A 72,089-nucleotide genomic window follows, 5' to 3' on the forward strand; every position below is an offset into this window, starting at 1 on the left:
ATTGCAACCTGATATTAGATTTTTTCCGTAAAGAACTTTCTTGTCAGAATGGCCGATATGATGGTTATCGGTATAGTATACAACCAGTATGTTATAGGAAATCAACTCCTGTGGCAACAGCGTGCTTAGGGCAGTGGTTGCATATATGCCTTTCTTCCAATTGACGAATGTTTGATTCCCAATCAATGCTAGCATTATAACTTAAGATTTAAAATGACTGAATTTTTTGAGCAATGCGACACCATTGCATGACAGCTACTGAAAAGGGGAAAAACTCCTTGCCAAAAATATCAAAGATGAGCCTGTGACGCAAGCGGAAGATTCGAAATGCTGAACAAAACGTGCGCCTTACGTCCAAAATTTTTCAAGCTGATAGCGACATCGAAAGACAAAAAATTGGTAAATGTACACATAAAATGTCACTGAGACAGTGAATCAACGTTTTTCCCTCATTTCCCGTCAAAGAATCAAGTGCTTGTTCAAATGTTGGATCAACAAAAATCCAAACTCTAGTTTTTGGTTGTCGATGTTGTTATCAGCTTGAAAAAATTAGGACGTTAGACGCAAGTTTTGTTCAACTTCTTCGAATGTTCCGCTTGGGTACCAGGCTATCTAAGATGAGTCTGGGACCAAATCGGAAGATTCGAAAAAGCAGAACCAAACTTGCGTCTTAGTTCTAAAATTTTTCAAGCTGATAACGGCATCGAAAGCCAAAAAATTGCTAAGCGTATATTTAAAAACAGCAATAAGATAACGTATCAACGAGTTTTCCCTCATTTTAATCGTCAAAGAATCAAGTGCCAGCTCGAATGTCGGACCAACGAAAAACCCAAACTCTACTGTGCAAACTAATGCATTTTATGCTGACCGAGAAATGATGAATGTGGAAAAAACAACCATTCACGGAACACAAACATGTTGCATTTCCGAGCGATACATATTGCGAGACAAACACAAAAAAAAACAGAACAAAAAATACTGTAAGCATTAATAGGGATCCTGGACAACGCCGAAAATTTCAAGAAGCTGAACACAATTTGCCCGTGCCGTCAAAAACGTTTTGAACCGATGTCAACTTCGACAGTCAAAAATACATGAATTGTGTGTCTTAAAAGGCACCAAGATAAGTTATCAACAAGCTTTCCCTCATTTGCCTGCTAGGTACCCAAATGCTTGTTCAATTGCCAGACCAACCAAAATCCTAAATTCTTTTTTAAAAACTGATGCTTTTATAAAGAACAAGAAACAGTATAAACAGACAAAATAACAACCATCCACGGAAAACAAACCATTCGCATTTTTGTGCTATAAGTTATCATTGTATGACAACAAAATAAAAAGCATAAAACAGTAATAGTTAAAACATTAATGAGGAACCTTGGACCCATACCGAAAATTCGAAGACGCTGAACAAAATTTGCGCGAGCCGTCCAAACATTTCCAACTGATGACAATTTCTTAAGCCAAAAGTCTAAATCTGTGACTAAAAATAGCACCGAGATAACGTATCAACGAGCTTGCCCTTACTTGCCTGTCAGTGATCTAAAAGCTTGTCCAATTATCAGAGAACAAAAATACGAAATTTTTGCGTGAAAACCAATACACTTTTATGTTGAACAAGAAAACGTCATGGAAAAAACAGCACCATTCACGTAAAAAACAATTCCGCTTATTTTGTGCGATACGACATCATTGCATGACAAGCACGAAAAATATTGATTCACAGAAGCGAAGCTGAGTCCCAATGGTCCTCATTTGCCTTTTAGTGACCATGGTGATTGTGTACTTGCAGGACCATAAAAAACTCAAATTATGCTGTGGAAACTAATGCATTTTATGTTGAACAAGAAACAGCCAAAAAACCGCCGAACGTAAAGCTAAAAAAAAAGTACCGAGATAAAGTTTCCAACAAGTTTTCTCTCATTTGCCTGCCACTGATTCAAGAGCCTGTTCAATTGGCGTGCCATCAAAACTCCCACTTTTTCGTGGTGAAACTAATGCATTTTATGTTGAACAAGAAACAGAATATATGGACAAACTAACAACCATTCACGGAAAAACAAACCAATCGTATTTTTTGACATCAAGTCGACATCAACGTATGACACAAAAAAGGCACAAAATATTAATTGCTAAAAAGGAAGATCCTGGAACCATGCTGAAGATTCGCAGAAGCTGAATGAAATAGTGTGTACCGTCCAAACGTTTTCAAGTCAATAAAGACATCGAAAGCCAAAAACTCGCAAAAGGTTTACTTAAAAATGGCTGAAATAATGTATCAACGAGTTTTCCCTCATTTTGCCCTCAAAGATTCAAGTGCTTACTTAAAAGCCGTATTAACAACATCCCAAACGTTACTGTGGAAACTAATGAACTTTGTTGAACAAGAAATGGTGAATATGCACAAAAAACAACCACTCAGGGAAAACAATCCTGAGCAATTTTTGAAATGATGTACGACATCATTGTATGACAAGCACAAAAAATAATCATAAAGCATTAATTACAGCCAACATTAAAGGGCATCTGGGACCCACGCTAAAGATTTGAAGAAGCTGAACAAAATTTGCGCTTGTTGTCCACAACTTTCAAACCAAAGACAACTTGGAAAGCCAAAACTAAGTGTGTGCCGAAATATGGCACAATTGAATCGTACCAACGAGTTTACCGTCACTTTCCTACCTGAGTTCCAAGTGCCTGTTTAATTGCTGGACCATCAAAAATCACAAATTCTCTTGTGGAAACTAATGCATTTTATGTTGAGCCGGAAACGGTAAAATTTGGACAAAGTACGACCATTCAAGGAAAACAACCTTATCCAATTTTTTTAACGATACGACATCATTATATCAGAAACACACAAAAAAAACATTGATAAAATAATAATTGCTGGAAAAAATCACGATACTGGGAACCACGCTAAACCAATAGCGACATCGAAAGACAAAAAATTGCTAAATGTATACCTAATAATGGCAGAGAAATAAAATATCAGAGATAAAACATCAACGAGTTTTTCCTCATTTGCCCGCCTCTTCTTTCTCTTTTTTCCCTCATCTTCCAGGAGCTTCTTCAATGCGGGACTTTCAATAACATTGCCGAACTATCAAAATTGTCGTATTTCCCCGTTGAAGCTAATGCAATTTTTATTGAACAAAATAAATGCGGAATAATTTTATTTGGACGCGACATCATTGTATTACAGACACACACAAAAAAAGAAAAAACTTCGTTAATTGCCGAAAACATCAATGAGGAGCCTAGGATTCATGCCGAAGATTCGATTAACTTGACAAAATTTGCTTGAGCCATTTTAAATTTTCAAAGTGATAATAACTTCGAAGGCCAAGAAGTCGTCAAGTGTGTGTTTACTAAAGGCACGGCGATATCGCATAAACGAATTTTACTTCATTTGCCTGCCACTGACCCAAGAACTTGATCAAGCACCGAACTATTAAAAACTCTAAATTCACATACTCAGTAACAAACGCAGTGTATGTTGAACAAGAAAGGGTAAATGTGAAGAAAATAAAACAAGGATAGACGGTTGCTGTGCAAGTAGCACAGAATGCTCCGACCATATTTATAACAACAACAAATATAAGCTCTTCAAATTATTAAGTTTTTCAAATTAGTGTCGTTTTTTGAACATAGGGTGATGATAAAACTATACACACGAGTATAAAATTAGTAAATAAGGCACAATCGGCAACAAACGTCTTTTAAAAAAAATAAAAATTTTTCTTGGCAGGGAAGTTGCAAACATAGCTTTCAAAACTAGTTTCTGTTTGCAAGGAATTTTTTTTAGCCTAAATAACCAATTTAACAAATTATGATCACTTAAATCGGTCGAAATTAGACGAAAAACCAAAAATTTCAGATTGGCTTCTCTCGACACGGAAATTTTTTAATGTCGATCGAATCACAACTTTGAAGGGCTTAAATATCACGACAAATAATGCATAGAACAAATGCTAAAAAAATTCCAATGCTGCAGATTGTGATTATGGCAAAAGTGCCAAATTAGCACAGATATTTGCGAATTAGATTTAAAAGGGCATAACCATACTAATACACTTGACTCGCTAGTCCACATCGTACTTACTCGCAGCAAATTCAGGAAAACCTGTCTAAATAGGGAAAACAATGTTTCTGGAAACAGTTCTTGTGCAGTAATTGAAGAAACGCTGTCCGAAAAAAACTGTTCCAGAATAAGGAAACACGGTTCCCTGACAGCAAATTAAAGAAACATAGCCAATCGAAGATTGGAAAAGAGTAATGAACGTAAGTAAACATAAAAACACACGATGTTCAAAAAATCTCAAATTTCGAAATTCAAAGAAAAAAATGGATGCCCTTTAAGATCCACGTTCATATTTGGAGAGTGATATTTACGTCACTTTCAGCAGATTAATTTCAATTGAACTCAAAAAGTGCATTGTACTGAAGTGCATCAATATTTTAAGACCTATATAAGAGTCTTCGCTACATTCTATTCTCTTGAAAAAGTAGAAAATATTTAGTGCTTATAAACAAATTGCTTCCAATGCACAGCTTACTGAATTTTCTAGTGTTTTTCAAAAACATTAAAATGATCTTCGGGGCATAAGAATTGAATGAATTAGTTTATAAATTATACCAAAAATTGCTTGGATTTAATTTTATCCTTCTACACGGAGGCGCAGCTGATCTTCTCCCACTTACGATAAAAATGAATATCTATGATTGAAATCAAACAGAATTGAATTAAAACTTCAAAACATCTTTTTTGTCAAAAAAATATTAAAATTGGAACAAAAGGCCAAAATATCCGGAACAAAATTACCTGAACCATAAGAAAATTTACACAAAGTTTTCGGAACGCTGGAAAGAAGCCAAATTTTCAAAAAAAACAATCTGCGGAACTCAGCCTACAAAAATAAGCAGACAGAAATTAATCCAAATAAGCCGAAAAGTTTCAAATTGCAAAACAAATAGATCAACTGGATTCGAACTCCCGAGATTTATTGTCTCAAACATAGGTGTAACAACAACTTGGAATGTTCACAAAAATCGGGCTCAAGGAATTTAGGCGATAGAAATAAACACGTTGACGATGGTCTGAAAAACAGATCCCAGCCGGATTCGAACCACAAGCCTTTGCCTTCTCAAGTATTTGTGCTATCTCTGCGCCAAATGGTTGATTGAGCTTGAAATTATGAACATAGCCCACAGAAAGTTGGGAAAGAGTCAATTTTTGAATATTAAAGAGAAATACATGCCTTTAAAGCTCTTTAAAGTTCCTAAGCAATTTATATATGAATTGTCTGGACAAAATTAAACCAATTTGAAAAATGGGATAAATAGGAAATTTTTATTCCGCGGTAAAATGTAAATTAAATTCAACTTTCGAAACTAAAAATCGATCTTTTTTTTTAGCGCCATTCCATTTTTCCAAAATGGAGTGCATTTTGCTTGTCTTCAAGCAAATGAACTTGAATTGAACTCAAAAAATGCATATAAACCTGAGGGTATTCATATGTGGATTTATAAGTATGAATGCACTTCTTTTGTTAAATTAAGCCGAAACCTGTTAGGCCAAAACAAGCCAAAAAGAATTTTAAAAAAATAAATTAATAAAATTTCAACAAATCCAGGTGATAAAACTTTAACCCACATAAAAGTTATATTCGATTGTGCCAGATGCTTGAAACACAGACTTCATCTTTACACCATTCCCTCCCTCCTCTGTTTTCTACTATGTTTCTATTTTTCAATCCACTATAACTGACATCATAATGGAAAGAATGGAATGAAATGCATAGCAAACATCATCAGGGTAATTAGGAATGAAATGCATAGCAACCATTAAAGTCACAGACTTCATCTTTACACCATTCCCTCCCTCCTCTGTTTTCTACTATGTTTCTACTTTTCAATCCACTATAACTGACATCATAATCCACTTAAAAACTTAAAGGCCAGCAAATTTTTTTGTGTTACTTTCTCTTGTGCTTTGATTATCTGCTAAAGTAGACTTAAAAGGAAACAAAAGAACATCATTTTGCCACTATACCTCACATTTCAAAATTCATGTTTTCATAGTTGCTCTGGGTGTTTTCACGGGTAAGAACAACCTGAACAAAAGCTAAGCAGAATCAAAATAATTAGAAAAATCGCTCCAAGAAAAACTGCTTGAAACCGGCGTTTAACACCTAATCACGTCAATCACATCTACGCCAACCTTTTTAAACTAGAAGAGAGTAAAACGTTTTGTTTTTGTTCCGACCATTTGAAAAATTGGGAGGAACTTTGTATTCGGAAGTGCTTTGGTTTTTCTTTTTTTTTACCACAAAATCAGCTACCCCAAATAATCATCCGAGTGAGTTAAAAATTTTACCACATTAAAGCCCGTCATATTTCATCGTGATTCGAACGTCATTATAAAATTCCGAAAGGTTTCCCGATGTTGAGAAAAACCGGTTTGAAATTTTTTTATTTTTCGTCCAATTTAGAGCGAGTGAAGCGAGCGAGCAAGCTAAAAGTAGCATATTGCAACAGCTTAAAAGCTTTTAATAGCTTAATTTAAGTCGTAAACTCTTATTTTTACTCAAGTAAATAGATTTTTTGAGAATTTTAGCTCCTTTTTGGAACTAAAAACTTCAAAACAACAATAGATTTATGATTTTTTTTGTTTTTGTAGTCATTTTTTTAATAAAAATTGTTCTCCAATTTGCTTATTTTACTATGCCTGCCGAATATGCTCAAGCTCTAGCTTTTCATTCAGATCCTTTATCACACTATGCACAAAAAACGACAAACTAACAACCATTCACGGAAAAACAAACCAATCGTATTTTTTGACATCAAGTCGACATCAACGTATGACACAAAAAAGGCACAAAATATTAATTGCTAAAAAGGAAGATCCTGGAACCATGCTGAAGATTCGCAGAAGCTGAATGAAATAGTGTGTACCGTCCAAACGTTTTCAAGTCAATAAAGACATCGAAAGCCAAAAACTCGCAAAAGGTTTACTTAAAAATGGCTGAAATAATGTATCAACGAGTTTTCCCTCATTTTGCCGTCAAAGATTCAAGTGCTTACTTAAAAGCCGTATTAACAACATCCCAAACGTTACTGTGGAAACTAATGAACTTTGTTGAACAAGAAATGGTGAATATGCACAAAAAACAACCACTCAGGGAAAACAATCCTGAGCAATTTTTGAAATGATGTACGACATCATTGTATGACAAGCACAAAAAATAATCATAAAGCATTAATTACAGCCAACATTAAAGGGCATCTGGGACCCACGCTAAAGATTTGAAGAAGCTGAACAAAATTTGCGCTTGTTGTCCACAACTTTCAAACCAAAGACAACTTGGAAAGCCAAAACTAAGTGTGTGCCGAAATATGGCACAATTGAATCGTACCAACGAGTTTACCGTCACTTTCCTACCTGAGTTCCAAGTGCCTGTTTAATTGCTGGACCATCAAAAATCACAAATTCTCTTGTGGAAACTAATGCATTTTATGTTGAGCCGGAAACGGTAAAATTTGGACAAAGTACGACCATTCAAGGAAAACAACCTTATCCAATTTTTTTAACGATACGACATCATTATATCAGAAACACACAAAAAAAACATTGATAAAATAATAATTGCTGGAAAAAATCACGATACTGGGAACCACGCTAAACCAATAGCGACATCGAAAGACAAAAAATTGCTAAATGTATACCTAATAATGGCAGAGAAATAAAATATCAGAGATAAAACATCAACGAGTTTTTCCTCATTTGCCCGCCTCTTCTTTCTCTTTTTTCCCTCATCTTCCAGGAGCTTCTTCAATGCGGGACTTTCAATAACATTGCCGAACTATCAAAATTGTCGTATTTCCCCGTTGAAGCTAATGCAATTTTTATTGAACAAAATAAATGCGGAATAATTTTATTTGGACGCGACATCATTGTATTACAGACACACACAAAAAAAGAAAAAACTTCGTTAATTGCCGAAAACATCAATGAGGAGCCTAGGATTCATGCCGAAGATTCGATTAACTTGACAAAATTTGCTTGAGCCATTTTAAATTTTCAAAGTGATAATAACTTCGAAGGCCAAGAAGTCGTCAAGTGTGTGTTTACTAAAGGCACGGCGATATCGCATAAACGAATTTTACTTCATTTGCCTGCCACTGACCCAAGAACTTGATCAAGCACCGAACTATTAAAAACTCTAAATTCACATACTCAGTAACAAACGCAGTGTATGTTGAACAAGAAAGGGTAAATGTGAAGAAAATAAAACAAGGATAGACGGTTGCTGTGCAAGTAGCACAGAATGCTCCGACCATATTTATATTAACAACAAATATAAGCTCTTCAAATTATTAAGTTTTTCAAATTAGTGTCGTTTTTTGAACGTAGGGTGATGATAAAACTATACACACGAGTATAAAATTAGTAAATAAGGCACAATCGGCAACAAACATCTTTTGAAAAAAATAAAAAATTTTTATGGCAGGGAAGTTGCAAACATAGCTTTCAAAACTAGTTTCTGTTTGCAAGGAATTTTTTTAGCCTAAATAACCAATTTAACAAATTATGATCACTTAAATCGGTCGAAATTAGACGAAAAACCAAAAATTTCAGATTGGTTTCTCTCGACACAGGGAAATTTTTTAATGTCGATCGAATCACAACTTTGAAGGGCTTAAATATCACGACAAATAATGCATAGAACAGATGCTAAAAAAATTCCAATGCTGCAGATTGTGATTATGGCAAAAGTGCCAAATTAGCACAGATATTTGCGAATTAGATTTAAAAGGGCATAACCATACTAATACACTTGACTCGCTAGTCCACATCGTACTTACTCGCAGCAAATTCAGGAAAACCTGTCTAAATAGGGAAAACAATGTTTCTGGAAACAGTTCTTGTGCAGTAATTGAGGAAACGCTGTCCGAAAAAAACTGTTCCAGAATAAGGAAACACGGTTCCCTGACAGCAAATTAAAGAAACATAGCCAATCGAAGATTGGAAAAGAGTAATGAACGTAAGTAAACATAAAAACACACGATGTTCAAAAAATCTCAAATTTCGAAATTCAAAGAAAAAAATGGATGCCCTTTAAGATCCACGTTCATATTTGGAGAGTGATATTTACGTCACTTTCAGCAGATTAATTTCAATTGAACTCAAAAAGTGCATTGTACTGAAGTGCATCAATATTTTAAGACCTATATAAGAGTCTTCGCTACATTCTATTCTCTTGAAAAAGTAGAAAATATTTAGTGCTTATAAACAAATTGCTTCCAATGCACAGCTTACTGAATTTTCTAGTGTTTTTCAAAAACATTAAAATGATCTTCGGGGCATAAAAATTGAATGAATTAGTTTATAAATTATACCAAAAATTGCTTGGATTTAATTTTATCCTTCTACACGGAGGCGCAGCTGATCTTCTCCCACTTACGATAAAAATGATTATCTATGATTGAAATCAAACAGAATTGAATTAAAACTTCAAAACATCTTTTTTGTCAAAAAAATATTAAAATTGGAACAAAAGGCCAAAATATCCGGAACAAAAATACCTGAACCATAAGAAAATTTACACAAAGTTTTCGGAACGCTGGAAAGAAGCCAAATTTTCAAAAAAAAAACAATCTGCGGAACTCAGCCTTCAAAAATAAGCAGACAGAAATTAATCCAAATAAGCCGAAAAGTTTCAAATTGCAAAACAAATAGATCAACTGGATTCGAACTCCCGAGATTTATTGTCTCAAACATAGGTGTAACAACAACTTGGAATGTTCACAAAAATCGGGCTCAAGGAATTTAGGCGATAGAAATAAACACGTTGACGATGGTCTGAAAAACAGATCCCAGCCGGATTCGAACCACAAGCCTTTGCCTTCTCAAGTATTTGTGCTATCTCTGCGCCAAATGGTTGATTGAGCTTGAAATTATGAACATAGCCCACAGAAAGTTGGGAAAGAGTCAATTTTTGAATATTAAAGAGAAATACATGCCTTTAAAGCTCTTTAAAGTTCCTAAGCAATTTATATATGAATTGTCTGGACAAAATTAAACCAATTTGAAAAATGGGATAAATAGGAAATTTTTATTCCGCGGTAAAATGTAAATTAAATTCAACTTTCGAAACTAAAAATCGATCTTTTTTTTAAGCGCCATTCCATTTTTCCAAAATGGAGTGCATTTTGCTTGTCTTCAAGCAAATGAACTTGAATTGAACTCAAAAAATGCATATAAACCTGAGGGTATTCATATGTGGATTTATAAGTATGAATGCACTTCTTTTGTTAAATTAAGCCGAAACCTGTTAGGCCAAAACAAGCCAAAAAGAATTTTAAAAAAATAAATAAATAAAATTTCAACAAATCCAGGTGATAAAACTTTAACCCACATAAAAGTTATATTCGATTGTGCCAGATGCTTGAACCACAGACTTCATCTTTACACCATTCCCTCCCTCCTCTGTTTTCTACTATGTTTCTATTTTTCAATCCACTATAACTGACATCATAATGGAAAGAATGGAATGAAATGCATAGCAAACATCATCAGGGTAATTAGGAATGAAATGCATAGCAACCATTAAAGTCACAGACTTCATCTTTACACCATTCCCTCCCTCCTCTGTTTTCTACTATGTTTCTACTTTTCAATCCACTATAACTGACATCATAATCCACTTAAAAACTTAAAGGCCAGCAAATTTTTTTGTGTTACTTTCTCTTGTGCTTTGATTATCTGCTAAAGTAGACTTAAAAGGAAACAAAAGAACATCATTTTGCCACTATACCTCACATTTCAAAATTCATGTTTTCATAGTTGCTCTGGGTGTTTTCACGGGTAAGAACAACCTGAACAAAAGCTAAGCAGAATCAAAATAATTAGAAAAATCGCTCCAAGAAAAACTGCTTGAAACCGGCGTTTAACACCTAATCACGTCAATCACATCTACGCCAACCTTTTTAAACTAGAAGAGAGTAAAACGTTTTGTTTTTGTTCCGACCATTTGAAAAATTGGGAGGAACTTTGTATTCGGAAGTGCTTTGGTTTTTCTTTTTTTTACCACAAAATCAGCTACCCCAAATAATCATCCGAGTGAGTTAAAAATTTTACCACATTAAAGCCCGTCATATTTCATCGTGATTCGAACGTCATTATAAAATTCCGAAAGGTTTCCCGATGTTGAGAAAAACCGGTTTGAAATTTTTTTATTTTTCGTCCAATTTAGAGCGAGTGAAGCGAGCGAGCAAGCTAAAAGTAGCATATTGCAACAGCTTAAAAGCTTTTAATAGCTTAATTTAAGTCGTAAACTCTTATTTTTACTCAAGTAAATAGATTTTTTGAGAATTTTAGCTCCTTTTTGGAACTAAAAACTTCAAAACAACAATAGATTTATGATTTTTTTTGTTTTTGTAGTCATTTTTTTTAATAAAAATTGTTCTCCAATTTGCTTATTTTACTATGCCTGCCGAATATGCTCAAGCTCTAGCTCTAGCTTTTCATTCAGATCCTTTATCACACTACGCACAAAAAACGACAATAATTTGAAAATATAACTTTATTGTTGTATTTTTAAGACTATGGTCGGAACATTCTGTGCTACTTGCAAAGTAACCGGCTATCTTTGATTTTTTCTAAGCTTTCAGGCTCTACGTTTGAAATCTTCTTTGCGCCCTTGCCTCCCACTTCTTTAAGTTGGAGAATTTATTTTTTTGATGCTCTTTGAGCAGATAACCGGATATTCGCAGATAACGGGATGTTCGCACATCAACCAAAAAGTCTTGCTCACTGAGATATTATTTCATATTCTCTTATGACAAACTGATCTCACGGAGAGTACTGAGGAAAAAGTATATGAATGCATTACTTTTGATATTTGTTCTTTCACAAAAAAAAACACTTGAACGGAACATTTCAGCAAAATAGCGTCTTCCTAGTAATTCCTAGTGAGAAATCGCCTGATGTAAATAAGTTGGAAACAATTCGATTAAGCTAGCACAAAATTAATATCAAGTTGTAGATATGTTCAACACTTTCACATCTTCATACGGTTTTTCGGTCCTAGGATTGACTCTCACTTCTGATATATTTTTCACAACGTCAAGTCCCTTGTACACTCTTCCGAACACAGTGTGTTTTCCATCAAGCCAAGGAGTCGGAACTACTGTAATGAAAAACTGACTCGCATTTGTTCCCGGGCCAGAATTGGCCATACTCAGAGTATAAGGCTTATCATGTTTCAACGAAGGGTGTATCTCATCGGCGAATTCATGCCCCCATATACTGTCGCCACCCATCCCGGTTCCTGTTGGGTCTCCCGTTTGAATCATGAAAGCCTTTATGACTCTGTGGAAAATATGGTTGCTGTAGTATCCATTTCTAGCATGCGTGACGAAGTTCTCGACTGTTTTGGGACACTTGTCTGCGAATAAGTTCACGTGTATGTCTCCGAGTACTGTGTGAATGCATGCTTTGGTTGCAGTCTGTGGTCCGGATGCATTCACTCCTGAAGCAGCTATCTGTTCCTCTTTCGTTGGCTTTTCGTTCAGTACATCGCGATCCCCATCTTTACGCTGAGGATCACGATTGCTAAACACAAATGGAAGCTTTCAACGTTTTTTTTTAATTTGGAAGGACAGCCTCTGTGTCGCACTAGACTAAACTGGAAAAATAAAATAAAAAATTCGATTTTTCGGTTTTTTCTCCTATTTGTTTGTCCATAAATTATTGAGGTTATTGAGACATCGTATAATATTATCGATAACACCTGAGTGTATGCTACCGAGTTGTGCTTAATACCCGGAAAAGATTCAAAAGAAGCGCTTCGAAAAAATTCGATTTTTTCCCGTTTTTTTCATTATTATCTTTTTTTTTCTAATATTAACTCTAATTTCTTTGAATAGGGGGGTAGACCTTAAGTAGGAGCGCAATGCGCCTTTCGTCTATCCTTTACAATTTCATGTACTGATTTGAACGGTTCGATATCAACTGTTTGTAACCAGGAAATAAATTGATGATTGTTGTTTGTTTCTACATGATTTTGGATAAATAAATTCTTTTTCTTCTTCTAAATTAAATTTTGACATAGTCTGGTGCAACCAAAGGATCTTTTCAGAAACTATTTCCAAACCACTTTACGATTTTTCTTCTAATCTTCTAATCGGAAAGGCTACTTTTTCTACACAGCTGATAGGGTCATTTTAAAACAAACACAACTTTTCTCAGGTTTCTAAGGTACAACAGTATTCATACCTGAAGATATAGAATCTTTTTTGCTTGAATGCACAGGAAAACAAACATGGGTCATTCTTCATTAGATCCAGAGTGGGGTTCTTACTGGCCTTCATGTCCATTGTTAGACACGCGGATGATTTGTCCGGACAGTCTAAAAAAATTGCAGCACTATTATTACACAGAGAATCGGAGTTTCGCACCACTTGCGATACTAAACAAACTTAAAAAATGGTAAGACAAAATAAGACAAAAAATGATAAATCAAAATAAGACAAAAAAATGAAATATGTTAAAAAAAACTAGGTGAGCCAAAAAGTTCGCATGTCTCGATAAAAGATAACTAGCCGTCCAGCTAAAGCTGGAGGTAGCTGTTTGATATTTTTGAAACTTGTTATACTGATGAGAGATGAAATAGGTATTTTCAAAAATTGCCCAAAACCTTTAGTTGCCCAAAACCTTCAGTTGTTTCTCTAATAAAATACAAGAAAATTTTTTGAGAAAATAAAATTTTTGAGAAAATGCAATCTTCACAAATACATAAAATTTGTCGTACAAAAAATTAAGGAAATACCGCTTCAGCAGGAAAAAGTCTCATAACGAGTTTTGTTTTCCGATTGAACCCTTCATCTCCTTCAGCTTCTAAGAAAATCAAAAAGTTTCTGGAACTTGACTTTCAAAACCTCGAATTCCGAAATCAATAACTTTTTCTGCAATTAGTAGGTCGTGGCCGCTTAAGCAGAGGAAATTTCCAAAATCGGATTTCTCGATTGATTCTGAACACTAAACCTAAAAATTGGCAGGGTAGTTTTCGAGAAAAGTCAAATAGTTTCCAAAAACTGTCAATAAATCAAAAACTTGATTTTTCAGCGTAAAAAAATTTGGACGTAGCCGCTGTACAAAAGAGATTCACATAATCTTTTGCTTCGATTGAACGCAAAAACTCAAGAATTAAGAGATCAATTTTCGAGACTTTTCCGAGGGCCATAACGTTTGCGTAATAAAAAAAATGGTGAAGTGGATTGTGCAGGGGAATTTTCCACAACCTGTTGTTTTGATTGAACCCAAAATCTCAGATTTGGGCGGGTAGGTTTCGAGAAGTCAAAAAGAATAAAAAAACAGTCAAAAAAAAAAAATGACTACTACGAAGGCCATGACTTTTTGTGGAGAAAGATTTAGCCTAGCCGTTTATGCAGATTAGCTTCATATAACCCGTTTTATACATTGAACCCAAATTTCAGATTTAGGAGGAGATTTTTTGAGAAAAAATGGGCCAAATATATCATCACAGACTTTTTTTGGAGGCTGCAGACAGTTGGGTAAAATAGAAAGAGACCAGAAGATTATGCAGGCGCACAGGGAAGTAGGCGGTATTGCAGCGCTTTCTTTGAAATTCGGTAGGGTAGTTTTCTACTAAACTAAAATTTATCCAAAAAATGAAAAAAACTTTCGAAAGGTTGTCATCAAAAAATTTTAAATAAAAAACCCAATCCCATACATTTTCATAATGCCTGATTTTGTCTAACAAAAATTTTGTGGCCGCCGAAAAAACACAAAATAAGTTGACTATGCCGTTACAACATCAGCTGAAACCATTTAGTCGATAAAAAAATTTTTTTTTTTAAATTATTCAAAATCAGACTTGGTAGAATGACAAATTACATAACTTTCAAGTAATGTAAGAAATTTTACTATCAAAATAAAATCCATGCTTCACAAATTAGGCCAATAAAAACTAATACCATACACTATAAATGATATTTCAAAAAACGGAAAATGAACCGACGGAAACTAGGCCGAAAACCACTAATCAGAAAAAATTCAACATTGGGTAATCGCAAGGTAAAAAAGAAAAAATACAAAGTCAAAGTTAGTGGAATCACTAATCAGAAAAAATTCAACATTGGGTAATCGCAAGGTAAAAAAGAAAAAATACGAAGTCAAAGTTAGTGCAATCACGAATTGCAGGAGTAAATGAAAACAGAAAAAAAGCACCTTCAATGAAAAAGATGTGGCAATTAAGCCGAAAAAACAAGCAGACAAATGATAAGCCGACAATTGTTTTGAAACGAAGAATATCCCGTATGAAAGAAGAAGTCCTGGTCAGATAGGAACTCAGGTTCTTTGAGGTCCCAGGCATATTCGTTGCCTCCAGACTAAGCGTACCGAAGCCGTTTAAAAAATTTAATTCAAAATGAACCAAGATAGCAAGTGATTCTGTTAAACAAGTTGTTAACTTGAAAAAAATCTATATTCGCAAGCATAAACATTTTAACTGGGTAACTGCAACCATCTTTCCAGAAATCTTGTTTTTCGCGATCCGTTTGATCACCCAAGTCACAATTACCGACTCGAAACATTTTAAAACGACTCTAAACACAACACTATAATTTTGGAATGACAATATAACTTCAGCTACTCGTCAGCTCTATCAATCAGCCACGTCACAAAATAATTGCAATTATTACTTTTCAAATCTACAAAATGAACAAAAAACTGTCTAATAGATTGTTAAGCATTTCAATTGATAGTAGAAATCGATACAAATAATTTACACAGACGAGAACAGGAGCTTCGCATCACTTGAGAAATATCACAGCATGGCAAGCTGGCCAACATTAACTGAAAAAAATGTTGAAAAAGCTACATCTACAAAAACTTTCATTAAAATTTCAAAAAATTGTACACCCAAAATTAATTGAACAAAGTTTTTAACGAGGACGAGGAAAAATCTAGTACATTGCTGCAAAACCCTCGCTAAGCGCGAGCGTGAAAGGCAAAAGATTTTGACTACATTCTCATACTAATCTCCTTCGAAATAAAAAGGAGCTGAAAAGCTTTCTATGACTCAGAGAAATGTGTCTGATAAAGCAAAGCTATTTAGTAAATCACTAAAATTTTTGTTGAATTCAATTTATGAGAAATTTTTAAAATTATATCTTTGATGGAGCGTTTTAAACTTCATTGTCTATTAACGACAATGAATTCTTCATTTTCATCAAACTCAATGGTCTTCAAACGAGCATATTTTAGCTATCAGATTTTTAGGTCGACCAAAGAGTGATTCTCCGAGCTCTTCAGAAACCCTTTTTACCCCCTTAATTTCTACACATCAGGCAAATTTTTGTTATTGTGTCAAAAAAAATCATTTGAGGTTTTTGAAAGCTTACGTGCGTTTTTCGCTCAAAATTAGCATTAATTGGCGCCAAATGCGCCTGTATTAAATTTTGAGTACATCAGCCGAAAATGGACGCCGTAAAAAGAACTATACGGTTATCCTATGGATCGAGTGAATTCCAAATTCCTGAGCTGCGGGAGGCGAGGTATCGATTAATTGGCTAAAAAATCTCAGGTCGATTTTGAATCGATCTACATCCTTCAGAAACACATCTGGTCCAAAATACATCTGATTTTTTACACCTAATTTTAAAAAAATGAGAATAACGCACCTTGGTAGAGTGCAATTGACAGCAATCGCAAAGACTCCGATTGCCCAATGAACTTAACACACCCCTTTGTCTTTATGTGCATAACTTTCACTCCCAGCACAGATGGAATGAGAAGAAAATTCCCACTCTCATCAAACAAGGCGTTACTTCTCGAGACGAAATCACTTTTATGTAGATCCTTCTCGACTGCCATTCGCTTACCGAACTCCATAGTCGATAAGTATTCATTCTTCTGTTGAATTTCCGTCGAGTTTTTAAATGATTCGTCAAACGCACGATATAATTTACCAGATCGGAACTTGAATACACGTACAAAATGGTCAAAACATACTGCGCAAAACATTTTTCCACTATTAGACACAGATAAACGGGTGCAATACGATTTGTTCTTTGCAACTTCGTACAAATCGGTGTCTGTTTTGAACTCAAACTCAACGCAATCAGGGAATTCGTACATATTTTTAGGACCAGTCCAAAACTCGATCATCCCAGAAACATCTGCTGAAATTACGGTCTCAAAAGGCACATTGTATGTTATAGCGCAGATAGGCTTTCTATGTATGGTATCTAATATCTTCAAGGCTTCTTTGGTGCCCTTGCCGTCGAAAACATGGATTCTGCTTGAGTCTTTTTCTGTAACGGCTATTGCATTTATTGCATCTCCTGATTTAAAAATCCACTGGCATAAACTAGGTTGGAAATCCACGTTAATCATATTACACATATCGTAGTTCGGAACATCAAACACTTTCAATGTTTTGTCGTCCGCAACTGTACAATACAGCGTTCCATCATTACTACACGAGGCGTCCATGATCTTTCCCAGGTGAGCTCTGAAGTGTTTTACAAATTCAATCGAGTCTGTCAGTTTCTTCCAGAACTTCACGTGACCATCTACACTGGAGGTTATTACGAAGCCAGTCTTAGAGGTCACTGAAAGGTCAATCAGGACATCTCGGTGCATGTAACTCTTTTCGTAGTAGCCGCAACAAGGCATGTTTTCGAGGTATACTTGCATGTCTTCATTTATATTCCGTTTTCTTCTCTTTCTTTCAGGTTCTTCTTCATTTTCGTCGCACTCGTTTGTATTAGCTTCATTATTTTCTTCTTCTGCGGTCGTTACTTGTCCTGTTTCTTTGCTGCTCTTATTTTCTAAATCCCTTTCTGCATCTTCATCAGTCATTTCTGAAAATAAAAAACACAATGATTACAGAGAATGTGGTAAGTCGAACACAACAACAAAAACGCTGTTGCAGCAAGGCGCTCTCTTCAGCAAAAACTTTTCAAGATGAAAATTCATTCAGTTAGAGTCTAGAATATTATATGCACAATGTAAAACAAATTGAATCTACAAATTTTATACACCTTTTTACAAGAATTTCAAGTTTAAATAACATTTATTCTACACGAAATAACTCGCAAGTTTCTTGCCTTCTTCGATGAGCGCTGAACTTGTCCCCTGAAACTTCGAAGATCCGACTCTTAAGTACAAGCAGCTGCTATTCTGGAACCCATGCTAGAATATTATCAGCTATTCTTTATCTTTCTAGTGGCCCACGTGACTTTATCCCTGGCAGCCTCGCTCAACTCATTGCACTGCTCAACTAACCGACTGAATTTGACTAGTGCATCCTCTACCATGTCATCTGCTTCAGTCCTGGCTGTAATTTCCTTCACGTGTCTGTTCACCTCACTCCCTCCTGATCCCTCGCCCACTAGGGGAACTTCTATAGAAGAAGCAGTTGTCTTTTCCTTTAAACCCTGAAATTATCAAAGCCGATAACTACTCGGTTTTTTGGGATGCGGAGGGAGAGTATTGGGGTGATAAATGTGCCTTCCCTGGTGGATGCTAACTAAGTTCATGTAGAACACATTGATTTAATTGAAAAGCCAGAAAAGGAACTTGGGAATGTACTTCGCGCCAAATCAGCCGAAATGCAAAACTTTCTCGCACTGTTTTTGCTTCTAACAGAGAAGTTGGACTTTTTAATATCATTTGAGCCGCGAGAGTAAAGTGAATTAAATATGACTAGGTCCTGACGGGCACCTACGATACATCAAGCAGATTGCTGAACCTCGAAAATGATTCCTTAAAATCTTCAGGACTACAAAACTTTTTTTTTTGTATATATAAAAAACGATATCGTTTGCGACCCTGAAATCAGGGCTGGCGGCATCCGAAAGCATTTGTTATTTCAAATTACTTAGCTTGAAAAAACTGATTGAAAGTAGATTATCATTTATATAATTCGCCATAATTACAAAAACAGTTTTTTTCCTGGTCTGCTTTGACAACACCGTGCCATTTACCGAATACACCTAAATCCGTAGATAAGATCTCGTTTAAAAAACCAATAAACTTGAAAGACGAATGGAAAAAAATGATGATGCAGAGCTGTCACAAAAAATATGGAGCTCCCTTTTAAATTTAAAAAACGAAAGCATCAAACTGTAAGGAAAAACTCCCCTGAAACACGCGAAACATTTAAAACGCCCTTAAAACTACTCAATATAAAATCACTCAGCCAAAAAATGAAATTACTAAAAATCAAACCTTGTGAATTTGGGAAATATGAACTAACAGGTACTTGTATTTTAAAAAATTGAGCATCTCAGACTGCACACGTGCAAGCAACTGCACGTATTTCTCAAATTTCTAAGAACAATTGGTCATGGGAAAAAGTCTAGTTCCCGATTATAAGCCTTTTGGTCTCGCAATTGAAAAAAAAACGAACCCGAAGACAAAAGTTCTTCCCCACTTTCAAAGGTTGGAATTATAATTTACAGACACAAAACAAAAATTATAGTGTAGGTTTGAATTTGATGAATACACTGTATGTTCAAATTTAATGAATAATCCTTCTTATATTTCACACAGAGGTCAATTCTGAAATATATAACACACACATATATTGTAAGCTAGTGGATAAAAAATCAGAAATCGAAAAAAGACAATGAAAGTACCTCTACTAAAACTTCATATGTGAACGTCTCGAACTGAAGTTTGAGAAAAAATAGTCGCAAAACGCAACGCCCAACATTGATATAGCACTAAGACAAAAATTACCCAGCAGTAATTGGGCAGAAAATGCTATGATAGACGTCTTTTGGATTTTTTGGCTTTTTTGTCATAAAAGCCAAAGAGTCACAAAAAATTTTGTCATAAAAACCAAAAAAGATTTTAACAACTCGAAATTTTTATGTCCCCCCCCCAAAGCACAGGCGAAGAACCCAGCTTTGAGTTTTCATTTCAAAACTGAAAATCAATTGGAAGCTAGAGGCACTAAACAATTCGGGAAAAAAAAAACAGTTTTACTCCGATACGTTTTGATAATTCTTCCTTTTGCCATTTTTATCAAAACCAAAAAAACTTGTCTGAAATTTTTTTGACAAATTGGAAAAATTTTACGAAATCGGCCAGTTGTAAAACTTCTGAACATTCCATTTTCGTATTTTTTCCAACGAATTAACACAAAAAGAAGAAATTTGGTAGCCTATAGGTGCACTTAACCATAGTTTATAATACAGGCTCATAAATGAACACTCTTGTTTAAAAAAAAACGGCACAATCGCAAAAAAAACAAGAAGCTTCAAACGTTTAACCATGATGCCAATCCAGGGCATAAATAGAACAGAGTTAAAAGTGGAGAAAACCATACACTGATTCAAACATATTTCAGAAGCTTGCTTAGCAAAAACTGAGAAAAATATAGGGTTCAAGCATTCGCGCTTAAACAGCTGCATGGTAGATGGCCTTGAAAATTCGACATGAATCGTTCGTAAAAGTAAGCAACACTATTTCAACATTTGCATAGAATATTTTGAAACGTTGACTTCAGCAAAAATCTTAACTATTGTGAAAATATTGTTATTTTACAGCATATCTAAAGACTTCTTAAATATGTTTCAAGTGAAACACAGATTGAATAATGTATTGATGATGATTGATAATCACTAGTTCACTGAAGGGATGCCGCAATAAAATTATAACAAAAAATTATTAGAGAAATAAAATTCGGCAATTTGAACTCAAAAGACCTTAGCTCAAAAAAAAAACATTTAAGCAGAGTATTGGCGGCAAGAATCCCAAAAAAATCAAAAATCTCAATTACAGTAACTCAATATTGTATTTAGTGAATCTTGTTTTTAGATATTTTCAAGTGCCTGGAATTTTTGAGGAGGCCCAAATCAAATTTCCGTACCTTTTCAGATTCACTTTTCAACAGATTGTTTATCGAGTAGAAGAACTTCGCGCCCTCTCCTCTCACTTTCTCCCCATCCAACAACTTCACTTGAGGCAACATTTCCACTATGTACTCCGGGTACCCTGACTTCTCACATATTGGGTTTGATTTTGAATCCCCGTCTCGGAAATATATCTGACTTAACACAGTCAAGTGTTTCAAACTGAGAATCGCATCGAAGGCTGAAATTGCATTGGCACTGACGTTAAGAAACTTAAGATTCTCCATATTTCGAAGGGACTCCAGATTTGACAGTTGATTCTTGGAAACATCAAGACGAACCAGCATTGTCAGGTCTTGGATCCACTGAAGACGACATAGTTTGTTATCCGAGAGGTCTAAGCGTTCCAGATAAGGACAGTATTCAAGGTCACTGAGGTCATTTAAGCCTCTTCCGGATAAATTGAGCGAGTGGACGCTCTCAAGATCAAACTCACGAGAAAGCTGTTTGATTTCGTCAACTGTTATTTTGCCATTGTGAACTTCTAGCTTTTTGGGCATCATCTAAAAATCCTTTTTAAAATAAATTTACCACAGGAAAAAAAACTCATCATTCTAAAATTCAGGCTATTCGGACCGTCAGACAGAAATGCAAAAATTTCAATTTAAACTACAAACAATTATGTTAAGTAACTACGTGCATTATAATATTTACAAACTTTTCAATAGTTAAACTTATAAAACAGTTTATGTCAATTGAGGCAAGAGAAAGATTTAAGCACCAGTTCCAAGTCGTTCCAAATCGAGCTAGGTTGATTGATTTAGAATGGAAAGCTTTATTCCATCCTAATCCCACTTGAAATTTCCTAGAAGTGAATTAATTTTGTCAATGTCTTCACGTTGTCCTGGCTTTCTTCCTATCACCTTCACAAATAGATCATCTTTTCTTCCGCACCATGTCTTGAAAGTCGAGCATTTTTCGCCAGCAGAACCGGCAGAAAAATTTTCCGTCAAATACATTCCAAAAAGAATGAAGTAAACGTATCTCTCCACATAGTTGATTGCTAAATTCCTCCAAAAATCAGCTCTAGATTGGTTTCCTTTTCCCGATTCGTTTTCATACTCAGTCTTGCATTTCCAGATGAACTGTCGCATGTTTATCAGATGATCACATAAATCCATCATTGCGTCAATTTCCAGCTTCACATTTTCAGCCTCAGGCCACAGTTTGATAAGCTCTCTCACAAAACTATAATACCCATTTTCACACGTTTTCTCTTTTTTAGCCACTAATTGAACATCAATTGTTTTATGCTGACTCTTTGACATAATCAGAGCACAAATGAACATCCCCGTTGTCGTTCTGCCTCTTCCCATTTGACAGTTACAGTGAACAGCTGTTGTTTTGTCCACTTTAGAGCACACAGTTTCAACCAAGTAGTCGAAGTCGCCCAATTCTGGAACCCTTTCATTGGGTACATCGTTTATAGGTACACGGACAAACTCAATAGGCACAACCGCATCTCTATTTACGTGCTTGTACATACTTGAAACGGTCACTACGTCATCATCTTTGATATCAGCCATGGTATGCTCAGTGTCAATTCGGTCAGCCGGGATCAAGGAGTAAGTGTCACGGAAGTAATGCATTGAGTTGCTGTTTGATTTGATAGATGGAAGGAGAACTTTTTCAATCAAGTAGTTCTCCAACTCGAAGATATGATCCACCGAAAGATCTTCGATTTCCAGATTTTCCTAAAACAGTTAACAACCATTCCAACATTTTTGACAGAGCCTGAAAACGTCATATTGTATTATTGAGCTTCGGGAAACTTGATCAGTTTCTTATTTGAATCCAGGGGCTGATGTGCGATTTTCTCAAGAGGGGTGGACAAAACAAAGACCTAATTTCCTCCAGAACATATGCGCCGCTGGCAAAATTTCGACAAAAAAGTTCAAGGACACCGTATTTGAGCACTTTTAGTATGGTTTTCAGTAAAAGCGTTTTTTTAAGCGCGAGATTTTTTTTCAGCGCGTGCAGTTACAAAAACTTTTGCCTTAGAAGAATTTTTAGAGGTGTTCGACCAAAAATAGATGTTGCAAAATAGTACCGACCAAAGGGGAACCCCTTTGGGTAATCACTAACCAGGGTTCAAGGCATTGAGGGGGAGGGGCGTACACACCTCCTCTAAATCCACCTGTTTGAACCATTAGTACAACAAACGCTTACTTAACATTTATACCTTCTTAATCTTTTATCTCTACTGGAAAAACATTGTTCTAACCTTCGGATTTTCTTTCAATCTCGGGGCAAAGCTCTTCTTCTGTACATACACGACAGGCTCTGTCCTCATATTAATCCAGAGCACTTTCTTCACCCCGATGCTTTGGTAAAGTTCTAGAACATTCTGAATGCCTTCATAAGTTGGCTGTGCCGACCCGAACACGAACAGAGAGCCCATTTGTCGCCAGTTAGGCGCCCCTTCGAATTTCCTCGGCAGCATATCAATGCCTTGGAAGTGGTCAATTTTCATCACACATGTATTGAGCTGATCAATCACTTTATCGTAAGCAGCTTTGTGATCACCCATTGCAAACAATCTCAAACACTTTTTTTTTATATAAAATTTTTAAGATTGAGTATCTTCACAGCCCCGTTTGTAAAATATCATATCATCTTGGAGTTTCGGAGCTCTCGTCAAAAAAGAGCCTAAAAACTACTAAAAACTGCTAATGATATTTTGTTAGCACACTAAAAACAAACCAGCAATATTGTTCCGTATCGATCTGTCAATAGATTTGAAAAACTGGTTTCTTAATTATTTTAAAAGGTAATACATAACTAACTATTCATCATTATCGAAAGTTGTCAAAATTATAGTATCTCATTTTAAAGAACGATGAGAGCAGTAAAATAGAATCCTAAATATCCGAAGATAATGTGCAAACATAGGGGTTCGTAAAATATAGATTCACGTCTTGTAAAACTTATGGCAGGGCGACGATTGGTAACAAGCGACAATTCGTAACAGGCGACAATTCGTCACAAGCGGCAATTCGTAACAAGGAATTGGCAAGTAGAATATGCTTGCTCCGCTTCGCTGCGCTTACAATCGGCACGAGAGGAATACTGCGCTTGAATCAGTGTTCCCCGCTCAATCTACTGTTACGAATTGTCGCCTGTTACGAATTGTAACCTCTTACGAATTGTCGCCTCACGAAAACTTATTGATCTAATCAGCTCGCTTAGGCTTACAATCAACCCAAAAAAAGCAGAAAACCTACTAGCAACATCAAAGAGAAACATCTTGAAATAAGAACGGTACCAATCTTGCGCATATAGGTGGAGTGGGGTTAATAATTCATGAGGGGTCCTAAGAAATTAGACAAGCAAATTACACAACAGTAAAAAACGGAATTTAGCTAATAACTTTTTGTAAATTTAGACGATAATAACTGGGCTAACAGCATTTTTTTCAGAAGGAAAATACTCAAAAATAAAAAGAGTATATGATCACAGAACCGATCAAAATTTTTATTATAAAATAATTATTAAACATTTAATTGAAAAAATAAATTACCTTTTTAAAAATTATACAGCTGCGACATTAATAACCTGATTTGTGGTTGGGCAAGTTATCATCTAAAATTCTAAGTTTTCTGATTGTCTAATTTGCTTGTCGTATAGTTTCCTAAACCCCAATCACGAAGGGGCTAGGAAATTAAACGATAAGCAAATTAGACGGCTCCAATAAAACGGAAATTAGACGTTTCACTTTTTTTTTGCAAAAGAAGCATATTAGACGGAAAGCAAAGGGCTAACAAAATCAATTGCTTAAAACAAAACTTCACAAATACAAGAAGATAATATAACCCCATGAAAAAAAATTATTACAAATGATTTATAAAACATTAATACAAATATTATAAACTTGACATTTCAAAAATTGACTTGCATTTTAGGAAGATCGAACGAAAGTTAATTGTAATCAAACCAATTTCAGACACGAACAAAACCCTTACGTCTAATTTACGTCAATACAAATATTTCAGACACGAACAGTACAATTACTCCCATAATTGTAGTTTTAAATTCATTTTTTCCATGAGACAGCTAGATTGAAAGTTGACTTCAATTTGTCTACACAATGTAAATCGCCCTCAATCAGCTCATGTTACTTTCACGTAAGGCAGCGTAACGGAACTGAATAGCATGTCAGCCTCGAAAACTTATTTTGAATAGGGAACCGATCGTTTAGCAGACGAAATTTTAGCATTTAAAGTAAAAATTGAGTCTTTCAGCAGACCAGCGTAATAAAGTGATACATGATTGATTGACAGACTCGAAATGACGCTCAGTCTGGGGTCAAGCTTCCCGAATTAAGACAATTATCTCTCGATTTGTCAACAAAACTATTAACTTCAAAATTACAACAGTCTAAATTAGCGGCAAAACAAAGATTTACGCGCACAATAACACTCGTGTTGAATTAAAGCGCAGTGGAGCAAGCGGTCACTAATCGCCAATGCCGCATTTGAAGTTAGCTTCCTGACTTTATAATTGTTCTGAGTCTGCTAAAAGATTGGTCTGCTGAAAACAGGTCTGCTAAAATCCCTAGCACCTTTTGAGCAATCATTCAATCAGTATCATTAAAAATAATTTTGTGCATATTACTGCATGCCGCATATTACCGCATACTGCATTTGTGCATATTACCGCATAAAACACCGAATTTAAAAGAATCATTCAAAACGGAATCATTCAAAAGAAGAAGATGTAACGCGAACTATTTATGCTTGACGAACTATTACGCACTCAAAGTTTTGGCGGGTCTTTTTACTTACTCCGCCCAAATTTGCCAATTCTGCAATTTTGTGTTACTCAATGTATTGATGCAGAAAAGCAAAACACTGATCGCACTAATACGTTTTGTTAATATAACCGCGATCGTTTTTATTTCTAAGCCGATTTCTAATCAGGCCGAGCTTTGAGCAGATGCTCGGCATTTTTTCCTGTCGCTAAAACTCTGCCGGCTAAAATTTTAGGACTATATCAAAGCTCTTTCAGCCGTGATTTTGGTTCCAAAAAAGAGCAAAAATTTTGCCCGTCTGTCAAAAATGGGTCTTTTTATATTTTTTTCGTTTTCAGACTATTCGCCAATTTTCTGACTAAAAGACAATTTAGATATATAGATATTGACTACACAAAACTCAACACCTTGAGCCATAAATAATGAAAAAGCTAGATTTATGTGAAACAAGAATTTTACTTAACTAGCGCATGACTCGCACCTACGATGTTTCATATAGATTGTTGAAATTAAACAAAATCAGAAGATCAATCAGATAGCTGCAATTATTCAAAACATAAATTAAATTATCATATCTCAATAACTAAACCTCAAACATTCAAAAAGAAGCCAAATTTGTAATCCTTCGGTAGTTTCCCGACAGCAGCACAATAGTTGTGAGTGTTTTTAATGCTATGGTTCTTTTTAAATTAAAAGAAAGAATTCGCAAAATCTCGTCTGTTAGAAGCTTTGATCAGTCAAATTTGAAACACATATGGGTAACCCGGGAGTGTTTCCAGAGAGCACCTCACCATAGGATTGAGAGTTTCAAGTTGTGTTAGTTTTTTCAAATCTAAGTTAACTGGAAAAAAAGTGAAAACTTCATAAAAAAACGCATATCTCAAAACCAGATGTATTTGACCTGTGTTAGGTAGAGAGCACAACTGCAACTTACACCCTGAGAGCACCAGAAAAGTTATGTGTTAGTTTTTTTTTCAAATCTATGTTTTTCAAAATAAATTTTAAAAAGGCCATATTTCGAAAACCTAAAAATTTGAGCAGTAATATCTGGAGGCCAGATTTACAACCCTTGAGTTAAAATAACAAATGACCTTGGAAATTTATTACGTTGACTTCAATTAAAACACTTTTAACAGTGCAAATTTTCGGAATTTTTTTAAACATGCCAATAGAGGGACTTCATACACAAAACGCCAATTAAATAATGTATACACAGATAGGTGAAAAATAGAGAGATTGGGAAACAAAAACTCCTTCTAAAACGCTGGGCTTTCATTAATTGAAAAAAAAAAACTGAGAAGCTAAATTATTCAAGTTATTGAATTGGTGTCAACCAAAAATACTAAAACCAATTTGTACAAACAATAAATTTCTCTAATAAACAGTTGAATACGATTTTTCTGAGCAAAAAACTCCAAGTTGATCAAAGAAAAATTTCAAGACGCTGTCTTTCAACTTGTAATCTGGCATTTTTTCTGCGAAATCATTCATAAAAGATAGCAAATGAATAGGTTTATATTGTAGAATTTTACACCATAAATGGGGTTGTGATTTTACAAAGGAAAATAAAATATCGAAGTCGGGTTCCAAACGTTTTCGAATTTTTGAAGACTTTTTAGTCGGAGCCCTAGCTACTTGAGAATCTGTTCCAAAAATTTTGTCTTCAGAAAGATCCTGAGTATCGCCTTCAGATGACGCAGAAGCTTCTGGTGGGTTGCCAACCTGCTGTGTTAACTTTAATCTGGACCGCAAACTTAAATCCATTTCCACGCTTGAAGTCGTACTTTCACATTCTGTTTCGGACACAATCAAAAGCGATATAGGTTGATCTATCAAAGGCGATATAGGTTGATCTAATCCAGTTCTTGAATCGGAAATTTGGAAGCTTGTTTTTTCAGGAGTTATTAGTTGCTCCGGGAAAGTCTCTGAATTTTGCTCTAAAGGTTCATTTTCTTCTGCAGAACGGTCAGCTTCGTCAGAAACATCTTGTAAGTCAGGACTTACTTGTTTGAGTTGCGAATCACCCTGGCATTTTTCTTGCCAAGGCTGGTCGAGTTTAATAAACAACGGAGCTTCAGCAAAGTCGTCAACGTCATCAATCTGCAAAGTCGTCAAGTCATCATCAAAGGATCTGCACTCATTGGCGTCTCCAGTTATGTCTAAGTTAAAAATGGATCTATTCAATTGAGTACGCTCTAAATAATTGAGAAAACTTTCCTCCTCTTTATCAAAATCGGAATTATTTTTGCCATTCAGTATCAATTGAGTTATTTTCATAGATTGCGATACTTCATCGCCTATCCACAAAGAGTCTAACATCTCATTATCATGAGGCATTGGATTTTCGTAACCCAGCAACGGGGAACTTTCGGGCAAGTCAACAGGCTGTTCGCTCACAACATGGGGCGAATTATGCTTTTCAAGTAAGCACTTGAGCGTTACGCACTGTGTAAGAATGGCGATCTGCTCCAGAGCACAATAGGTATCACGATAAATGTCGTTTGGCAACCGAGCCGAATACAAATAATCGATGAAATCAGCCACAACTTCTATTGTGAAATCTGAAAGATCATACAGCGGAGTTTCAACTCTAAGTTGATAAATCAACCCAGAAACCGGGCAAACTCCATCTTTACATTGAATTTTCTCAGTTTGTAAGTGTGAAAATTCTGGTTGTCTCAATTTCATCAGATCAACTCCCACAGTACTTTGTGAAGAGCGGCAAAGTTCGCATTCATCCGAATGCTCGAAGATATAGACGCGTTTAGTATTTTCGAGCACGTCCTGCAGATTGGCACCAAGTTCTGAGTTGTCAAATGAAGTATTTAAATTTTCGGGACAGTTAGTTATCTTCCACAAAGAATCATCGCTAACCTGATAGCGCCCAGTCTTTCTCGAAAAGTCTGCCAGTTTGAAATGGCCGGGTTTAGAGTTTGTTTGGCTTATATTTAGCTTCGCTCTGCCAAGCGCACTTTCGCATACTAGTTTGACATCAGACTCTAAGCAATTAATTACAACACTCTTTCGTTTTTTGGAGGCCAATCGTTTTAGATCAGGCTCTTTTTTCTTCGATGTTCTCTTTCTTTTCGTTTTTTTGGTAGGTTTATTAGCAACAGTTTCTTCTTTTGCCACCAAGGCATTGCAATTAATTATCTCGAAATGACTTTGTTTCATTCCATCTGTAGCTTTATCGCAATTTTCTTGTTTTTCTCCGATAGCGAAACGGAATTGAGAAAGCTGACCCAATTCCACAACATCATCTCCTTGTATTGGCTTCTCTGGTATCATGTTACGAGACCTAACTTTTTTCTTCGGCGGCACATAACTTTCAAAAGTACAGTCCAAGTCCATTTAATCTGCACTGTGGGTTTAATTTGCGTTCAATCTATGAATACATCTGCGCAAAAACTGACACCCCCTTTCGATACAGAAAAAACTTACGTAATCAAAATCTACATCTGCGCACGTTGTGTGCCATCCAACCAGAATGCATTTCGGTTTTATCTGAAATCAAGCGTACGATACGTCGATAGTAACGATTAATCACGTTATTTGCATTATAAGTCAAAAAGTGCAGGTCGAAGTAATCGAAGTAATTATTTTCAATTTATCAAATGACTTCAATATTTCAAACTTTGAGACCATTGACTTTGTTGAAATGGTCCGATAATACAAATGTGCAGTACTTAAAATTGTACCTAAAGCAGCGCATGTTAGTTTTTCCATGTTGCTTGCTGACTGCCTCACTCAGGCAATGGACAACCAAGAAAGCAAAGCTTGGGCACGGCTAGTCATTTGCCACTGTTTTGCTTACGAACGCCACCACGCAGATGAAATAAGAAAAACAAAGTCAGTCTGTCAGCTGCAGTGAAGTAGCAGATCAGCTCCTTCAACGAAGGTCAGTACAAACTTCCTCAGCCCGTCACCAGCTCAGCCAGCAAACCTGACGATGTCTCCAAACGCATTGCCAAAAAGTTAGATGAAGGCGATATCACAGGAGCGGTACGACTGGCAGCCAGTGATCTCCCTCTCTCTGTTGCTCCTCCCTCGCTTGCTAATAAAAACCATTTTCCAGCAGAAACATCCTTCTGCACCGAGCAACAGGCGCGCAGCTCCAACGACCGAAGAACAGCAAATGGAAGTTTCAGGTAACGAAGTTCATGCAGCCATAGTTTCATTTGCCACTGGCAGTGCGGTTGGACCTTCAGGACCAGAGGCCTCAGCACCAGAGGGACGCTATTTCAGCCGCAGCTAGTAAAGCAGGTAACATTCTTTTCTCTACTCCTCCAGAGTTTATCAACTTGCTACTCTCCAGCAATGTAACATTCGCCCAGAAATTACACAGCGACGGAAAGTAGAAAAAGTCTCTATTGACAAAAAGTTGACGTCAGATTCCTTAATTCAACGCGTTCTTCGCCGTCTCGACCTAGCCAGTTGATTTTTGGCCCAGTTTAGAGTCAACGATCATGCTACAGCTTTTAAGCCACAAACACACAAGAAGCACGAGAGATTGAGAATGTTGAAATAAACTCCGAAGAAAACATAATTTCTTGATGTTAAGAGTTTGTACACTAAATTTCTACTCAAAGAGGCTATCGACAAAGCACTCAGAAAACTTTATGAGCAAGAGAAACCTCCAGATATTGCATGCAATACTATGAAAAGATTGCTAAACATAGCTGTAGGTCAAGTGCACTTTGAGTGCAATGATACGTGGTATACACAGAAGGATGGTTTGGCTATGGGAGCATCTCTTGCAGTCATACTGGAGAATTTGTAGATGAACGAGTTCGAATGGCATGTTCAGAATTTAGGAAAACAATTACGGATAGACAAAGTGGTTGACTGTGAAAACTGTCAAAATTGTTTCCATCAAAATGTAGAAAGGTTCAAGAAACTGAGTCCAGGAATATAGCTAATACTGTTTGGTTTTGCTCGTAATACCGTGAGTTGAAAGAAAGAGACCAAACCTCAGCGGAAAAAAACTTTCCGAAAAATGTGATGATATCGTGAGAACTGTGAAAGGAGATCCGAAAGAATTGTCTAACGCTGCAAATCAATTACAATCTAGTCTACAGTTAACTTTTGAAAAGGCTAAGGAGAAAAGCAATTTAGCCTTTCTTGACTTTAATGTTAACGTGGACTCACATTAAAAACGTAATTTGAGGATAGCATCAAAAACCAACTCATACAGGAACAAAAACATTATAGAAGGCGCAGTTCATCGAATTTTTAGAAGCACCTCATTTTGAAATAACTTTGATGAGGCTGTGAAGTAAAAAGAAAGCAATGGGTTGACAACCAATATCCAGAATTTTGGACTGATAAGATTGCCTCGAGGACCCTTGATAGAACCAACAAAGGAAAGGTCAACAAGAGCCCAGGCAAGGACCTACATCAACGGTTTATCGATAATCGGCAAGGACTTACACCAACTTGAAGCTACTGACATTAGAATCACTTCACATCTGAAAGGAGAGACCGAGAATAAATCAGCGAGATGAGTGCAAGAGCAGGAAATTGACCCTTAAACTATAGTTCCGAAATCAAATTTTTGGCTAAAACAAAATTAAATAAATAAAGTTCGAAATAAATGACAGGTTTCAAAATCCGAAAAGACAAATCGAAAAATTAAATTGAAGTTTATAAAATTCAAAGAGTGCCTCAGAAAAATAATTTAGATGATATAATCATGATGTATTTTTGGCCCCAATTTCAAACTTGCAACGTTTGATTGGTTGATTTTTATTATTGTGCATAGCCAAGTGTCTTAAGATATTTTATGATCGATGTCCCTCCATTTTTCTACGCGCAATATTAGTCTTCGAAGGATTATAATCATCTAGGCCACCGCTTCCACACTGACTAGTGACCTCGAGTTCGAGTCTCGTATACGCTGAGGTTCTTTCAATTTTCTTCGATCTGGAAGCTGATGAAACAAATCCAGCCAAAAGCATAGGCTGCATCTTAGTTTCTTTCTAGGCCCTTCCCATAGCTTTCAAGCCCTTCTCATTCTGATACTGCCTTCGCGGAAGGCATAAAACATTGGGAATCTCTGCGGGTACTTTTCCTGACCGCAGTGAACTGAATTTCGGTCGAAGGTTGTTGTTAAAATCATTTTCCGACAACCTATCTGCCACAGCCACAGAAGAAAGCGACTTGGACAGATTACACGGGTGCAGAAACCCCGGCTCTGCCCTTTAAGACGATTGGTTTGACTCTGGCACACAAAATTGTCATTGTTCATATCCAGTGCCATTCTCATTTGTCTCAAGAAGAAGTGCATAGAGTCCGCCCAATTGCGGTGAGCGACAGCCTTCAGCGCCTTGCGTCAAACCGAATCTCCAGACGCATGCTGCATAAGTTCAGGGCGTTCTTTATACCGTAACAGTTGGGAGCTAGTTGTCGCAATGGGAGTGAAGCAGCTGCATGTCGGTAGAATGTATATGCGCTCTACGTCCGATGACCACGCGTTTGTGAGAATAGACTTTACAAACGCTTTCAACAGTGTCAGACGTGACGTCATCTTCGAGAAAATCGTAACCCAAGCACAAGAGCTTTGTGAAGTCATTCTACAAGCAGTGCAGCCATCTTGTGTACGGCGAATACCGCATCGATTCAGCGAAGTACTTCAGCAAGGAAACCCTCTGCCAACTTTCGGTTTTTGAATCGTTTTTCATCAGCTGCTCTTGAACCTTACTTTCAAACTCACAAGGAGCTATCTTGATGATGTCCTTTTGCAGACGAATGGCAGCAAAATCTACGGGATCTCATTCAGCTTAAAGGAGAAGCAGAAGAACTTGGACTTAAACTGAATGTGAAGAAAAGTGAGGTCACAGCGTTTGACCGAACAAGACACTGATTCAGTAGCGGAAGAAATTACATTTATAGGCGCAGGATGGGTGAGCAAATACTTTGGCAGGTTGAAAAGGGCTTTTTTTCTTTTATTTTTTTTCATAACACGATAATCAGAAGGTCGAAAGTATCATAGTAACCGAGGATACAATCAGGAGTTCCTTCATCACACTATCCAGTCAAAATCCTCGAAATTTTCTAGATAAGGAAATGATAATGATAAAAAGTAGATGCTTAGGGTTGATGTGTTTAAAATTAAACTTGATACGGGTTACGTCTCCCTATTCGGTTATTGCTCGAAAAGACTGCACTTCTGGAGAACCCGGAGGTGTTCTCATTGCTACAAAAAATTTTGCTTTAAATTATTCAATTCTATCATACGATGCAGATTACTGCATCGGACTTTCAAAATATTCGGGCGCAGTTGATCATATTTTCCTCCTTATTTACAACCCCCCCCCCCCCCCCCCCCCCCCGCTTCGTCGCAGTTTCGGATACCTGCCAAAATGCTTACTGATTCAATACGTTATTTTAACTCCAAATTGATTAAGGGTTCTAGTTCGTACACAATCTTAGGTGACCTAAATCTGCCTGATATCTGTTGGGCATCTTCTGATGGAGGCTGTGATTACTCAAAACTGTTCCTAGAGGTTATTGAGGATCATAGCTTAATGCCCCTTGTATATGAACCCACACATCGCTCAGGCAACACTCTTGATATCATTTTAACTTCGCACACAGAATTGTTCACTGCAGTTGTAAATGAAAAGCTTTACTCGGACCATTTTCCTTTATTTGCTTTTTTTACCATTCCTGAAGCAGCGCCTACTGTGTGTGACATTCGACCAGAATGTGAAAAATGCAATCTCTGCAGAATTCGAATTTTTAGCAGCGAGCCTTCCGGATTGGTGATTATTAAGAACTAAGAACGTTATTGGAACGATTGGCCAGACGGTGAGGGCTGCAATATTCTGGTATTTTAAAATTTCAGAAATTCGAATTATGACGTCATATTTCTGAGAAACGTCGGAAACGGCCATTTTGGCTAAAACAAGAAAGAAAAACAGAACAACATTAGCGGCGCTAACAACAACTACGAAAACGAGATTGGAAAACGACAACGAGTTACAGAGTAACAGAGAACACTCCGAGTTGCAACTATTGTGACGCTACAATAGTTGCAAGGCCGTTGCGAACAACGGTGAAGGGTGAAGGACGGCCTTCCGGATTAAAAATCAGGATTAACCAGCTTGATCCAGCAGATTTGTCAATCCGGAGGGGTAAAGGAACTGAAACTTTTATCCTGTTACATAAACTTTTAGCTTCCTGTCATGTCCTGACTTGAATTTAATTAACATCTAGATTCATTTTGATAAGAATGAGAAGCTAGGAGTTGGGGGAAAGGGTTGATCCATCTTCGATGGAGATGATGATTTTTATCTACTGAACAAAAACAATAGTAATATAATAAGTAGTAGCCCTGTTTTTAGGAGTGACCTCGTGGTCTGGGGATACTGAGACCCAGCCATGAGCTCACTATTTCTGCATGTAATCTAGTTAATTTGAGTGTTTTGACCGAAGCCGAAAGCAGTAACGTTTTTGTCGACCCGATGTTAGAAAGACCACAGAAAAGTACTGGCTTGGTAGAGACGATGAAAAGCGTGCAAAGCTCTGTTTAGACGTTAGCCAGTCGTCTTAAGACTTAGTTTTGTCTTCCGTCGATATGTATCTTCCGGGCGAATGTTACATAGATGTTTTTATGGCGCTCCTGGGTGTTATTCTTTTTAACATCATCACCGGCGGAACCGTTAACGAGCACTCCGCGCCGAGCGGATGCTCACATTAACGCCCTTAATAGGCCTAAACCAACGGGGCGGAAGGGTAGCTCGGAACGCGGAAGCCTTCCGGATTACCGTGAATAGCTTTTTAACTTAGTTAAGACCAAAAATTCACGAACCAGGAAGGGTGGGGGGATTCGCGGTCCCGTCATCTCCTGAATGGTTTGTGACCAAAAACACTTAAAGATATATATAAAACCAAACAAAAAGTAGTATAGTACCCGAGAAAAACAAAAAACATAAAAAAATATACGAAAAACCAAAAATAGTAAAAAAGTAAAAAATCAGTAGAAATCATCCCCCCAGACAAGATGTGATCCGACCCCCCGTTTGTTGTTGATAGATATATTGTTGTTACAGGCATTTAAATCAGTAAAGATTGTTACGATCAGTTTTGGAATCCGTTTGTGAGGCTTGTACTGTAGGGTTATTCGAGCATTTAAGCACGTTAATGATAAATTGCGCCCAATCCGGAAGGGTCAGCTGATTTGCGCTCAATTCGGAAGGGTCTTGGGAGAAGACTGATCCGGCAAGCAGTACAAGGAGCAACAAGAAGGGGCTCAACGACAACAACAATCGACTGTTGGGTATCGTTAGCAAGTTTTGTATCCCTTTTGGTACAAAAATTAAGATAGTAATCTGTGGGGGGCTCGACAGTGCTGCACTGTAGTGACCCTTCACCGAACTGCGAATATCCGAGTTAAGCACCTTAATTCGGATATTAGACAAACCCGGAGGGGTATAGTATTACTAATATCATTAATTATATAGCCTATATTAATAGTCTTATATCGTTTTTCAGTCAAAAACAACGAAAACAGACCGGTTTTTAGGGTCAAAATAGCGATATTTTGAACCCCCCACAAGTCGCGATTTTTGAGATATCGATAATTTTTGAAACAGAAAAAAGCGCTAAAGTAGTGTGTTACATCGTAACTGCACTACCATAATAGATAGAACCGGTTAAGTTTAGTTCGGAAGTGGTTGGAACTATTTTGGAACCAAAAAACCGAACTTTCGTGATTTTTGAGAAACCGAAACACTAAAAATTCAAAAAAATTTTTGAAATTTTTGAGTTAGAACAGTAAAAATAGTTGTTCGGACAACTTCCACTAGTGAATCTACAAGTTTTAAAACCCGCTACCCGAAAGCCTTCCCGGTTGCAGAGAAATCGAACTTAACGTATTTGATTTGGTGGATTCATCAATCCGGAGGGGTACAGGTAGCATAGTTTTTCGCAAATTTTTTCAGCAAAAGCGTTTTAGATCGGGTCTTTTGCATTGAACTAGAAGAGTATAGGCCTTCTGAGCTCGGATCAATAATTTTTAGGTCGAAAGGACCTGATTTGCGGAAAAAGTTAGGCGGAACCTATAAGAGAAAAATTTTTTTGAGTTTAGAAAAAAGACGTTTTGGTTAATAACTTTAGAACTGCTGGGCATATCGAGTTGATCTTGGTACCAATAGATCAGAAATTAGCTGAGCTTACTGAGAGGGACAAAAGTTTTTCGGAAAAAAAAGCGTGAAAATTTTTTGAGATTGTTTTTAGCAAATTCCTCAATTTGGAAGGGTACACCCTTCACGTTTTACAAAAATTTTTTAGAAAAGCCCTTATACCCCTAACAAAAAGTAATAGCGGTTGAATAAAGTAACTTTAGGCTGTTCTAGACGAAAAGGGAAGGCTAAAGGCACAGCAAAAGCTTAAGCGAGCCGAAGTTAGGCGAGCGATAAGACCCTTCACCGTTAGTGTGAATTGTCAAATAAGAGGCTTAACTTCAATCCGGAAGGGTCTAGGAAAGTAGTGCATACCCTTCCTAGTTAATTGAAAGAGCAAAATTGCATCGGAGAACGTATCCGGAGGGGTATAGGTTGAAAGTAAGAAATCTCCGAAAAGCTACTTTTACAAAACCGGAGGGTTCCCAATCCGGAAGGGTCAAAATTTTTTTTTTTCAAGTTAGGAGGGTTCCGAATCCGGAGGGGTCTTATAGTTGCTAATTCGGAGGGGTCCAAATCCGGAGGGGTCTTATATTAACTAACTCAGAGGGGTCCCAATCCGGAGGGGTCTAGATTCTGCCAGTCCGGAAGGCTCCTATTTGTGCCAATCCGGAGGCACGTTTTTGGGAAAAGTGACATAAAACGTTTTTGGGAAAAGTGACTGCCCTGAGGATTTTAGTAGGTCTAGCTCGGGCAGTCCGAAGGCAGATAGGTAACACAGTACTCGGTGGGTGCAATAGACGCCCACTTGAGAAAATTACTGCCTTCAAAGTTTTGTCTGTTTGGTGCAGCACCGAGCAGGAAAAACTTTTTCTTTAAAAGACAGGTTCGACTATTGTACTGCGACCGACTAAGAGTACATTACACATACGTTTTTTTATAGGAGTATTCATAGTGTGACATTAATTATATATTTTATTTTTTGATTTTAAATCAACATAAACTGTGCTTGATTGGGTAGTGAGTACACTATCTTTTAAATTGACTGATAACATCATATTGTGCTAGTTTTCAAATCTTACCACCGATAATCGGTTAGTGTGAATAAATTTTATACAAACTGTACCCTGATAACAGACAGGGATTCGTGGTCACTATTTAATAGAATCTTGTGAAAATTATTGTGTTGTGTCATTATTATTGTTAATAAAACTATAAGGTCTCTAGCAATCGGGTTAAGTATAGGCATTAAAAAGTGACAAATAGAGAATGAGTCTAGACAAGTCAAGGATACCAAAACGAGGTAATAGCTCTAGGAAATTCATACTTGAAAAGCAAAGAAAAACGATGACCGATCCTTTTGTGGATTGGATCAAGCAACCCCGGTCCGATAAAGGGGAGACGGTTTCAGGCAGAATGGTTGAAACGAGAAGTCAGAAGACCTCAGAAGAGCGGAAAGAATTGTTAGAAGTGGAGGTCAATACGGACCATACCATGAACGACAACCAGGAAGTAAATGGACTGGAAGGGAGAGGCAGAAGGCTGGCGAGTGAATCTACTCCAGTAGAACAAGGCCATGATTTTGCCACTTCCACCGGGACATTGGATCGAGAGGAGATGTCGGAACTGTCCGACATCTCGACTGAAATAGCGACAACTAGAAGATCTCCGACAGACAACACTATGATGGCAGGAGGAACTGGGAAACAAACAACGTCATCATCATTCTCAGAAAGAATGAAGAATACCTTCGGAAATATCTTTCCATTCAGCATGGGAGGAGGAGCAGGAAACGACGGTGAATCCCAGGAGGAAGAGGATGAAGAGGAGCAAGGGGACTTTGGATCTCAAGTCAGCCTCAATAGTTCGATCCAGGAGAATGAGGCACACGTCGGAAGAGAGACTGGAACCATGGACAAATTTGGTGTAGTGACAACGATAAGCAAAGAGGCAAACACACCGGGCCAGTCAAAAGACTTCGCGATTAGGACAAGTTCAGAGCCACAAACTGGAGAGAGTAGAACCAGAGGGCTAGACAACGCGTTAGCGGATCCTGAAATAGATAATGAAAAGACGTCGAGGCAGAGAGTTAAGGCTCGGATCTCGACCAGCACGAAGCTACCTGGGACCGACAGGGTTACACCACCACTAGTGACGCCACTCGTGGATAACGGGGCAGCACTAGAGGAAGCCTTAAACAACATAGTGGACAGTTTAGGAGAACAAAACAAGCAGATGTCAATAAGGATGAGTGAACTAGAAAGGGCAGTCCACATTGAAAGAGAGAGTCTGCGGGAAGAAATAAACCGCAACAGACAAGAAGTTGGCAGGAGCGAAAAACGCTTGAAAGAAAGAACGGACGAACACATGGCGAGGAACTTGTCGCAAATGACAAGAGAGGCGGAACAGCGAGAGTTACGCTTAAGAGACGACATGGAGAAGTTAAGAATTCAACAAGAGCAGTCTCTTGGGACTCTTGACACAAAGATAGACGCGATGATGGAGAGGCGAACTCAGGCTATCATGGATAGGTTGGACGGGCTACTAAGCAGCAAGAGTGGACCAAAAGAAGGAGAACCGAACTCGGGAGGTCCCAGCAGGGAACCGAGGGCGAACTTCAATGAACATCAAAAGAGGAAGACGTACGGATCCACTAGAGGCAGGGGCAGTTCATCAGGCTATGCCACAAGGGGTAATGGAGCATGGGGCCCGAGCAGTAGAGCAAGTTCAACGGGGAACAGACAAACCTCTAACGAACGACCAACGCAAGGCACACATGCGACTGGGAGAAGTGATTCCGGCAACAGGGGGCATGCGAGCCCGAGGAGGAGTCATGTAGGTCAAGAGGGAAACACTCACGGCGATTCGGATTGCAGTGATGCACCTGATACAGAGCCTTCGACGAGGTGTGAGGACACTCAAGCAGGACACTCAAGGGATGCTACAGCAATGGCCACAGCATTTGAACCCCTAAACAGGTCTTTGGAGACATTCCTGACAAGGTTATCAAGAACCAATGAACGCAGTGAGAAGTCCAGAAGAGTCTTTAAGAAACCAAGATGCTACAAAGACAAATCTGATGGCTGTATTGATACCTGGATAGAGGTAATGAAGCTGCATTTCGAGGAAGAGGACTTGTCGGAGAGACAGGAATGCAGTGCGCTCACCAGCAATTTAGAAGGGACAGCCCTGAACTGTGTCATGGCCAAGAAGCAATATCAACGTGACACTGCTGAGAAAATCTTCGAGATCTTGTTAAACCGTTTTGGATCAGGGGTGCAGGGGCACCAGGCGATGATGCGCTTCGAGAAACGGAGGCAACGAGAGGATGAAACGATAGACAAGTTTCTCGATGATTTGGAAATGCTGAGGAGACGCAGCCAACCGGACGAGTCAAACCGAAGGATGAACTTGGCCGTAGCCTCAAAAGTTATCGATGGTGTGAAGAATGATGAACTTCGTACGATGCTAGCAACGCATTACACACCACTATCAACCAATGCGCCAACACCGGAGGAGTTGAGGCTCAAATCAAAAGAGTATCTTTTGTTGAAACCTCCTTCGAGATCTCGATATTACAAGAACAATTATGGCAATTTTAACAACGGACCAGCGAACCAAGGGAACAATTGGTACAAACCGAGGGATGATATGGACAAGAGACGCTCTTGTGCTAATTGCAGTTCAACGGACCATCATGTGTCAGCATGCCCAGCTTACAAACAAGGCATGAAAGCAATAGGCTTTAGCCTCGAGGACGAAGATGCGTCAGAGTTGGACCATGAGGATTTCATGAGAGGAGTAATTGCGAAATTCGGCCCGAGGTGTTTCTTTTGCAACTTGGAAGGTCATTTTAAATCAGATTGTCCGCAATTCTGGGATGCAGTGGCAGACATTAAGCATCCAAGACATGAAGAAGCTTTGTCAGGAGTAAAAGCCAAAAGGCTCGACTTTTGAGCGAATCAGAAGCACACAGAAAGGATAAACCTCAAGAGCTGGCTGCTAAGAAAATGCAAGCGGTAATAGAGGAGACACGTGAGCCGGAACCAGCAACCGCGGCTCACGACTTCAAGATCGATTATAAGGCAGCCTCGAGGGATGCTCTAAATAGAGTGCAGCAGGAACTAGTGACGAAAGAGATCGAACAAAAAGTGAAACTTGAACTGGAAAATGAGAAACTTCAGGAGCAACTGAATACCTTCGAAGCAAAGGAGTTCGAAGAAACGAAAGCACCAAGCAGTTTGAGCATGAAACTTAATGTGATCTCCGGTCAGAGGTTCGGCATGGTGCCGCAAGGAAGCAAGATACAGTCGATAATCTCAGTGGCTGGACACCAGGTAATAAGAAATCTGAGTGAACCATCCGAGTTCACTTTGATGCATTTGGACACATATGCAGATTATCTGAGGCAGGTGGAACCACGCACCGAGTCGAGAGCCGTGCGAGCACTACTAACGACGGGTGGCCCTCGCGTGAAGAAACTTCATGGACGCTACCTAGAGGTCTATGGGCCGTATCAAGTGATGCTGAACGTGGATGGAATCAGTATCTACACCAGGACTTATGTAACAACAGATGATGACCAAATGGGGCAGATCTATTTGGGTGAGGAGGAACTCAAAGTCCGCAGGATAGGCCATGACGCCATGATGGAACAAGATGCAGTACACATTGGGTATGAAGCAGATGTGACCGCACATCTGCTCGACACCAACGGAACAAAACTCGGAGTCACAGGGCTTCTGGACACAGGAGTGGTAGTGAGTGTGATGCCGATAAAAACTTGGGAAAGAATGGGCTTCACGCGGGAAGATCTAATTCCAACGAATCTCCGACTGGCCGCCGCCAATCGAGGAGCTATCTACGTGGCCGGAAGAACACCAATAACGGTCCTCCACATGGGAGGACGGGATCTTTGGATGAGCTTCCTGGTGGTAGAGAATCTGGACAACGCCGACCAATTCATCTTGGGCAGAGATTTTGTCAGGAATTTTGACGTGATGATTGACTTGAGCAACGGTCTGATACGGATTAGAAACCCGGACCGAAAGTATGTTAAGAGACCAATTAATATGATAATAATAGACGAAAACAAGGTACCAATTTTCTTGGATAGAAAAGTAAAATTACAACCAGGACAAGCTGTGGTAGCAATTTTTAGAATGAGAATTTTGAATTCGTTAAGTGATAGTAAACAGATTTGCTTAGTACCGAATCCAAATAGTCAGAAATCGGTGATTTTAGGCCGGAGCTTCTCGGTAACGCGAAACGGACTGTGTGTCAGTGTGTTGTTGAACACACTGGACACCACGGTTTCAATCCAGCGTGGAAAGAAGCTTGGCTACGCTTTGCCAATGAGGACCGACTATGAGGAGAAACAAAACTTGAAGAAATATAGTGTGAAAGACTATCCTTATCATGCCAATAAAGATAAAATTTTAAGAGGATTAATGAATTAAAATCTATTCATTAGTTGTTTTCAATGAAATCCGAAACGGACGACGGCTTATCAAGCTGCTCGAATTTTCCGGAACGCCCCTCGTCATATGAACTAGAATCTGACAAACCGGTTTTGCCAGAGATAGAACATTTAAAAGGTAAAATAGGTGAAGGAGATTTCAAAAAATTGCGGGACCTCCTAAATCGGAACGCCGATGTATTTTCAAAACATAAGGCGGACATCAGTTGCTGTAATTTTGTCGAACACGAAATCGAACTAGAAGAGGGCGCCGTTCCCCATAGGGAAGGCGCAAGGCGAATGACGCCACACAAATCGGAAGCGTGCCGAGCGGAAATAGAAATGTTGCTTGAAAACGATATGATAGAACCCTCGAAATCGCCATGGGCTTGCGGAGTAGTAATGGCGAAAAAGAAAGGGGGCAGCTTAGATTTTGTTGCGACTTTCGTTACTTGAACGCGGTAACGATAAAAGATGCGTACCCGATACCGCGAATAGACGAGAGCCTATCTAAGCTTGGTGATGCCAAGTTCTTCACCACATTGGACTTAGGTTCTGCCTTCTGGCAGGTCCCTCTGCGGAAGAAGGACAGAGAGAAAACCGGTTTCGCGTGCGAATTGGGATTGTACCAGTGGAAGAGGATGCCCTTCGGCTTGTGCAATGCAACGGCCACTTTTCAAAGACTGATGGCTCAGGCTTTGACGAGAGTGACCAAGAAGTACGGGAATCTCGCGATGTGTTACGTGGATGACGTAGTCATAGCAACACCGACCCTGGAAGACCATATTGATAGGCTCGATGAGGTCTTTGGATGCATGAAAAGAGCAGGATTAAAGTGCAAACCATCGAAATGTGAAATCCTTAGGGACTCGATTAAGTACCTAGGAAAAATGGTGGATAGGCATGGTGTGAGGCCGGACCCGGAAGCAGTGGAAGCAGTGTTGACATGGAAAGCTCCCAGAACGGACACACAGCTCCTGAGCTTCCTAGGGTTTGCCAATTACTACCGAGAATTCATAAAAGGATATGCGGACAAGGTGTACCCGATGCAGAAGCTGATGCGCAACAAAGGGAAAAAGTTCGAATGGAACGATGAGGCACAGGTTGCTTTCGAGAACATAAAGCGGGAACTGTGCGAAGCGCCAGTGCTGGGCATGCCTACAGAAAAGGGCATGTATGTTCTCGACACAGACGCATCGGTGGTGGCCATCTCAGGAATCTTGCATCAAGAGCAAGAATGGAACGGAAGAACAGTTCTCCGTCCCATTGCATACGGCAGCAAAGTCTTGAGTGACACAGAGATGAAATATGGCGCACCAAAAGCAGAAATATTTGCAGTAGTCACCTTTGTGGAGAAGTACCGTGCATACTTGGGGAGCGCTCCCTTCAAGTTACGCGTGGACAACAGAGCGTTATCCTGGTTGAAGACCTACTCGATGGATCAGAGTTATATTGGTAGATGGATAGTAAGATTGGATGGCTACCATATGATAATCGAACATAGGATGCGTGATAAACACCAGAATGCTGACAGTCTCAGCAAGAAAACTGAGTTCTATGAAAGATTGGAGCAGAAGCAGGCCAATCAGGCGGAAATAAATGAGGGATTTTCGTTTCTGGACAAAGAAACTTATGAAGCGCTTCCCTTAACGAGATGGTTGGATAAGTCTGGACATCCAATTCCAGGGCACCCTGAGTTATCTGTAGAGAAAGCAGCCGAGATACAGATCCTGTCCAAGGAGGACCCGGTCCCCTTGGATTTGTTGCTGCGCTCGAACCTGGTCCAGCAAGAACTCTCTCGCATGAATATAAACAGCCTCTCATTATTGGATAAAACTGTGCAAGTCACACCACAAGTGATGCGGATGCTGAGTGGATTGTTAGAAAGAGAAGTGACCAGAGATGACCCCGAGTGGACAGCAGCAGTGGCATCGCTAACAGTCAGTGAGAAGGTGAAGATCATGCCGTCCAGACGACAGCACGAAGAGAACGAGAGGGATTGTAGGACAATAGTTCAGCAACTAGTATCCTCAATACCCCAAGAGATTTTAACCAGTACATCTTACGGACAGAAAGAACAGGGGAGCAGCAAGCGAAAGAAAACCGTCACCTTTGTGGACCGGGATAAAGAGGGTGAAGAGGTAGAACAAAATCTGCTGAAGTACTATTTGTCCGGGGAGACGGATGATGAGAAGAACCAGCGATCACAAGATCAACACCCGGGACAAGGAAATTTGTCCGGGGAGTCTGAGATAGACGAGGAAATTCCTGATGAGAAACAGGACATAGAGCAAAAGGTTTTGTCAGGGGAGTTCAGATGGATGCAAAGAAATCACAGACATGATCTGGAGGAGCGTGCAGTCTCCAGCACAACCTCTTTGACGGCGGATAATTCAGGAAGCTCAGGAATGGACACCTATTCAGACAGGAATTCGAGCTCGGGATCGGAACTGTCAGAACTAGCGATACACACGCTACTAGTGGAAACTCGGGCAAGGGACCTGGACAGAGAGGTGTACCAGGATCCTGACAGTGTGTATCGCTACCTAATACCAAGCGAAAGAGTCTTTGATAACGCAGCGGATGACTTAGAAACGATAGCGGTATCGAAACGTTCGATAAGCCTGTTGCCGCAGAAAGAGGTAGTCAGGACTGATCTTCAGCCGTTTGAACAAGAAACACAACCGTTGGCGAAGATTTGGTGCGTTAAGATGGAAGAAGACACACATCAGCCCAACGAGCTGAATAGTAAGATGAGGGTCATGAAGACATACTTGAAGGCGAGATACAGACTCTCGGACCTTCTAAGAGCGCAGAGAAATGATCGCATGACAAGCAACCTGAAAAGGTGGATCGAGAATGGTTCTCCGGATAAAGGGGACCTCGAGGAGGATAGTTATCGCATCCTGAGACAATACTTCATGCAGAAGGAAGGGAGGTTATATTTGAACAAGGACGGGATCGTGGCTTGCAAAAGAAGAGAGGAAGACAGAGTCCTATACAAGTATAACGCGATAGTGTTACCGCAACTCTATCAGACAGAACTATTATTCAGGTCACATGATCAGATGGGCCATCAGGGGATCGACAAAGTATATCAGAGGATCCTGAAGCGCTTTGAGTGGCCTGGGATGAAAAAGGCATGCGAGAAATGGGTAGTTCTGTCTTTCCACTGAGCCATTCGTCTGAGGGTGGTATGTCGTGGAGTGAGCCTGAGCGACCTGTGAGCGTCTCATAAGCTCTTTCGTAAGCTCTCCTACGAAAGCTGTTCCATTATCCGATTGAAATGTCATCGGACAACCATGTCTTGCTATCCACGTATTGATCAGGTGGTCGCATGTCTCTTCCGCCGAGGCCGTTATGCAGGGCACGGCCTCTGCATACTTCGTGAAATGATCTATCATGACCAGCACCTGATTATAACCATTGTCTGTCATGCATATCTTTTGGTGATCTATTTCCACCACCTCGTTGAATTCAGACGACTCGATCGATTGTAAAGGAAATCGCAACTTCCTTGGATCCTTGACCTGTTGGCAAGACAGACATGCTGTTAGGACGTTAGTGTCGATGCTGAGAGTATATTGTTCCAGGTACATGACCGATTGGGACAGATACCTTCCACAGGTGATGGGAGCATATAATAGCACGCAACACTCCACCACTGGAGTCAGTCCACACATGATGCTAACTGGACACGAAAAGTCTTTAGCCTTAACCTTCTTCTACCCAGAATATGAGGGAAAGAAAACGTCCCCACAGGTCTACGTGAGGGATGTGATCAGACGCCAACAGGAGCTGAACGATTTGTGTAGACGAAACACTCAGCAGGCACAGGCAAGGCAGAGGAAAAGATTCGACAAGAAAGCAGCTGGTGCAAAGGCTTACTCGGTGGGAGACTACGTATGGGTATTCCAGAACGTTATACCACCGAAAGGGACAAAAAAGCTCCGAAAAAAATGGAGGGGACCCTTCATGATTACAGAGGTGCATCAGGAGGGACGCTTTTATAGACTGAGTACTGGCCGAGCCGCCCACTACGAGAATATAAAGCCACACAATCCATCGACAGAAGACTGGTGTATACCTGCAGACATGGAAGAAGGGGATTATATAATGATGGATCCTGCTTGTGAGGTCAATGAAAAAGGCACCAGGGAGAAGAACGATGGAAACGAAGTCGTAGAGGAAGGTACGGATACACCGCTGGACCTGGATCCGAACGAACAGATCGAAGCGGACGATGAAACCTTACCCTACGCAGAGGAAGATTGGCAGGATCCCGAACAGATAGAGGTTCCCAAGAACTTGGAACCGGATCTTCCGTTCACCATACAGACTCGTCAGAAGGACGGGATGAGACCAAGAAAGAAATACAATCCTTACGGTGACGACTTTGTAGTGGATAGGATAGATCTAAAGAAGATAGTGGAGGAAGTAGTGGGTCTAGAGGAAATAACTGTGTCACAAGACATTGACATAGTCGATGATCACGAGGATGAGTGGGTTGACGGTGGTCGAAACCCGAGGTAGAATTCGACGACGAGCAACAGCAGTCATATGAACAAGACTTGACGAACCTGCGTGTCTTAGAGTGGCCGAATGAAACGACCTCGGATCCAGAGGAGACCAGCGTCACGATTCAAGACGTGGATCGTGGAAGCATGAAATACATCAAGACCGAACGAGATGATCCTTCCTGGGCTGCCCAGGAAGGACGACTACTCATTCCAGCTTCTAACCTTAACTTGATACCCGGTATGCGATCGACGGCGACGTCGATGGATATTTTTGTCCGGGGAGTGGGGGTAGGACTTACCCACACTGAAAACTTGATAATAAAAAAATTAAGAATAGCAAGAGAAACAGGACACTTAGAAGCAGAAACAGGCGAAGAGCCTAAGAAACCTGACATAGGCAGGGTAGTTGAGTCATATTTTAACTTACCAAATGAATATTCAAGTAACATAATACTAACAGACAGTGATTTTATACTCACAAATAGAACATGCGCGATAGCAATCACAGCAGACATGAGTTTTAGGACAGCGTTAGCGGCAGATTTTAAGAGAGAATACAAAAACGTGGAATTCCTTTGGAAGCAAAGACCAGGGATAGGGGGCGTGGCAGCCTTACCTCCGGCGGCGTCGCAGATACCGGGAAAATACTTGTGCTTCTTGGTAACGAGGGCGACGGAGAAGCAGCACGTGCCAGAGAACCTAGTCTTGTCTTTGACGAGGCTGAGGGACTTCCTTGTCGAAATGGACGTGAAGGAGCTGTCGCTTCCAGTGTACGACTCAAACAGAGGAAGACTGCATCCTCGGGAATTGTACGCGCTTGTACACGTGATATTCTCTGATACGAACATACAAGTATATCTACATAAGAAATATTACTTAAGTATAGGCTGAATGATGTGCGAGAGAGTGTTAGGCCAAAGACTAAGTTGTATGTAATATGTGATATATGTGTTATGTTATGTTATGTTATGTGTTAGGTTATTAAGATCATGGGTAAGTAGGGGTTAGTGACCATGAACAACTAAATGACGATCTTGGGAATAGATCCAAAGTTTGGACTGTCCAATCTTAGGTCGAATTCCAAAATTTTAGAAACCAATTGATTTTAATAAGTTTTAGGATAAATATCTTTTTAGCTGAACTGTTTTTAAGCAAATTTTAACGATATATGTTAAGGTGAAACAGACAAGTGTGATATTTGTGACTTCTTTTCTAGATCCTGATTGATCATTTAATAACTCATTTGAGTCAAATATCGAATCGAATCAAATCAAACTTGAAAGAATAGAATGGACAACTTCAACTAGGATGAATTGATGGACATGGCAGAGGCATATGTAGGACCGATGATAGATGCGATCTATCGTCGGCTGATCGATCGAGACTTCGCTCTGGAGGACCCAGAGGTAGTCATGTTGCTGACCGCCCTGATCAACATCTTGGGGCACGACAACCGTGGGGACCGCCCCACGGAAGTCCTGTTGATGGCAGCATATGGAGAAAGAGGAGTACTAGACCGCCCGAACATGAGAGTGATGAGGTGGAGAAACGGGGCTCTCTCAGGGAGTGACTTGGCGAATGAGCCTGGATTGGGAAGTTCTAGGACTTACCAACCAGGTGAGATGCCAATGCCCTCCAAGCCCAAACCTGGGCTGACGAGAATGCATCGGGAGATGAACAGCGAGGCGACCTCGTCTGGTTCACCACTGAGAGCAGCTGTGCCACCAAAAAGGGCGAAAGTAGGACAGGAAGTTCAGACGAACCAAACCATGCAAGGTCTGGATGAGATGAACGAAGAACTGAAAAGTACGAAGAAGGAGCTGGACGAGATGACCAGAAGCATGCTCCAGATGGAGGAAGATCGGGACATGTGGAGAAAGTTGTTTGAAGACTGCAACAAAAAGCAGGGTCAAGAGATTGAGCGCTTAAGGCAGGAATACAAAGAGCAATCGGAGCAGATGGCGTTGACAACAGCCAATGTGGAGAGAGCAAAATGAAAGACTTCAAGCCATCTCCCATGAATCATGGAAAGGGAAGTGTCGCAGGACAACTAACACCAGTGGAATACAACCGACTGACAGTGTCGGAGACTCTGTCGATAGATGAACCCACCGGTGGATACATGGAGATGTTGGAATACCGAAACTCGGCTAGAGGGTATGTAATGGCCCTGGAAGACGAAAAAGCCATGGAGGGTTATCTGGAAACGATGTTGCAAGGCACCACCCTCAAGCAGAAGGCGTACGTGACTTTGGCGTCGTCTGACATACAGGCGGAAACGATCGAGCAGTTAGTGAGCCTTCCATGTAAAGCAGTAGTGTTGAGGTATTTCGAAGAAGAAATGAGGACTACGCCAAGAGTACATGCTCTCGTGGCAGTACCTTACGCAAGAACAGAGTTACAACTCAGGTTCGCCTGGTGCATGATGGGACTGACTCGCGAAGAATATGACTCAGAAGAAAGGAAGAGATCCAAAGAGGAAAAGGTTTTCCTTATGACGAACTTGAGGGATCTGATAGTCCAGGAGGGAGCAGCAGTAGCGTGTGCGAAGCGGAGAGACGCTCTCTGTTTCATTCGATTCCTGATAGAGCAGATTTCAGTACCTGCATTAAACACTTGTGTTAAAATGTTGAGGGAAGGCAATGAGCAAACGAAAGCCTTATTCTTGCTAGCACTGCTGGATATGCAGCAAAGTAAACCAATGAGGGTGAACATGAAAGAACCTGAGGAGTTAGAACCCATGAAAAAGATAGACGAAATCAGGAGATTCTCAAACAAGGAGCTGAGACTCACTAAAGAATCTATGGGAGCATTGCCGAAATCCAGTGAATACTGTGGACCGATCAAGAAGAAATTGTATGGCTACGTATCTGGGATTATAGGGATCGCGTACAATCCTTTCCTGAGTGAAGACATACGCGATTGCTTCTTCGATTATGAGCAGGCGGTGTTGCTAAGTTTCTGGACGTCCAGAATTGTAACGATTAAGAGCGTTAACAATCCACAGGCCAAATTGAGACTGGTCTTGGAAGAAGAGGTGACTGCACCTTCAGTACCAAAATCCGACAAAAGAGTGGAGTTTGGGTTGGGATTCTCAGATGAATTACTGAGAACGAGCTTGATGACAGTGTGGGAATTGATGAGGCCATCATGGTGTCCTAGTCCCAACGCTGACTCAATATTACGGGCGACACAAGACGTACAGAGGGAACTGAATGCAGACTGTAACCTGCGTGACCTCAACATCATATACAATGTGATGATAACAGCCTCTAAGAGCAACGGAGAAGATAAGGTGGAGTTGCCTGGCTAGGTACCAGAAGACTGGGTCAAACCTGGTAGCTGTCTGGCGGAAGTCTGTGGACTGGAGGGTCACGTTTGTGGAGGTCTGGACTGTGTGAAGACCCTGGAGAAACAACACAAGCAATTGACGGTATTGTTTGGGAATGTAGTGATGAAAGCTAGAACAGAAACGGAACTGATAGCAGATTGCCATGGAGGAACCGATGTCAATCTAGTGACTGCACTAGGATTCTACAGCATGTTTGGTTCTTTAGAGTCACTATTGAATCTGGAACAGAAACATGAGGTGGTCACAGCCATCAGTGTAGAAGTATTCCCAGGAGTTCTGCAGACTGAACAGAAATACATAGGGAAATGGAGGGAAGCAATCGAGACAAAAATGAACATCAGAAACAGTGAGACTTATTGTAAACCATCAGGAGCACGATATTTGGTGGGTTCAACGTTGGCTCCAATGTGCAAGAGCAGATACCCTGTACATTTTGTGGCTGTGGACGTGAAGAGTACAAGAACGATCGTGGATCAAGCCTTCTCAGTACCGAAGTGTGTGAGATTGGCGAGAATGTCTGAAAAGTCTTACGAGTTACTATGTAAGATGTTCTCAGCAGTTCCAGAGAGAACCAAAGAAGAATTGGAGTCAATACTAGGAAAGAAGTTCATGGGATATGTGAGTGGGAACTTCAGTGACTTTGAGAGACAGAAACAGAGAGGATCAACTGTCACAGATTACAATGCAGTAGATGAGAATGATGAAGTCCACCGAGTGATGATGGAAGTGGAACCATTGCTGGAAGCTTCGGGAAAACGTAATTGGAGGAGCATCATGTTGACGCATGACGAGTTTCCTTACCACTGCTTGCTGCAGACCTGGTGGTATCCCAAGCGTAGTAATCTGATGTTGATCTGGGACTCTGGAGAGCTGCTCTCCATGGGTTTACCAGATTCATCACAGCCCGTAACGATAGTGATAGTGGGAGTTATGATGGCGATACGATGGCTGGAAGCTCATGTGAGAGAAAATAACAGACAGGAGGCACCGACGAGAGAACAGTTGCGGAAATTAGATTGTCTAAAAGATTTAGATCTTTTTGAGACAATGTGCAAAGTTCTAAACATTCCGATGGAAGTGAAGAAGATATGGGCAAGAAAACGATTGATGCCATGGTTCAGAGCTAACATGACTGCATGGTTGTACGAGTATGCGAAAAAGCATATGTCGAAGTATGGCAGGGTGTACAGTGAATATCAGCTGGACATTGGAGCAGGAGCTTTCAAGCGAGCTCTCGTGACTCATCGGAATGCAGTGACCACCGCTGTGAAAAGAATTTCCAGGACGAGTGAGCGTAGTGGAAAGGAGAAGGCAGAGATGCTGAAAGAAGATTTGGAGAGAAACGTGACGTTGTGTCTCCACAACAGCTTCTGCAGGAACAGAGAATCTCACGTGGATCCCCTACCTTGTTGTAAACAGAGGGTGGAAGAGCAGAAGTGTTGGAGGACGGCTTCCAGCAGCGTCAGGATAGCTAACGACGTGTTACAAGATACGGAAACTGAGAGTGCAGAGTCAGTATCACAGGAGGAAGAAATGGAATATTGACGGATGACCGAAAGACAAGATGAAAAAAGAGATGGAATTAGAAGAATTTAGAAGTTTTAGAACTTCTAAACGACGAAAAAAGAAGAAAACAAAGGAGTGATGAAGAAAAGTTAAAACTCAGAATTGTTTATGTGTGTGAAAAACTCAAGTGAGAAACCAAGCAACCAAGTTGTAATTGAAAACTGAAACATTAAGTTGAGTTTTGAAATTGTTTCATTTATAGATTTGCATTTTAATTTTAGTTGAAGTGGCTTTAGAGACACTCACTTACTATTTATTTAGGAAGGCTTAAGTGAAGGAGTATATTTAAATATTCCAGCCTGCATGTATGTTTTTAATCAGCTAGGAGAACTGATCACTTTGTGGTGACATGGAAGGCTTGAGTAATCTCTCGAAGAGGGAGATTGTTTCATTGTTCTTTCTAACCACAGAGTTTCTTAGTTTTAATATTCAGGACAATAACAAGCAAGATTTCCGAAGGGAAAAGCGTAGTAGGATAATTTTAGCTTGTTGGTTGGCAGGACTGTCCTGCAAGCCAACACCTTTTAAATCTAAGAGAAAAAGTTTTAATCGGGACATTGACATTGGAAGTCAGAAAATATGTTTTATCTTAAGTCATATCCTCAATGTGCAGATAAATGAGAGAATTTGAAGGCTATAGTGATGTAGTATGATGCCATTTATATTCTGCAGTGAGTCGATGTGACGTGGATAAAAGTAATTTCGTGCATTTTGTAAATTCTGTTCGATGACACTGTGACCATTTTACGAATATTGCGTGATTCAATGAGGACATTGACCGGACTGTCCGGGGAGTATGTGACATTCGACCAGAATGTGAAAAATGCAATCTCTGCAGAATTCGAATTTTTAGCAGCGAGCCTTCCGGATTGGTGATTATTAAGAACTAAGAACTTTATAGGAACGATTGGCCAGACGGTGAGGGCTGGAATATTCTGGTATTTTAAAATTTCAGAAATTCGAATTATGACGTCATATTTCTGAGAAACGTCGGAAACGGCCATTTTGGCTAAAACAAGAAAGAAAAACAGAACAACATTAGCTGCGCTAACAACAACTACAAAATCGAGATTGGAAAACGACAACGAGTTACAGAGTAACAGAGAACACTCCGAGTTGCAACTATTGTGCCGCTACAATAGTTGCAAGGCCGTTGCGAACAACGGTGAAGGGTGAAGGACGGCCTTCCGGATTAAGAAGAAATCAGGATTAACCAGCTTGATCCAGCAGATTTGTCAATCCGGAGGGGTAAAGGAACTGAAACTTTTATCCTGTTACATAAATTTTTAGCTTCCTGTCATGTCCTGACTTGAATTTAATTAACATCTAGATTCATTTTGATAAGAATGAGAAGCTAGGAGTTGGGGGAAAGGGTTGATCCATCTTCGATGGAGATGATGATTTTTATCTACTGAACAAAAACAATAGTAATATAATAAGTAGTAGCCCTGTTTTTAGGAGTGACCTCGTGGTCTGGGGATACTGAGACCCAGCCATGAGCTCACTATTTTTGCATGTAATCTAATTAATTTGAGTGTTTTGACCGAAGCCGAAAGCAGTAACGTTTTTGTCGACCCGATGTTAGAAAGACCACCGAAAAGTACTGGCTTGGTAGAGACGGTGAAAAGCGTGCAAAGCTCTGTTTAGACGTTAGCCAGTCGTCTTAAGACTTAGTTTTGTCTTCCATCGATATGTATCTTCCGGGCGAATGTTACAGTGATTGGGACTTTTATGAAATCCTCTCTATCTAAATCATCTTTCTCTCATTCGATCTTCAATAGTAACATCAGCCCTTGCTTTACCAAACTCATTGTGGAACAGAACTCATGTTATTCCATATCCACCACTAATGATTATGTAGATAACTGGTACGCTCAGATCAATCATGCAATTCTTTTATCATGCGCACATAAAACTAAAAGACGCCAGCAACTTCCCTGTTATTATTCGTCGCATACAGTTCATTTACTGAATAAGCACCATTCCATATCTGTAACATTTGCCCGGAAAATACATATCAACGGAAAACAAAACTAAGTCTTAAGACGACTGGCTAACGTCTAAACAGAGCTTTGCATGCTTTTCACAGTCTCTACCAAGCCAGTACTTTTCGGTGGACTTTTCTAACATCGGGTCGACAAAACGTTACTGCTTTCGGCTTCGGTCAAAACACTCAAATTAACTTAATTACATGCAGAAATAGTGAGCTCATGGCTGGGTCTCAGTATCCCCAGACCACGAGGTCACTCCTAAAAACAGGGCTACTACTTATTATATTACTATTGTTTTTGTTCAGTAGATAAAAATCATCATCTCCATCGAAGATGGATCAACCATTTCCCCCAACTCCTAGCTTCTCATCCTTATCAAAATGAATCCAGTTGTTAATTAAATTCAAATCAGGACATGACAAGAAGCTAAAAGTCTATATAAAAGAATAAAAGTCTCAGTTCCGAAACCCTTCCGGATTCTTGAATCCACTGAATCAAGCTCGTTAATCTTGATTTTTTCTTAATCCGGAAGGCTGTCCTCCACCCTTCACCGTTGTCTGCAACAGCCTTGCAACTATTGTAGCGACACAATAGTTGCAACTCGGAGTGTTCACTGCTATTCCTGCAATCTGCTATTGTTTTTTCTCACAATTTTCGTACTTATCGTCCGCGCAACTAATGTTGTTCTGTTTTTCTTAGTTCTTTTTGCTAAAATGGCCGTTTCTGACGTTTCTCAGAAATGTTACGTAATCACTTCGAAAATTTAAAAATTAGCAATTCCCGAATCCTTTAACCTTCACGTTTTGTTCAATCGTTCAAATAACGTTCTTAATTCTTAATAATCACCAATACGGAAGGCTCGCTGCTAAAATTCGAATTTTGCAGAGATTGCATTTTGGCCATTCTGGTCGAATGTCACAATCTAAACGGACAGCCAACACAAATCATTTAGCTTCGATCCAACAAGACCTTAACAATTCAATCGAGAAGGATAAAACTTGTCTCCTTGAATCTTTAAGACCAAATTCTACCCGTGATTGCTTTAAACTGAATGTGAAGAAAAGTGAGGTTACAGCATTTGACCGAACAAGACACTGATTCAGTAGCGGAAGAAACTAAATTTATAGGCGCAGGATGGGTGAGCAAATAGTTTGGCAGGTTGAAAAGGGCTTTTTTTCTTTTATTTTTTTTCATAACACAATAATCAGAAGGTCGAAAGTATCATAGTAACGGAGGATACAATCAGGAGTTCCTTCATCACACTATCCAGTCAAAATCCTCGGAATTTTCTAGATAAGGAAATGATAATGATAAAAAGTAGATGCTTAGGGTTGATGTGTTTAAAATTAAACTTGATACGGGTTACGTCTCCCTATTCGGTTATTGCTCGAAAAGACCGCACTTCTGGAGAACACGGAGGTGTTCTCATTGCTACAAAAAATAGTTTTGCTCTAAATTATTTAATTCTATCATACGATGCAGATTACTGCATCGGACTTTCAATATATTCGGATGCAGTTAATCATATTTTCCTCCTTATTTACAACCCCCCCCCCCCCCCGCTTCGTCGCAGTTCCGGATACCTGCCAAAATGCTTACTGATTCAATACGTTATTTTAACTCCAAATTGATTAATGGTTCTAGTTCGTACACAATCTTAGGTGACCTAAATCTGCCTGATATCTGTTGGGCATCTTCTGATGGAGGCTGTGATTACTCAAATATGTTTCTAGAGGTTATTGAGGATCATAGCTTAATGCCCCTTGTATATGAACCCACACATCGCTCAGGCAACCTTCTTGATATCATTTTAACTTCGCACACAGAATTGTTCACTGCAGTTGTAAATGAAAAGCTTTACTCAGACCATTTTCCTTTATTTGCTTTTTTTACCATTCCTGAAGCAGCGCCTACTGTGATTGGGAATTTTATGAAATCCTCTCTATCTAAATCATCTTTCTCTCATTCGATCTTCAATAGTAACATCAGCCCTTGCTTTACCAAACTCATTGTGGAACAAAACTCATGTTATTCCATATCCACCACTAATGATTATGTAGATACCTGGTACGCTCAGATCAATCATGCAATTCTTTTATCATGCGCACATAAAACTAAAAGACGCCTGCGTCTTCCCTGTTATTATTCGTCGCATACAGTTCATTTACTGAATAAGCACCATTCCATATCTAAACGGACAGCCAACACAAATCATTTAGCTTCGATCCAACAAGACCTTAACAATTCAATCGAGAAGGATAAAACTTGTCTCCTTGAATCTTTAAGACCAAATTCTACCCGTGATTGCTTTAAATACCTTCGATCTTTTACCAAAAGGAAACTACCAAACCAAATGCACTGGATAAATAGAAAAGCATCCACTTCTATTGAAATAGCCTTTCTTTTGAACGATTACTTCTGTTCAGTGTTTCTAGAAAAGCACGAAATTCAAATCCTACAACCCGAAAAACCCACCATTTTTCTATCCGATCTCCATGTCAACCTTAAAAAGGTCGAGAGACCTCTCGAATTTGCTAAAACTTCTTGTATTACCAACGACCGCCTCCCAACCTTTATTCTTAACTGCTGCAGTGAATTAATATCTTCTCTAGTCGTGCAGCTCTTTGTCAAGGTTTTGGAAACAAAAACGTGGCCAGAACTTTGGAAATGTGCGTTTATTACGCCAATTCTTAAATCTAGTAATCCCGAAAATGTTGAAAATTATAGCCCGATTAGCATATTGCCTCAATTATTGATTAGTCTGGAGAGAATGATCTTCGATTTCATTTATCCTAAAATTCGGGCTAAAGTTACACCTGCTCAACATGGTTTTATGACCAAGCGATCGACTGTTACTCAGCTTCTTGAATACCTAGATCAGATTTATAACGACGTCGAGGCAAAAAACGAATGTCTTTCTGTGTACTTCGGTTTTCGCAAGGCTTTTGATCAAGTTTCTCATCATATACTTATTTCGAAACTTGGTAATTTAGGCTTTGACATTAGCTTTCTTGAAATTTTTGCTTCCTATCTCACAAACCGCACGCAAATTGTCTTAATTAACAATGAAGCATCTCCAAAAGGCCATGTAACAAGTGGTGTTCCGCAAGGAAGTGTACTCGGCCCTTTGCTATTTATACTCTTCATTAATGACATGCTAGCTGTCTTGAAAACTTCTAATTGCTTTCTGTTTGCTGATTACAGCAAACTCTATTCAAAATATGACTTTCCTTAGTTCAAATAGACATTGATCTTCTTATCAATTGGACGCTTGAAAACGAAATGACATTTAATTCTGATAAATGCAAAAATATTTGTTTTAACTCAACTTCCACCAAATCTACTCTTTGCCTTAATGATTACCCAATTCCGTCAGTTTCATCTATCAAAGATCTCGGAGTAACGATATCTAGTGTTTCAAAGTGGGATATCTACATTAAAACCAAACTGGTCGCAGTTAACAAAGCTTTCCATTTCTTAAAACGTTCACTCCCTTATGGAGTATCCATAAGAACCAAATTCAAATATTACCAGCTGTGTATTATGAGTATTTTATTATACGGTAGTCAGGTCTGGTTTCCATCTTTAACATATCGCCGCAAACTAGAATTATTTAACAGAAAATGTTTGAAATGGGTAACGGGAGTGAACGACTATACAGAACAACTTAGAAAAACGAATTCCTTGCCAATTTCCTTCACTATAGCTTTACATGATATGTGTTTTCTTAATCGATTCCTGACTGATCAATTTGTTTTCGACCTTTACAGATACATAAATTTTACCTTTGCAGCTAAAGACCTTCGCAATAGCTCACGCCCTAAGCTTTCAACAACCCAGAATTGTCGACTCCTCTTTACAGAGCAATTTTTGTTCTATCGCGTCTGTCGGTATGCCAACTTGATTTCAGCAAACAACATAGCCGACATTTTCTCATCGCCTGAAACTTTCAAAGCAAAATTGAAAATCTATCTGAAAAATAGAATTGATATGTTCAACTTAAACAACTCTTGCTCAATGCTACTTTGTTGCCATTGCATAAATTGCCGTTCGTGATGTCTTGTGTACATAATCATACCGTTTCTTTTGTTTGATGCCTTTAAATTTTAAAGGGAATAAATTCTTTTAGTAGTAGTAGTAGTAGTTTCTTCGATATGTTAAAGGTATGAAAAATCTATCCTATCCTATTGTGAATCTATCATCGCTGGAATACAGAAGGAAAAGAGGGACAATGATAGAAATGTATAAAGTCTGCTATGGCTTTTATGATAGGAATGCCACTGTGGGACTATTCGAGCGGAATGATAGGGATTCTAGAGGTAACGCATGTAAAGTAGTAATATGTAAAGCAAATCTAGAAATGCGAAAAAATTTCTTCACGATAAGAGCACCTCTCGACTGGAACAATCTGCCACAGGAAACAGTGCAAAGCAAGAATATTGACGAATTCAAGTGGAAACTGGACAAACATTGGAAAGCGATTGGAACTGACATGTACGAATTCGAACGGAGATAGGAAAAAAATATTTGAAATAACCACAAGAGGCACTGCCTAATGGTCATAAAAAACTTGACTTGACTTGACTTGACTTGACTTGACTTGATATGAACACGCAACTCGACACGTTGCATAAATGTATAAAATCGGTGAGTGACAGCGTTCATATGTGTGTGGTTTTTAAACACATCAACCCTAAGCATCTACTTTTTATCATTATCATTTCCTTATCTAGAAAATTCCGAGGATTTTGACTGGATAGTGTGATGAAGGAACTCCTGATTGTATCCTCGGTTACTATGATACTTTCGACCTTCTGATTATCGTGTTAAGAAAAAAACATAAGAAAAAAAGCCCTTTTCAACCTGCCAAACTATTTGCTCATCCATCCTGCGCCTATAAATGTAGTTTCTTCCGCTACTGAATCAGTGTCTTGTTCGGAACCGCCTCGGTTCTGAAATAAAAAGAAAAATGACTGAGGCGGTTCTGAAATAAAAACGAAGACCAAATAATATTAACACTTCTTACAGGGTGATCATCAACATCAATCACATCATCTGCCATCTGAAAATGGAAACGTCAAATAAAAAAATGAAATTTTTTTTTGTTTGAAAAAAAATATACATCATTAATTAAATCTTTATTTTTATCAGATTGTCGATCTTCCGCCTCGGCTGCGGCCGTTCCGGCCTTACAAACAGAGCCTACTAGGGGCTAGAGAGTCAACTACTGTTACATTCCACAGGAGCTGCCTATCAACAGCCCATAGGACACGCGTCAAACCTCTGGTCGCTTCTGATCTGTTCTGTGGAGGTGTCGTCGCTCTAGAACAGAAGGAATGTTAGCGGAGGCAAGACTTAGCTTTATAAAGGCTTTCAAGTTCGAATGCCTAGAGAATCTCCCTGCACTTTTCAGACAAAATTGGCCATGTCATCCATCTTCGGTTGCATGTTTTCAGCAAACCCACCTAGATTTTTCACAAACTTTTGAACCTAGGCGGAATCCAATTGCAATTCTAAGCTGCTGATTCGACAATTTCAATTTTAGATTTTTACACGGTAAGTCATTCAAATATTGCGATCCCAAACTCGTCCTGCTAAGCATTGATACTTTTTAAATCAGTAGGTTCTAGTTTCAAAATAATTTAGAGAGATTTCTATTTCAAAAATGAGTTCCGTTCATTTTTTTTGAGTTTTGTTTACCGGAGCTACTTCACATTTTGCTGAATCAAACCAAATTTCTAATGCATCCTTATATGTTCCATCCTCGTGCTCCAAATCAAAAATCTCAATTATAATATAGGAAAATTAAAATGTTAATTCAAACGTTTTCGCACATTTTGTGCATCATCAGGATTAAAAGTTTTTACAATATTTACAAAACGATCAAAGATCTGAAAAATGAGAAACATGTCTAAAAAGGCTCTAAAAGTTTTTTACCAAATAAATTTAAACAACTTTGAATACAATATAATTGCGTAATCATGAATAACATTTTCCGGTAAATTATGAGATTTTTTTGTTTTTTGTTCTTTCATGATTATAAAATTTCAATTTGGGTATACTTTTGATTCTGACATGTCAGTTTTTTGACTTTTAGCCATGTTATACATAAACCATAATTTTAGTGTTAATTCCCGGCGCCTGAATTCATCGCGTGTGTTGATCTTCGGCCTCTCCCTCCAAATATGCAAAGCCTCTAGTGTCAGTAGCTTATGATTGTTGGCTGTTTGGTCTATAATCTCTGGTTTCAGCTCAGCAGTACCGCCTACCTCCTTTTTACATTCTAACAAGTGTTGCCCTAATGGGGAGTCCCCTTTGCGGTGTTCATCGACCCTCGTGGCTAAACGTCGGACTGTCTGGCCGACATAGGTGGAGTTACATCCACTATATGTAAGCTTGTACACCACTTTGGATCTAAGTTCACGAGCAAAGGAAGTTTTGAGGGATGGCAAGCATGTTTTCAATTTTCTTGTTGGAAAAATTATTTGTGCCCTTATATTAGCCGAACCTTTGCAGCTAACAGCTGAGATGGATTGCCTCGATATTGCATTGTAAGAAGGGGTGGTGAGTCTTTCAACCATTTATCATTTCTCGGTTCTGATGCCTTCACCTCTAAATTTTTCTTTTTTCAAACACTACCCTGTCAGACCAATTTTTCGAATATTGATTTTCAATCCATTGCTTCCGATTTTTTTCCAATGCCTGGTCAAAATCCTCCCATGTTGAGGTACTTCTGAAAACCCTATGAACCGTCCCTTCAATAACGTTTCTTTTGTACTGCAAAGGTGCGCAGCCTCTGAAATTTAGAAAGGTTCCGGTATCAGTGGGTTTTTGGTACCAACCACATGTGACCTTTTGTTGCTGAATCCATGTTGACATTTAATTCCAAAAAGACCAAATTACCGTTACTATCAAGTTCTTCTATGATGAACTGCAAGTTTGGATGCAACTTTTTGGCAGCCTCGAGAACTACCCAGGATCGCCCTTGACCGTTCTAACTATGTCGTCCACATATCTTAAAAAGCTTCGACTCCATTCACAGTCGGATCTGCTTCCTGTTGTTTTTTGCAAGTCATGCAATACCATACTGTTTCAGCGATGTCTGCGTATTCGGATTCCGATATGTTACCACACCCTAAGATGTACCAATTTAAACAAATTTCGCATTCTACCCCTTTTGTCCGATATGTCACCTTTTCCTGACATCTAGGGCACACGTCCTTGTTACCCTCACTTAGCACAGTCAATTTTGGTACTTCTTTTTTTAATGCAGGTTCGTATTCTTTGAGTCACAAATTGGCCAATATTACTGCAAGGGAGGCGACATTGCTAAACCGTCTTTTTGTACATACCACAAACCATTGCATTTAAAATGTACCTTTCAGACAGCGAGATGTCACTACCAAATTCAGTAGTTTTTTCATTGTCTTGCGAGATGTTTCAGGAGGGTTGACTTGCTCATATAATCTCCTCAGGGCTATTTCAACCGCTTCCTTGAGCGGGGATTAGTGTACAAAATCTTTACATCAAGGAGATTATACTCTCGTCAGAGTCCAACTCAGTTTTCTCCAAGATCTCCCTTGCCATTTGAGTGTTCGTTTCTATGTTTGCCCCCTCAATTTCATCAAAGTACTTTGCCAATAATTTATTTAGGTTGTCGTATGAGCTACCAGGTAAAGAAAGGACGGGACGAAGTGGTGTGCCTAATTTGTGTACTTTTTCTAATCCATACAGCCTAGCCGGCTGCGCTCCCGTTGATCTCAACCTAGTATACAGCGCTTCGCTAATTTCGTCCTTCTTTTTCATGGCGAGTAAATCTTTGTTTATGTCTTTTTCAATTTTCATAATCACGCTGTCTGTCAAATTTTTTCTCTCACTAAATTGTTCTGCCTGTAATGAATCTTTCAAATTCTTCTCATATGTCTCCTTTTTCTTTGCACAAAAACCCACCCCTTTATCAAACGGCACTGCCAGAAGACCTTTGTCGTTCAAATACTCTCTGGCTTTTGCAACACCTTTGTCAGAGGGGGTCTTTTTCACATTCTTAGCATGTCTCTTTGCAGCTGCTTCAATCTCACATAATTTTTCTCCGGGTATTCTATTTAACATCAGTTCAGACAATAAAGTATCAATGTCTGCAAGGAAGTGAATTTACTTGAATTTTCTCCTACCAGATGTTTTCCAAAAATATAGACTTCCCGCACCCAAAGCAGCAAAATCACTTCATCTAAATTCTAACTGACCTTTCATCCAAGTTTTTTAATAATCTATCCTGTCTGTCCGAAAAATTTTCAAGATTTCTGTTGTGTCGGCTTACAGGTTATTGACACTACACCTTGCTTGTCTGTTCAGATAGAATATTACCGAAGGCCACCACTTCTCATCTATACCCCTTATCACTACCTCTTACTTTTACTTGGTTACCCGATGCCTTGGCCCTATCCACATTTGCCTGGCTTATCTCAGATCTCAAGAGTCTCAGTTGGAAGCTGTGCACCGCTTGATCCAAAAAAACACCGTTATCAGGCACGCAAAACCGTAAAAAATCTGGTATAATGTCGTTATCGAGACATTTTTTCAGAAATTTAATTCTCAGGAAACTGCTATTAAATTTATTAAAATGTTTTAAATAAACTAATACAAGTTTCCAAGTCAGTCTAAGGAGTGGTTGTGGCAGCAAAATTGCGGTCATCTGTTCTTTGCAGGCCACGAGCACTTAAACTGATGTGGCACTCAGCAAAGAAAAAACAACCACAACAAAATCTTACCACTTATTGGTCGTTCGGTTCCGGCTGGAGGTCCCCAGCCAACATCTCCGCTCTCCGCGCCTTTGCCTTGCGGCACCCCTGCGATTGTTTCTTGGTCTGGGCCCGTATCCTTGAGAAAATGCCTGGCAGGTGGTCTCGATGGGACAGCACCACCCGTAGTGACTTCAACTCCAATTCACTTGACTGGTGCAGTTGAATATATTCTCTGAGGACCGCAGGATTTTGTATCTTCCTTCTAGAGATAAGGCTGCCAGTTGTTTTTATAACGATTATCTCTGTCTTCCGCAGATCCTCAAAAATATCGGGAGTGTCCGTTCTCCTGCAGTAGACATTGCCACTAATTTGTCTTCGCTTCGGTTGTAAATACGCCAGTAGTTCATCAAGTGGGTAGGGCGTATAGTTGTTCGTGCGATGGGAGGATATGCTGTTGTTGAGCACGTCGTGCCAGATAATAATCTGCTGACTAGCCAGAGGTTGCAGTTCCAATAACACTCGTAAATCCTTCCACCTGTTCAAGGTATTGGGGTCTCAAAGAAAGGCCGGGGACTGCGTAGACCTTCTGCTGCGTCTCTCTCCGTTCCTCTTGCTCAAGATCTTTCAGGCTGTAATAAAGGGAGCTGGCAATTACAATAATTGCCATTTTAACTCAATCTCAACCACTGCTGACATTATGAACAAAAAGTGGTAGTAAAATTCTGAACAAATAGAGAAAAAAAAATCGAACTAATGACTGTTTTCCTTAAAGGAATAAAACAGTTTGCTTATAGCTTATTGCTAAAAAAGATTAGAATTTAACAAAAATGGTTTTAAGAAATTTAAAAAATTAATTCAATTTTTTACGCACATTTTGTGCATCATCAGGATTAAAATTGCTTACAATATTTACAAAATGGTCAAAGATCTGAAAAATGAGAAACATGTCTAAAAAGGATCTAAAACTTTTTAACCAATTAAATTGAAACAATTTTAATTACATAATAAAACTACGTAATCATGAATAACATTTTACTGTAAAAGTCTCAGATTTTTTAGTTTTTCAATCTTTGATGATTATAAAATTTCGATTTGGGAATAATTTTGATTCTGACATGTCAGTTTTTTTAAATTTTAGCCATGTTATACATAGACCATAATTTTAGTGTTAATTCCCGGCTCCTGAATTCATCGCGTGTGTTGATTTTCGGCCTCTCTTGTTACCTCACATAAAGAACTTCTTAAAATTTGAACGTATTTTTGCTATCAATTAGGATAGATTTTGCTATCAATTAGGATAGCTTTTGCTTCTACTGCTGAGGCCAAAAAAGGGGTAAAGCTAAGAGGCGAGCGGAAGACACACCCAAGCCACCCTTGGCTGCCGGGACAACTGGTTGCAAAAATTGGTTATCATTCATTTATAACTTGTTACCTCACATAAAGAGTTTCTTAAAATTCGAACGTATTTTTCCAAAAATCATTTTGCAAACAAACAAGGACTTGTACGCAAAAAAATAGGAGTTTTGGCATGCTAAAACAATTTTTCAGTAGGTAAAAAGCAGAATTTTCATCCAGCTTATCAACAACTCCCGGAATGTTTTCCAAATCAGCTATTTTTTCATTTAGCAGATCATTTAAGCAATTCTTTTTGGTCCGAAAAAACGTGATTCAGCATAGTTTCTTTCTTCAGTGAAAAAAATGCATTACTATAAAATAATTTAAAGAAAACTGAGCTCCTCGGGTTTTCAACACGCTCTTTCAATTTTCTAAAGGAGTGTGCAGCACTTTCAGCTCCTCGTTTAGTACCACATCCTTCATGAAAACTTCTAAAAAAAAGTTTGTTGTTCGGCGAGAGCCTGGTTTCCTGCGCATTTAGACGCGATGCGTCTGAGCGTGTTGCCCATGGCAATTGGTCGCAAACCTCCGTCTATTTTTACGAGGGCGATAAGTTTTGCTCCAAAAAAGAAAAGTCTTAGCTGTTCGGGTACTTTATCTTCACTTATAAGATTTAGGAGCTTAGTAAGCGATTTTAAGAAAATGAACCTTGCATTGCCGTTTGAGTTACTATCAAGGTCTTCAAAAAACTTGCGAACAATTTTGTCCAGGCCGGCTTCCGAGCCATTTGGAAAAGACATTATTGCTTTGTACACCTCGAACTCAGTTACGAAAAAACTTTTGACGTTTTCCGTGTATGGGGCATTTAAATCAGCTATTTTCGGGTGTTTAGACACCAATTTGTTTATAGTTAGGAATCAAAAAAGGTGCAATCTTGTCATCTGAAGCAGCCAACCTTATTCTTTCTTTTATATTTTTCTCACCGAGCTTGCTGCTGATTACTTTTATTCTCTGCTCGAGATCTGTCTAGAACGGGCTTGACCCTTGAGGAAGAGGTTTAGGCAGTGATACAATATTAGCTCTTTTTTGTTTATTATAGAGCTCATAGCTGCCGTTTGCTTACGATCACTTCTTTTGGGTTGTTAAAGAAAAAACAAGAACGACATCAGAAAAACCAGCCAATAAGTAACATTTTCTTCATTGTAGAAAACATCACTCAAATTATCCAAAAGACATTCTGCCAAGGGAACACGCGAGTATTTAGGTACTCTCTTGAGCACTCCAACATTAGAAATGGCTGTGTTTACATAACTATCTAGCAATAAGTCATCACCAAATGGATCCTTATTGACATATTTCACATTAGCATTAGTAGGACATAGAAACCATTCGATTTTCTTAGAAACGCATAGTTTTATGTTTACAAAATTGGTATGATACCAGTTAGAACAAGAATCACTTCTTAACCAATTTAAAATTACTGAAGTTTTGAAGCATTCTTTGCTTGTACACTTCTTGTTGTTTTTCCTCATCTTGATGCGGCGTAAAGGTAAAAAAAGAAATTTGACTGGAAAGAAGGGATTTGAACTGACCCATGATTACAGGGTAAGAACTTTATAGTTGAAGAAAAAACTATTACAAATTTAACTCAAAACATTCTTCTTAAAATCTATAAAACTCGGTGAAAAATCTACAATCTATAAATCTCACCCAAGCTCAGAAGGTGCAGCGGCGCACCCCAAGACTCACCAGGCCAGAATCTTCTTCCCCAGACCAGAGACCTACTTGACGGACCTGTCTCTAAAATCCCTCAAGGGGCGTTCGAAAAACAGGCTCAAACATTAAATATATCACATCTATTTAGCAAATTTTTCACATCAATTAGGCTAAAAAGATGGTGTTTACTGAACATTTGGATGGTGTTCACGGGGCTGCTTTTTGAACAGGAACAACTTAGAATCTTGCTTTCTCCTTTCCAGAGGCTTCACAGTCAGACAAGTTTCTTTCTGTTGAGAAACTGTTTTTTTATTCCAAAGATCATGGATGTGATACAAGCCAGTAGCGACTTCAGCCACTTGGATGGTTGGTGTTCACGCAGCGATTGAAGCGCTTTTCCATGCAGAGCTGAAAAACTTTTTAGTTGCATCATCGCAGAATATTTTTACTGTTACAATCGTTATTGTGCCTAATTCATCAATCGGTAAGGATTCATCAATCTGATAGTGAAAAAATTTCATCAACGAAGACCTAGCCAGTGAGGTCTGCATCCCACCCTCACTAACTTGGCATGATTTTTGCGTACTTTCAGTCCTATTAGGCGCATGCGCATCTTTCAGAAATTTTTAATGGATGGCAGGACAGCTAGAAACGCATTCGCATATTAAATGCGCCCTTGGGGAGCAATTTAAATGCTCAGACAAACCTGGAGATGATAGTTTAACAAATTAACTATAATTTTTTCCGTTTTTTGGATTATTTCGAGTCAGATGCTCCTCTACTGAGCCCTTAGGGGCCCAAAGAGCATCATATAAGATTGTCAATATGAAAAATATAAACAAAAATTCTTTAAAACTTCTTTCAGGTTTTTATCGTAATAGTTTCAGCAAATTTATTATCTTTTGAAACAAATCAGGAACATTTGTGACCGCTTGCATTAGATAGTAGTAGTTCAGATTTTTCATCTTGCTATATATGACCGAAGCTTCCGAACCAAATGTAGGACAGATCTGAACTCAATTTTTTTTAATTTTTGCTAAAACGACCGAATAAGAAAATTATAAAACAAAAAAACATCAAAAAAGAAAGTTTTTTCTTTCTTCATTTTCATTTTTCGAACCTTAGATAACGGTCTGAAACATTGAATTTTTTAATTTTCGCAAAAGCAAATGAAAGTTATATCAATCGGTTTAAAGCATCATACCACATCTCTTAGGCACTTTTAGATAGGTCTTGTTGACCAAAGCCGAATAAGTTAATTAATTACAGATAGTTGAAAAAATCCTTTTCAGCGGTCGTTGGGAAAAGGCCAAAAACGAGCGAAAATCATCTTAATAATGAAGCTGGTTAAATGTCAAATGTTCAAAAGGGTCCCCTAACCAATCTCATTGGGTTTATATAGCATCGTGGGCTTACCGAGAAATCAGAAGGCTTGTCGTTGAACTTAGAATTGCACTTTAAATAAAATCATCTTTCTGAACGTGTTCTGATTTTACTTTAAAAACAGTCATTTTCATTTTCAGGTAATGAGGAGCTAGAAGTAAGAAAAGGGTCGATGCATCTCCGAGGGGTTGTAGGCTTATTTCTCGTTTTGAACAAAAACGCAAAGAAAATTTTACGAATCAAGGAAAGGCTTGGTTTTGAGGAATGACCTCGTGGCTTTCATTTGTTTTTAGTAGTGGCCCCAAAGTCTGAACTTCCTAACTTCGTGGACGATTGTTACAAATGAATTTTTATGACACTCTTGAGTCTTTTTCCCTGCATCATGATCGGCACGCCTTAAAACGAATGCCTCCGGGCAGAGCAGATACCTAAAGTAAGGCCCTCTACTCGACCATCGGAAGATTAGTCTGAACTACTAAAGCCTTTCCGATATCGCGATTTAGCTTTTTAATTATTTAAGGAACGAGTATTACCGTATCGTGAAGGGTGAGGGAATTGCCCTCCTGTTTTTCCTGAAGCAATAAAGTGCCAAAAGAACTGAAGAGATAAGAGAAACCATGCAAAAAATCATTCAATGTATATTATCAAACAAACGAACCAAAAAAGAAAAAAAAAACGATAAAAAAACAAGAAAAAAAAGAAAAATCAGGGGAAAAACTTTGCCAATGGAGATTCGATCCGAACTTCACGTTTTTGTTGTTAGATATTCTGATTTATATCTTACTTAGTTGTACAAAAAATTTTAGTTATCCCTTGTGTACTTTTACTGCAGAGTAATTTGATTATTTCAGCACAAACATCAACCCGGAGAGTCAGATCTCTGAAGGATAGGGTCTATCCATCAATGCAAGCATGAGCGCGAAGGATCGAATGACAAAAACACTCAACTGGTGATTTTTTTTTAAAAAAGTTTGCATCACTTAGAGTGCAGAAATTTAAAATATCAATCAATGGGTAGCACGACCCGTCCTGCAATTATTTGACCTCTCAATCAAATGCAAAATTTTGAGTGAAGCACCTTAATTTAGTTTTTGAGCAGACCCGGAAGGGTAGAACCAAATTAGTATTACTAATTATTCTAGTCCTTTTTTGATTCCTCTTCCGTTGTTTTTCGCGAAATCAACCAATTACAGGCCAATTTTCAGGTCCAAATGTTGAAAACGCGCTTTTTGAGGTTTCTCTTGATTTTATACCGGTATAAAATTCTAATTTTTTGATTTATACATTAATGTGACTAATATAACTGTGAAAACCGTTAAATTAACAATTCAAGTTTAGAATAAGTTATCCTTAGAAGAACGTAAGATTCCTGATCCAATTTTTTACAGTTTTTTGAGACCTGAAACGCCGCACAGAGAAAAAAACTTTAATTTTTTGCGTTATCTTGGAAAAAAAATGCTGTTCCAGTAGCATCAAGTGACGAGATATCAGACTTTATAACCCGTTTTTCAGCCACATTCCAGATTCTGGAAAAAATGAACTTAACGAAGCCGACCTAGTAGATTCACCTATCCGGAAGGGTCCCAAGCATTGTTTTTTCCAAAATTTTTCCGCCAAAACGTTATTCATTGTTTTTTATTTGAACTAGTAAAATGCAGGCGTTTTGAGCTAAGTTGAATAAATTTTAAGCCCAAAGGACAAGAATTGAGAAAAAAGGGGCAAAACCTGTATACACAGACAAAGATTCGATTAAAGCGAAAATCGTTTCGTTTGATAATTTAGAATCCGCCTAGTTTGTTTTATTACCAAATGATCAAAAATTAAGAAACACATACGTGGATTAAATGTTTTTTGAAACAGTTAACAATAGAAATTGTTTCAACAGAGAAGCTCATACTATAAAATCAAATCACTTTGCGACTCTGTGTCATATCATCGATAGACTTTTGACATTTTACCGATAAAAAGCCGAATCCGTTTTTTTGAAGGATGGGTTGCCCTGAAAACTTTATTGAGGCTGGCTCAGACAATCCGGAGGCAGATAAGGAGAGTGCCTTCAAGTTTTGTCTGTGTTTTGTGCGTTCGGTACTGTGTATGGAGAAGTTTTTTTTTCAAATCATTTCGAGTTTCAGATTGTAACAGACTGATTGCAACACTTTTTTTATGTCATATTTTTAATCGTTATTATCAAACCCGTTAGGTAACTTTCTATCTGCTAAACCCACTAGAAATCATCATGTTGTGCCAGCATTTTATTCATCAACCCATTGCTCGCTGCTGTACAAAAATTAGTCATACAGTCATACATGGCATTGATTTATGTTAAAATTGAGTTCGTTGTCACTTGAGAGTTTAACTTTAGAACTTTTTTGTGTTGCGTAAGTAGTTTTCATCTGTCTTACGGAACGTTCAATTAAAAACAAGAGCAAGTGATCTGTATAAAGTAATCATTTAGATTGAGCCCAGACAAGTCATGATTTCTAGGAATAGAGCTCTAAGAATTCCATAACGCCACAGGAAAGAACCTCAATAAGTGACCCCCATGTGGCGCGGGACCGAAAAGCTCAAAGCAAGAAGGACAAGCAAATTTCAGAAGAACTGGTTACCACCAGTAATCAGAAGGTCTCTGAAGACATGAAGAAACCAACAACATTGAAACTAGAGACACCACAGTCTATTCTTCAATGAATGAGGCTTCCTGAAGAACAGAAAACTGAAGAGAATAGGACGAGACGACTGACAGTCGAATTCATTCCACAGGAACAGGGACAATACCCTGCATTTTTAACTGCAACACTAGATCGGTAATATCTATTGATGCTGTGCGGCATCTTTATTGAGAAGCCAGCCATCGAGATTTCATCCACGGACTTCACGATGTTGCTAAGAGCGCCCGACGAGGTGACGACGCCTCTTTCTTACTCAGAGAGACTACAGAACACCCTGGACAATTTCGTCCCACTTTTGATGAGAGCAGCAGCTGTCGTTTACACCGGCCACTGGAGAGAAGCCAATATTGAGGACAAAAAAGATGATGACATAGGATTACAATTAAGCTTCAACAGTTCGAACAATGTAAAGAAAAAACCTGTGACAACAAAAAACGGTACCTCAGATCAATTTGAGACGGTCAGAACGATCAGTACGGCTTCATATGGCATGCAAGAATCCAGTGAAAACCCAGCAACGTCGGCTTCGGGCATCCATGATAGGCTACCATTATTTTAGTAACCAGACCAATAATGAAACTGAGGGAGATAGAAAGGTACCATAAGAAACCTTCCAGGCAGATATATGGACACGAGTCTCGACCAGCACGAAGCTGGCAGTCACGCCAACTCTCATAGCGTCTTTGTTAAGTGCTGAGACCTCAGTGGATGAGACCTCGGTGGATGAGACCTCAGTGGATGAGTTATCCAATGGACCTCAGTGGATGAGTTATCCGCTGAGACTTCAGTGGATGAGCGATGAGGCATGGGGAGGATCAATGTGGAGATGGGTGAACAAGAGCACGAGGTTTCAATCAGAATGATCAAACTGAGAAGAGCAGTTGAAGTGGCGCGAAAGAACTTAAGGCATACTAGTGCTTCGGCTCAAGCAAGAGACCAGTAACAACGAAAAACTAATGAATGAGGGAAAGTCTGATTGCTTGGCTGAAAATTTATCATAGATGCTTCGGAAGCCGGGCAGAGGGTGCTACGATTGGAAGAAGTCATTGAACTTCTTCTGAGTTGACAACAGCAAGATCTCGGGATTCGTGCCAGAAGGGATGGAAAGGCACACATAGACCATAATGAATACATTAGTTGACCTCAGGAATTGTAGAAGCATACCTCGGAGTAGCGGAACGTTTTCCAATGATGCAAGCGGAGATCCGAGAGTCAACTTTAATACGCCTTTGGGTCGAGGAAGGACGAAAGAATCTGCAAAAGGCAGGGCGGCTCAGCCAAAAACCCCATTGGAACTCAATTGCCTGGAAACTCTGCAAATGTCTCCAGAGGAAAGTCAACTAACCAGGTGCCAGGAGGAACAAGTCGGCGGCAGCAAAATGCCCGAGGGACTCAATCCCGAGAGGAGCACATCCGAGCAACTCCAGCCTTATTGATTTCCCAGAGTCTCCAATCACTAAACGGCCTAAACCATACGACCGAGTAGGGTATAAAAAAATTACATCTTCATTAGCAACGGTGTTTTAACCCCCTGAACCGATTTCTGGATAGGTCTTATCAAGACTATTGAGAACTAAAGAACACAGCAACGAAAATTCCATTAGAGTGTTCAAGAAACAGAGATGTTGTAAGGAAGAATCGTGCATAGATGAATGCATAGAAATCTTGATGGAGGTCATAAATCTGAAATTTGAGGAAGATGACCCTATGAAAAGACGGGAATGTGGCGCACTCACCAGCAACTTAGAAGGAAATGATCTGAACTACCTCGTGCGTGAACAAAAAAGTCAGTATCAGAAAGACAGTGTGGAAAATTTGTTTATGTCTATGTTGAATTGCTTTGTTTCAGGAGTGCAAGGGCATCTTGTCAAATTGCGTAACACAAAATGACGACAAGAGAAAATGAAACAATAGACAATTTCCATGATGACTCGTAACAGTTAGGACGTCAAAGCCAACCGGATGAATCGAACAGTAAAATGAATTTGGCAATAGCTTCTATGTTCATTGATGTTGTGAAAAATGATGTAATGAGAATCATGATAGCAACCCATTACACTTCTCTCTGTGTCAACGCACCGACAACATAGGAGTTGAGGCTATAGACAAGGGAATAATTGCTTCTGAAAACAGCTGTCTTTTTCAGGTTTTTACATGAACAAATATGGCAATTGAAACAATGAATCTGCAACTCAGAGCAATAGTTCACTTGAGCCCAGGTATGACATGGACAAGAGACACTCTTGAGCAATTTGCATTTCCACAGATCCTTACGTATCAGCAACACCAACACAAAAGTAAAGTTTGAAACCGTTTGGCTTTTGAGTGGATGACAAATATGCACAAAAGTTATCAAAAGTTTTTTTTATAGGGGATTAGTTTCACAATTCGAACTTAGGTGCTTCTTTTGCAACCTGGAAGCATATTTTAAATCTGAATGACAGCAGTTTTGGGATTCGGTAGTGGACATCAAGCATCCAAGGCATTAAGAGGCTATTTAGGAGTTACGGCCAGCAAGGCCCGCTGATGACTGAGGTGGAAGTCAGGATAAAGGACAAGTCTCAGGAGTTAGTGACAAAGAAATTGCGAGCACTGAAAGAGCTAGCAACAAGAGCTGAATTTTAGGCGGTGACAACGATTTTGAATAGGTTGCAAAGCAGCGGCCGGAGATGCGTTGAAAAATGTTAAACACAGTCATTCGGGTCAACACAATCGGGCTCAACACAGTTGGCAACATAAGGGATCGAGCACATGCTTTCGAAGGACTCGCGGTAGAAGAGATCAAAACACTGAGCAGTTAGGGCATGAAGCTAAATGTCATCTCTGGTCAATCTTTTAGAATGGTACCCCAGGAGAGCATGATACGATAAATAATCTCGGTAGCTGGACATCGAGCAATCAGGAAGTTTACAGAACCAGCAGAGATCACCATGATGCATCTAGACATTTATGCGGATTATCTGCGGCAAGCAGAACCAGGAAGCGAATCTAGAACTGTGCGAATGCTTTTGGTCAGAAGTGAGGCCTGGATTATGAAAATCATAGGGCCTTATGGAGAGGTCTACGGACAATACAAAAGATGCTCAATATGGACTAAATCATTATCTACACCAGAACCTATGTCACGGCCGCCAGTGGCCGAATGAATAGGTCAAGACAGTTTGAAGGCCAAAAAACTGGCTACGATGCCAAGATGGAGCAAGAAGCAGTGCATGTAGCTGGCTCTTGTCTGCTAGACATATGTGGGAAGAAAATTTTCAAGGGAGTAGAATTTTCACGCGCAATTTGCTTAAGAAACATCACTTGAGTAGAGTTGTCTTTTTGCTGATAGAAAAATAGAAGAACGGTTCCATTAACCGCTCTGGGAGACTAGTAGGACATGTTGGACTTTTGGGGAAACTAGACTGAGCAAGTGTTCCAGTGAACTGTCCCAACAACCCAAAAAAAACATCAGAACATTGCAGAGTTATTTTTTCTTATTGAGGTTGACCTTTTCTATTTTCTTGAGTTTGATTATCTGACAGGAATT

At 39.0% G+C, this 72,089-nt stretch overlaps 2 protein-coding genes across 3 annotated transcripts; both read right to left on the reverse strand.

Annotated features, from left to right (window-relative positions):
* Positions 1 to 11,532: 11,532 nt before the first annotated feature.
* On the reverse strand, positions 11,533 to 17,839 carry LOC134844506 (peptidylprolyl isomerase domain and WD repeat-containing protein 1-like). The gene is made up of 3 exons (XM_063861218.1): positions 16,711 to 17,839; positions 13,283 to 13,415; positions 11,533 to 12,619 (listed from the first exon to the last, which is right to left on the reverse strand). Exons 1-3 carry the CDS (start codon positions 17,726 to 17,728, stop codon positions 12,040 to 12,042), a joined length of 1,731 nt encoding a protein of 576 aa, XP_063717288.1. The 5' UTR covers positions 17,729 to 17,839; the 3' UTR covers positions 11,533 to 12,039.
* A 175-nt stretch (positions 17,840 to 18,014) lies between these two features.
* LOC134844514 (leucine-rich repeat-containing protein 61-like) lies at positions 18,015 to 26,947 on the reverse strand. 2 transcript variants are annotated; one of them, XM_063861239.1, is made up of 3 exons: positions 23,180 to 26,947; positions 20,913 to 22,649; positions 18,015 to 18,471 (listed from the first exon to the last, which is right to left on the reverse strand). In XM_063861239.1, the coding sequence occupies exons 2-3, from the start codon at positions 21,456 to 21,458 to the stop codon at positions 18,238 to 18,240; spliced, it is 780 nt and encodes a 259-aa protein (XP_063717309.1). In that variant the 5' UTR covers positions 21,459 to 22,649; positions 23,180 to 26,947; the 3' UTR covers positions 18,015 to 18,237. The 2 variants fall into 2 exon arrangements, with proteins under 2 accessions (XP_063717309.1, XP_063717300.1); XM_063861230.1 differs by lacking the exon at positions 18,015 to 18,471 and having other exon boundaries at positions 21,458 to 22,649.
* Between the last annotated feature and the right edge of the window lie 45,142 nt (positions 26,948 to 72,089).

Source organism: Symsagittifera roscoffensis, chromosome 1, assembly GCF_963678635.1.
Source record: "Symsagittifera roscoffensis chromosome 1, txSymRosc1.1, whole genome shotgun sequence".
NCBI lineage: Eukaryota > Metazoa > Xenacoelomorpha > Acoela > Convolutidae > Symsagittifera > Symsagittifera roscoffensis.

Coding starts and splice junctions, on each gene's coding strand:
- LOC134844514 (XM_063861230.1), bottom strand. CDS start 23,485: ATGGGTGATCACAAAGCTGCTTACGATAAAGTGATTGATCAGCTCAAT. Junction 22,650..23,179: donor GATTGAAAGAAAATCCGAAG/GTTAGAACAATG, acceptor TAACTGTTTTAG/GAAAATCTGGAAATCGAAGA.
- LOC134844506 (XM_063861218.1), bottom strand. CDS start 17,728: ATGCAAGTATACCTCGAAAACATGCCTTGTTGCGGCTACTACGAAAAG. Junction 13,416..16,710: donor GTCAATTGCACTCTACCAAG/GTGCGTTATTCT, acceptor CAATTTTTTTAG/ACTGTCCGGACAAATCATCC. Junction 12,620..13,282: donor AAAAGATTCTATATCTTCAG/GTATGAATACTG, acceptor ATTTGTGTTTAG/CAATCGTGATCCTCAGCGTA.